Consider the following 67632-nt stretch of genomic DNA (forward strand, 5'->3'; position numbering starts at 1 on the left):
AAAAAAAAAAAAAAGAGAGAGAGAGAGAGAAAAAAAAAGAGGCAGTTAATTTTTACACAAATTATTTTCTTTGGGGTTTATGTACGTAGAAGTGCTGTATATCCCATGCTATCTCATATGACATGTTTAAATGTGGATTTGAGAATAATTACTAAAGATGATAATTTAGTGCACTAATCAGCATGTTGAATGTGATACTAGTTTTTTGTCCTACTTTTGTTTTGGGGGTATTTTATTTGCATGTAGGTATTATCTCCCTAGAAAAAGAATCTCAGGATTTCTCTCATGTTAGTCTTCGTCTTGCTTCTTCATTGTCCATGATGCCAGCTGAGGTTGTGGAAACAATGAAACCAAACTGGAGGGATGGGGACAGATTCTTCTGCTATTTTGGTAGATCTTTGAGTTGTACATCAAATCTGCGCTGCTCACTTCACTCAGGTTTAACCTGCCCATAAGGTTCACAGCAGTATTCCCAGCTCTGTAATCAGCAGTGATTTCAAATTCCCAATATAACCTTTGTCATCACGGTTAGAAATAGGAAGATGACTTTGGAGCATAGCCTAAGAAGACCTGCCTTTGCCTCTCTTCTAGGCATTAATACTCTCTCTTAAGAGCATCTGCTGGGACACTCATGGGACCATTATGGTGGCTTGGGAAAATGGCAGAAAGAGTGTTTTTTGTTTTTTGTTTTTTTTTTTTAATGGAAGTGAGTAGTGGTGAAGAATAACAATTGCCCTGTGGACCCATCACCTCCATTCTTGCTAAGTTTTACCTCAGTGCGAGTGTCAACGATGTGAAAAGGCAAATAATGTCTAAGTGATGTTATGAAAATAGTGTTAACCTCATGGATTCTGTGCAAGGGCCTCTGTGACTTCAGGTGTTCCCCAGACCACACTTTGAGAACGGCTGCTCTGAAAACCCTGGGAGAGTCTCCCACTGGTCCTGCTCTGGCCTCCTCCTCACTCAGCAGAATCCCTTTCCCTGAGCTGCACTTCTTGCCTCTGAAAACTCAGCTCTGACTCTAGCCCCTGAGTGCATCTAGAAGAGATCTCATCTCCTGGAAACGTGATGGCAGAGAGGGTCCCCAGTCTGGGAAGGGAGGTGGAGGGACAGAGATTTCCCTTTTGTAACTGGGGGCAGTTTGCCCCTGAAGGCACCAGACCCAGGCATAACCAACTTTGATTTTGTGACCCACCAGCTTCATATGTATTCACATCCCAGACAGAAATCTGATGTTGTCTGTAAGAGAAATCATGTTGGTCTTCTCCGTTTACATGTGTCTCATGCCTCTGACTCGAGACTCACAAAGCATGAAGCACAGCAACTTCCAAAGCAACAGTCTATGTGGAAGGAATTGTTCTGTATCTGCGCTGTCCAGTATGGTGGCCACGAGATGCATGTGGCTCTTGACATGCAGGTGACACTTGAAATGGGGCTGGTGTGCTGAGCAGTTGCATTTAAAAAAAAAGATTTTATTTATTTATTTGACAGAGAGAGATCACAAATAAGCAGAGAGGCAGGCAGAGAGAGAGAGGGGAGGAAGCAGGCTCCTGCTTCCCCACCCGATGTGGGGCTCGATCCCAGGACCCTGAGATCATGACCTGAGCTGAAGGCAGAGGCTTTAACCCACTGAGCCACCCAGCAGTTGCATTTTTAATTGTTTTGAACGAATATGAATTTAAACAGCCACAGGTGGCTCATAGCTACTATTCAGACAATACGTATCTAGAACGCTCTTAGTTGTCAGGATCCTCCTCAAAGAAGATACTGTGTGACTCATAAGAATACACGTATTAAATTTATCTTCAAATTGAAGACATGGATTATCTGTGTGGGTCTGAAACATATCATATGCTTAAAATACAGCACCTAAGTGTAATTACCATGCATTGTAACAGCTGGTGTACAGACATGAACCAAAACATGATGTATCACATCTAGGTCATTATGTGTTCAAAAATGCCCATCCCTGGAGCTCTTTGTTGCCTCTATTACTTGGGTGTTTTGGGTCTTGTCTGTGTTCATCTGATAAATAGAAGCAGACACATAAGTCTTCACCAAGCCCAGGTGAGAGATTTATTGAACACACTTATATCAGATACCTCATAGGCTCTGTAGGTGCTGGTAAACGTATAAAGCAGAAGATGGACATCTTAGATTCCATTACGTTATTATCTTTTACCTCTGTCTCCTCCCCATACTTTTGCTCAAATTCAAACAATTCTGTGTTTCCCTTCACCCTTAAAGCCCTGTGCTCTTCATTTCTACTGAGATAGAAATATACGTGAAATGCTTACAATTTTGACATGAAGAAATTCTCTAAGCACGGCCCAGTGATGAAAACCCATCAAGAAAAACTTGAAATATCTGCATGTCAACCACATACTCACCAAGATACAAACACATGCCATGATCAAACTAAAAGACACAAACACAATCTTGACAGTCAGAAGGGTAACATTCATTACTGTTCTTCAACCAAGACCACCAGGAGCTCCTGCAGGCCCTCAAGTTGGATCTATTACCTTTTGCAGTGAGAGAGAACGTGCCCCTTTGGGGGCCACGGGGCATCTTAATATGAAGGTGTTGGAACCCAAGGGACATGGCTTTGGATGGGAGATTTGGAGAGGACCCATGCAAGTTGGGGCTCACTCCTGACTGCATGTTGTCAAGGTATGTAGGCAATCCCATGGTTGAGCATCTCAGTGAGTCCGCTTCCAGCAGGCCAGACCAGAGCGAGGAGAGAGCAGTCATGGTGGAGAAGCAGCGATTGCTCACATTGGCTGACACAGGGAGATGCGTGTTATTCTGTGGGTTGTGCAGTGCTTTGTTTTGTCTGTCATGACACAGAGTGATGTTGTAGTTTCAGTGTGTCCCTGTCTGATGCTGATGTTCTGTGAGGTGACTGACTTATGTCCCACAGGAGAAGAATATGGCCAAGCGGTAGACATTAGACATCTTCTGACCACACTGAGCCTGACTGTCAGTGTCAGACCAGCTCCTGATGTTGAGGGCTGCTGGCTCTTCTCTGTTAAATTTCATATTTTAAAATAGCTACAACTGATTCAAAACACAATTATAGAATCGGTATTTCTCTTTTCCTTGGGTAAATACCAAAGAGTGGAATTGTTGGGTTATATGGCGAATCACTATGTTGTACACCTGAAATGAGCATAACGTTGTTTGTCAAATGCCGTCAAATAATGAAAAAAGAAAAAGAAAGAAAAGAGAATAAAAAATGTTAAAAAGCAATCTGGGAAGTTGGAAATGAAACACCAAACCAATGTATTTGTAATAAGAAAACATAAACAAATATGAGAATGTGGAATAAGTAATAGGAATAAAGCTATAAAATAAATCTATGTACCTGGAAAAGATGAAAGTAAGGAATGAGAGTGTTCATCAGAGGGTCAGGAAGACACTGTCATAAAGGTTGATGGAAGTGATCACTGGGACACAATTTTCAATGGGTGCTTTAGAAAAATGTTTCCACAAACATGTGCTTATATTGTGAAACACATTTTCTTTGAGGAGTTTATTCTAAAGAGATAATCACACAGTTCACCAGGATGTGCATTCACTTGTGTTTTATGAAAACAAAGAACAGAAGTTATATAATTGCTGTAATCAATATGATGAAGGTGAGTACAAATAGTGGAACATAAGCATGTGTCAAGGATTAACCAAGTGACTTACACAGAGGGTCGAACTTAATCATGAAAGCCAACTGAGGAGGCACCCATAGGGCATCCGTTTGTTCAGACAGGGAAAGGGAGACTGGGAGAGGAGGATGTGGTGGAGCCAGTGTTCAGCCCAAAGGGTTTGCTCCCAGAGACCTTGTTGACTTGTGATCCTGTCTATCAGGGGATTGTTGTCTGTGCACTCTAGGTACGTGAGCTGTCACGATGTTCCAGAATGTTCTGTGTGGGAGGCTGTGAGGCTCAGAGCCTAGGAGGACATTAAGGAGCAATGTGACTTGGCTGCTCAAGTCACACTAAAGTCCATCATCCAGTGGACATCTTGAAGCCTCCAGGGACTCAGGATCAGCTGGCCTCTGGAGCCACAGCGCAGAGCAAGGGTGACACTCTAGTGACCGGACACTGGCAGGGTCATGTGGGAGTGGGCATGGAGAAGAAATGACAGAGGGAATGCAGGTTGCTCCTGAGATGAGTGCTGTGTGGAGAAAGGTCATGATATCACAAAAGCAGGAACCGGGAGACCTAGCAGGTCCCCTACCATTAGGATCAGTCACATCTACAGGATGCAACAGGCATATGGATGTGAAACAAAAACACAACTCCACACAGTGCTGTACAATTCCAGAACAGGAAAGAGCTCTGGGAAACTAACAATATGAGCATAGAAATGAATAATCGAGTGGATATACTGTTTTCCTTTCCTGAAGTCGTACAATCAGGAATGTGATGGTAGCAAGAGAGAAGATCTGTTTCTCAGTCAAATGTTTCCAACAAGTTAATAACAACAGTTTTTTAAAACTATGGTGAAGAGTGCCTGGGTGGCTCAGTCATTAGGCGTCTGCCTTTGGCTCAGGTCATAATCCCAGGGTTCTGGGATCGAGCCCCACATCAGGCTACCTGCTCAGCAGGAAGCCTTCTTCTCCCTCTCTCACTTCCCCTGCTTGTGTTCCCTCTGCCACTGTGTTTCTCTTTGTCAAATAAAATCTTTTTTTTTTAAATGAGGTGAATAGGAAATGAAAAAAATGTCAAGACTGTTCCTCCCACTTTATAGGGACGAACACACTTGTTGAGAGACCCACCCAAATTCTTACCTAGAGCAGATGAGAGGAGACCCACACCAGGACACATCATATGAAATGTCAGAAAGAGGGTGGAAGGGTAGATGCCTTGAAAACTCCAAGAAGCAACAACACAGGCCTGGGGGCTGGAAGGCATGAGGCAAGGCCCCCAAATCCCAAGGACATCATTTCTGTCTAGCAGAGTCTCTGTCATGTTACCGTGTGAAAGTCTACTCAGATGTGAGAGTTTCTGTTTTCCTTTACACGTTTCCTTCCACAGGACAGCAGTAGGCAGAGTGGGACAAATGATGGAGAAAACCAACAAGGGGAGCACATGGGATCCTGGCCACAGGGAGCCAGCAGGAGAGAGGTCTAGTTCCCCCAGGAGGAGCTGCAGGGGGTCTGGGTATCAGCCCCTCCCCAGGGATGCAGGCATCCCCTCCCCATGGAGCAGGACTGAGGGCTTCAGGCCATGCGGCTGCACAGACGTGAAGATGGAAGAGGAGGGGATGGGCTCGAGTATGTTCATGAAATTTTACTCAGGGGGAATGGAAGAAGGATTTAAAAGGGGCCCAAGAGAAAAAAAGTAAATGAAGGGATAAGATATTTATTTACTCTGGGGAAAATAAAAAGTTGATTCAGAAAAGGGATCGCAATCATAAGTCTATAGAAGACTCAGTTGTGACTAGTATTTCATGGTCATAATAAAGGAAACACTGAACACTGAGCTCATCAAAATTATCAAATAATTACATGGGGCAGATGGGAGAATGTGAAAGAGGATCCAATTCAGGAAAGATGACGCATAAACTTGAAGACCAGAGAAGGAGTCTAAGAAGCAGGCACAGAAGCAATAATCAGAGAATCAGCCAGAAGAACTAACGCAGGTAGTCTCTGAGATTCAGGAAATGGGGTCTTCGAAGCTTGGGGTCATCTGTCTTGATATCAAGGACTGCAGAAGGATTTGACTTGTGAAACTCTGTGCCTCTAACCATTGGCTACAAAGACAATATGGTAGGTGAGATGATGGGTCAGGAAGAGTTCTGCACAGAGGCCACAGAGATGGGGCAGGAGTTGGAGGAGTCGTGGGAGCAAGTGTTGGGTTAATGGAATGATTTTGTTTTGATTTGTTTAGTTTTATTTCATGTTTTGAATGGTAGTCATCCCAATATGTTTGTAGGAGAAATGGCTGAGGCCAGAGAGAGGGGAAAGTGCATTAATGTAGGGTGAGTGAGGGGCCATGTGACCACATGGAGGGACAGCCTGAGACAGGAGGGCTCCTCCCCCATCACTGCTCAGAAGATGAGGACACAGATGCCCAGGTGGGGAGTGCGGTGGAGCGTCTGTGCAATTCTCACCCGAGTCCTTCTTTTCTGAGTGGGGAACAAATGAGCTCATCCCCTCAGAGGGGAGCAGGGAGGGAGTCAAGGAGGCTGAGGAGCAAGGAGGAAGTGAGATGCAGCCCTTTCAGGAGGGTGACAGGGAGCTGACTGGGGAAATGGCATTTGGAGAGAGCAGGGCTGGGGCCCTGAACTCTGTGCTCTTCCCCTTAGAGAGAGAGACTTCGAGCAGCAGGATGATAGATAAGAGACTAGAAGTAAGTGCAACAAGATAGCCCAAATGTGAGAATTACATCAATTTTACTTTGTCACTTATCACTTTTTCCATCTTACAATTTTTCTATGGTCAATATAGATGACATCATGTTATTATACATCATGTTATTATACGTGTTATTATACATCATACATACGCATCATAATCAGAATGTAAATGCTTTAAAGAGAAGGAGATGGTGGGAAAATCAGCATCTCAGGGCACAGAGCTGTAAGGGCTCGGCCTGCCCATCTGTGCTCTGAGCAGGGGACTGAACAGAGCCTTTGCATGATGTTGTAGGACCCTGCTCTCTGGGGGGCCAAGAAGAGTCTCTCCCTTTTTTGGGGGGTGTGCTTATTGTTTTACTTATTATTATCATGTCTTTTCATGTTTTCAAGATGATGGTTTTTCTACATTGCATGCATTTTAAACTATTTTAGTGGGAGAATTTATCCATGTAATCTAGCCCACCTGGTTCAGAAAAAGAAATTCAAAAGTTTAATAGTTCAGTGAAAAGACTCAGAACCTGAGTCTTCAATCATGGTCTGAGGATGATCTGTCAGGTGTTAGGGATTTTAGGGTAGTTTCTTTTTTAAACATTATTCAATCATTACAAGAGAATTTGATACATACAGATACTAAAACATAAAGAAGTCATATGGTAACCATTCATCCTCCAGTCACCCACATCCTCTACCCAAAATCCAGCACAGTCAGCCATTTGTCGTGTCTCCTATTTGAAAAATACACCTGTGCCCTAATGTCCACTGTTATATCAGGAAACAGGCTCAGGCCACAAACTGGGAGAAAATATTTGTAAATCACACAGTGTGATAAAGGACTTGTTTTAGAATACTCATCAAACCCTTAGAAAGGACCAATAAGAAAACAACTCATTAAAAACGAGCAAACGTATGGAGAGCCGAAGAAGATGTACTCATGGGTAATAAGCACATGAAAAGATGTTCAGCAGCAGGTGTCATCAGGGAAATGCAAGTGACAACAGTAATCTGCCATCACACACTGTTAGATGGTGGAAATCCAGACAATGATAGTTTCACCTGCTGACCAGGACAGGGAGCCACAGAAAGCCTCAGTCACTAATGGTGGGAAGAAAAAACAGCACAGCCACTATGGGAGACGGTCAGCAGGTTCTTATAAAGTCAGATGCAGACTAAGCACACAACCTGCTGGTCCCGCTGTAAGGTACTTTCCAAGTCATTTGAGAACTCATGTTTGCACAACAACCTGCATGCAAATTGTCCCAGCGGAACAGCCCTCACCTGTGCACTGTACTTCGTGACTTCCTACAAAGACTATGGACAGGGACAAAGCCAAAGAAGGAACTTCACAGGGATCATCTGGGTTAGACGAGCTTAGCCAGGGGGTGGAGGTGAACTTCATCTATGATGAGCGAGTGATCACTGTATGTTCTTGCTATGTTGTGTGGAGAACCGCCCACCCAGGTGTGGTCTTCCCAAACAGGCTCAGTCAGCCTGATTCACAATGAGAGACAGTCTGCAAAGTACCCGAACCATCCTCCTCAAACAAGTCAAGGCCATGAAAAATCAGGGCAGTCTGAGACACAGTCACAGCCAGAGCAGCTGAAAGGAGCCATGATGGGACTCAATGAGGCAACTTGGATGGGATCTGGGGAGAGAAAACAAAACCATGACAGCAAATCCCACGTGGAGATCAGTAGTAATGTATGAATACTGTGTCATTAGCTATGACAAATGCACGATGGTGAGACTGGGGTTTAGGACAGGACAAGTGAGTGTGGGGTGCACAGGGACCCTGCACTAACGTTGTCACTTCTCTGTAAATCCCCAACTATTCTAAGATAAAAGAGTGTCGTTTGTAAAATAGCCATAAGCGAGATAATCTGTCCAGGAGGATCAAGAATCTACTTTTCAGGGGCGCCTGGGTGGCTCAGTGGGTTAAAGCCTCTGCTTTCGGCTCAGGTCATGATCCCAGGGTCTTGGGATTGAGCCCTGCATCGGGCTCTCTGCTCAGCGGAAGCCCTGCCTGCCTCTCTGCCAACTTGTGATCTCTCTCTCTGTCAAATAAATAAATAAAATTAAAAAAAAAAAAAGAATCTACTTTTGCGTTTTCCTGGACTTGCGATGCAGGGGCTGGAGAGAGGTGTTGTGGGGAGGACAGATGGCAACTCAGACACCAGGTAGGGCTCCAGAGCGCTGCTCTCTCCGGATCCCTGTCCCACCGCTGCACCTGCCTCCAGGCTGCTGAGAAGGTCCCTTACATTCTCTCCCCCAGGACACGGAGTCTGCAGGTCCTCCCTCTGTACCTGACTCAGCTCAGCTCCGTGTGCCCCCTGGCGGTGAAGGACGGGAGCGCAGCAGCGCCCCCACTGTGGCCACAGGGCTGAGGGCAGAAGACCTGAAGGGCCTTTGAGTTTCTCCCCAGGAACCTCCCTAGGGTCTCCTTGTGCTCCCCAGGAGGGATACAAGGCTGTGCACACAGGAGAACGCTCCATCCACTGTCAGTCTCCAGTCTGGATTATCTATTTATATTCAAACAAATTGATTCTTCAGTCTGCCTCTCCAGGCTTTCAATGCAGTTTACCCATGGAATTTACTATATATCTTTCTTTTTGTTCTAGAATTTTTATTTGGTCTTCTTAGTTCATTCTGCTTCTTTGCTTCCGTTTCTTTTCTGTTCAACATTAATAGCAAGATTTTCTTACATTCCTTCAACACATATTTATTTAGTTCTTTGAACATAGTTCCTGAGGATGCGTGGGAGCCTTTGATGCTGATTCCCACATCTGGGCGCACTGGGAATACTTTTCTGTTGACTTTCTCATTAGAGTCACACATTTCTGTTTGAATAAGTCATACATTTCTTTGTATGTCTGGTAATATGCTCTTTCAAAGTGGATTATGCATTTTATGTTTAAGCAAATCTGAAATCTATTTTATTTTTTTGAAGACTGTTCTTTTCCTAGAATTGTTTAACCTGCTCAGACCCCACTGTGGCCTGAGCCCCTGCAGTGCTGACAGCTGTTGCCTGTGCCCTGTTTTTCTGCGTCTAGTGGCTGCATTTTCACCCTGGGTCCTGAGTGAGCTGCCTTCTGTCTGTGCAATTAGTGGCCACTCAGGATGTTCAGTTTCTACTCAGATTATGACACTCATCTTCTCTGTGGTTACTTTGTTCCTGAGATTTCCCCAAGACTTCCAAGTGCCCTGGCAACCATGAAGTCTGACATTTGATGCATTCATCCGGTATTGGATAAGGAAAGGGTTAAGGTGTAGGCAGGGAGAGGCAGTGGGCCCCTGGCTGGGAGACTATTCCTGGCAGGCAGAAGCTCTAAGCTAGAGTCAGCAAGAGATAAGGAAACAGACCCCTGGCCTCCAATGGTGTCGAATGGTCACCAGTATTTTTCGTTGGCAGCTCCAGTGTATCACAGAAAATGACCAAACCCCAAAGAAGTAAGTCATTAATGGTTTCTCAATGGTCCTTGCTCAAGCCAAGATGTCACAGGAATCTCAAGGCCACGAGCTTCCCAGTCAGTTCTCAAGAAGAGACTGCCACTGAAACCCTCAGTAGCAACCCATTCGGGACCCCTCTCACTCTAGAGAGCTTTCTCTTTCCTTTCTGTTCTCACCTTCACTAATAAACTTCACTTCACTTCACTACCCCTTTTTTAAAAAGGATTTTATTTATTTGACAGAGAGAGATTACAAGTAGGCAGAGAGGCAGACAGGAGCAGGCTGGGGGAAGCCGACTCCCTGCTGAGCAGAGATTCCCAATGTGGGACTCAATCCCAGGACCCTGAGATCATGAACTGAACCTAAGGCAGAGGCTTAACTCACCGAGTCACCCAGGCGCCCCTCCCTTGACCCTTTTGTGTCTGTGAGATTCATTCTTCGACTCCATAAGACAAAGAACCCTGTCATCCTGTAACATATGTGGCGAGTTGGCGTGGAAAATCATCACACTTCATCACTCACAGGGACTTCTCTGGCCTATGTAATGCAAATTTGGGTAATTTCCCCTTGTAAACCTTTTCTAGTATTTCCCGTGGGTCAAACACAGGGGGTTCTTCAAGGCAAGATAAAATAAGGTGTGACCTTCCCAGCAAGGCAAGGTCTCTTCTTAGGTTCCCAAAGGCTCTCCCTTGGAGTAATTTTTTTTTTTTTTTAATTTGACAGAGAGAGAGCACAAGTAGGCAGAGAGGCAGTCAGAGGGTGGAGAGAGGAGAAGCAGGCTCTCCACTAAGCAGCAAGCCCAAGGATGAGGGACTTGATCCTAGGACCTGGGAATCTTGACCTGAGCCGAAGACAGACCCTTAACTGACTGAGCCACTCAGGTGTCCCCTAACCCACTGGAACAATTTGGATTATATAATTTAGGAAAGGACTGATCTCCTGTAACACTGCATGGCCTCAGTAGGATTTATCAGTTAAATCTCTTCTGCAGAAAACAGGGCCCTGCATCAGGACCCCAACATAAGAGTCTTTTGTAGAACGTGTTTGCCCAAAGTGTCTGGCTAGTCAACTTCCTCCTGATATACTGGATGATAATTATCTAAGTAGACCTCCTCAGAATAAACCCAGGTTCCTAGAAAAAAACACAGGCCTTCCCTGGCAAAGGGGACAATGACTCTCACTCTCTCTCTCTCCATTCCTTCTAATGGATATGGGGCTTCTGCCTCATTTCCCAGGTTAATGGTTACCATTGGAACCCACTATCTCTGGTTAGTCTACCACAGGAGGGGGACTGTAGGAAATATTCCCAGGCAGCTGCTGAAACTTCCTTTGTTTTGGGGAAGTTCCCTGTCTTCTCTGGCCTGACCTGGACTGCCTACTTCCACTCCGGTGGAAAAACAAACAAACAGAAATCTGCATCTGCTCATCTGTCCCAGCTGACAGGCTTTAGAGCAGGAACATTCTCTGCCTTCTGGGGGGCACTCTGCCTCTTCTGCCTCCCCCTCCCCCTCTTCCTGGTTCTGCACTACCTGGGGTGTGGCCTGAACACACTGCTCATTTCAGATTCCTCACCAGGGTCTCAGGTAAAAATTGACAATGGGGAACAAACGGATTGATTTCTAAAGGAGAATCCAAGTGAAATATAATGGGTATTTAAACTAATGTAAGTTTATTTGTTTAATTAAGATAAACATGTCCTTAAAGTTATCAGCATTAACTTTTTATTTTATTTTATTTTATTTATTTATTCTACCAAGATTTACTGAAGGTCAAATAAGCTTTTGTGATCTCTGTTATAATTTTTTAACAGAAAGATAACTTAAAATGATGGTTAATTTTATGCCTTGGAGTTTTCATGAATAATTGGTTAAGTTAGCTTTAAAAGTCTTTGCTAACCTGAAGCTTTAAAGGTTTGCTTGGATAATAAATTGGGATTAAATTCATTGGACATGTAGGTCTTTTTCAAGCAGGATAAAGTGCTAAAGCATTGATTACTGGGTACAGACTTGTGGTTTTGACTTCTTATTACAAAGAAACTAAGAATATTTGAGTTTGTTGTTAAACATGTTTTGTGCTTAACTGATACATAAATTTGTTGTCCATAAACTTCTGGTATAACAGTTTACAATTGGTTACTGCTTAATTTTCACTAAAGACTAAGGTTTCTAAGAGTGCAGAATTCTGCTAAGTATAATTAATACTGATGAAATTAAGGGAAACAACTCTATATGTAGAAAAGCAGGAGATATGTAAGAAAGATTTAAGAAATGGGAATACATTTTTGTTAAAGGTAAAAAAAGGTAATTTTGTGCTAAAAAAGATCGATTATTTCAAAAGAAATGGCTCAGGACAACATCTAAATGCAAAAAGAAGTTTTAGAGGATTTGTAAAGGCAAATCTTTGGAAAAGAATTGTCATATGTGGTCAGAATGGACTAAGATTGAAAAATATTTTTTAAAAAGATTTTATTTATTTATTTGTCAGAGAGGAGGAGAGGCACAGAGAGAGAGAGAGAGAGAGAGAGAGAGAAGCAGGCAGAGGGGGAAGCAGGATCTCCACTGAACTGAGCAAGGAGCCCCAAGCAGGGCTTAACCTCAGGACCCTGGGACCCTGGGACAATGACCTGAGTTGAAAGGCTTAACCACCTGAGTACCCAGGTATCCCTGAAATAAGTGGGTTTTAAAGGTGCACTGATAGAAGGTTGAAATTCCACTTCCTTTCACTTAAAAAAGACAAAGTTTTCTTAAATTAATGATCTCCTCTTGGTTAGAAAATGAAAAAAGTTGTTTTCTCTTTTCTTTACCGGCCCAGGAAAATCAGTTTCTGTATTTTGTCTCTTTAGTTAAAACGTCTCAGGTGTTTTTTTTTTTTTTTAAGATTTTTATTTATTTATTTGAGAGAGAGTGAGAGAGAGTATGAGAAGGGAGAGGGTCAGAGGGAGAAGCGGACTCCCTGTGGAGTTGAGAGCCCGATGCCGGACTGGATCCCTGGACTCCTGGTTCACGACCTGAGCCAAAGGCAGTGGCTTAACCAACTGAGCCACCCAGGCACGAAAAACTTCTCAGTTTTAAGGGAGGTAAGTTTTGCTAACAACTATATGACCCTGCTTATTTGCCTTTGGAATCTTACAGTCACTTTGGTCCAATAAATAATAAAGTTTTGGGTTTTACAATAATTTGTAGTCCTACTTAGGCATATGCTTTATAACTGAAGTTTCTCATAAACTTCCACAAAATTTACATTGTAAAAGAGGTTTTTTGACCAGTTGAGCTTGTTTACTTGGTATGTTAAGTTACCAGGAAAGCACCCTCAAACAAATAATGATAAACCATAGGTTATGTTATCTGCGCAAATGCTATAATTCTTCTAAAGATGATATGCAATTCTTTTTTTTTTAAAAAGATTTTATTTATTTATTTGTCAGAGAGAGTGAGCACAGGCAGACAGAGAGGCAGGCAGAGGCAGAAGGAGAAGCAGGCTCCCTGCTGAGCAAGGAGCCCGATGTGGGACTCGATCCCAGGACTCTGGGATCATGACCCAAGCCAAAGGCAGGTTCTTGACCAACTGAGCCACCCAGGAGTCCCTGATATGCAATTCTTCAAGTTTTAATATGTTTTGGTAATAGGGTCATCACAACATTCAAATTAAAAATGTTGTATGTCACAGAAATAATTGAATTTCCTTGTCAATTGCATTTCAGTCTTTTGTCATTTATAAAATGAGATTCATCTTCAAGAAGATTCATAAAAAGGACTTTCAGGGGGCACCTGGTTGGCTCAGTTGATTAAGAGTCTGCCTTCTCCTTGGCTTCTGGCTCAGGTCGTGATCCCAGAGTCCCAGGATGAATCCTGGCATCGGGCCCTCTGCTCACCAGGGAGTCTATTTCTCCCTTTCCCTCTGTCAGATTTTTTTTTTAAAGGTACTTTAGAAGAAATACAGGTTTTTGGTATCTTTAAAATCCTAAACTAAAGTGAGTAAGAATCTCTTGAACTAAATAAAAGCTGTATTTAAACTAAACAAGAATCAGTAACATGGGACTAAATAAACTAAGAAAATGATTATAGTTTTGTGACTCTTGTTTAAAACATTGCTCGTTCTCCAGTGTTTGGTCTTCAGGGTTAAGAAAACTTTTTTCTTAAGATAACATAAATATTCTTTCTTCCATGGCAACTATACTCATTTGCATAAGCTCAATAAGAATCTGTTCTCTTTACAACAGGACAGCATTGGAAACAGGGATTGTTTTACCAAGGCTTTGACTGGAATGTCGTATTTGAGAGAGACATGCATGGATTCAGATATGACCAAAGAGCTTTAAGGAACTGAGGTTGACTTTATGAAACCTGGAGCCCTAAAGCCCCTTGGAACTGCTGGCTTGATACCTTGCTTACAGAGTTCCCAGCAGCCTCACCAGTGAGTAAATAATGCCACTTCCTGGTGGGCACAGGAACCTCAGACACTCTGGGAGCTCATGAAGAGGAATTCAGCTGCCCTCATCCAAAACTATTGCAGACGTGTCTGATGGCACGTTCTTGGCTTGGCTTCTGGCCTGGAGAGGCTACGGAGAGTTCCACCTAGAGATTTCTTGCAAAAACTTCCGACAAAGGAAACATTTTAAAAGATCTATACAGCTAATTGCTATTCTTGCCGAGCTTACATAAATAATTAAAATAAGTTCATGAAATTGGACTTACTTTAAAAAAATTAGTCTTGATTTGGTCATCTCTGAAAATGAGGGCTATTATAATAGAGAGAAATTGTTTTAGTAACGTCTTTTGGATGTTAAATTCTAGCTCTGATCATCTTTAAACATTTGTTGTTTGCTGAAGCTAGACAACCTGAGGTAAACTTTAGAGAAATTGCCACAATAGTTCATGTATAGGCAATTCTCTTGCTTGCCACTCTGTGGGGATAATAACAGGACCCTTTGCGCATATGATTATTTAAACCAGAAAAATGGGATTCATTCCCTAACAATTGTATAATTCAGCTAGCAACTTGACAAGTTCTGTGTGGCTGGAACGACCGAATCACTCCTTTACAGCCAGAGCGTGCCCCACTGCATGGGGTTAACTATAGACTTATGGAGCTCATGGGTGACGCCACTTTCTTTATGGCTGGATTGGATGATACATTTGAGGATGCCCTTATCTCTGTGTCAAGTTTTCTCCCACTTACCAGTGATTCCTTGTGGTTGGGCTATTGTGAAGGTTAGAGCTCAAACAAAGAGAGCTTCTTGATGGTTTTATCCCTTAGACATATTTGTCCTAGAAACCACCTCTCCTGGGGTCCAATTACAAAGGCTTTATCCAAGCATACAACAGCCCCCCTGGTAGAAAGGCCCTCTGCACTCACTATGGGACTTCTAGGTCTCACCACAGGAGCTACAACATGAAATAAGCAAAACAGCATGCTTCCTCAGGAGAACTCTAAATGTCTAGAGTTTAGACATTTAGAGAACTCTAAATGTCTAAATGTCTAGATACACTCAGTCAAGAATTCAGTGAAGTCAGAGAGGGATTTCTCAGGAACGGGCCACTGTGGATTATCTACTATTGCTACACCATTTAGGATGCAAGGGGTTTCTTTATATGTGTTGTTTCAACATTACAGATAATTCTCACAAAGTGTCCCATTTCATAGGGGACATTCATGATCAATTTAAAAAGTCAAAATTATCCACTGGTCTATTTGATGGAATTGGTAATTGGGGATCTTACCTAAGAGATGTGATCACAATTTGGAGCTTGATATTTGTGTTATGCTTATTCTTTTGCATGTGTTGCTGCATGTGTTGTCTTGATGGCCATCATGACCGCCTGAGCCATACCATGGGCTCCCTAGGTGGATCCTGGATGGATTCTAACTGCCTTACAGCCCGCCACCCCATTTCTGCAGGAAGCATCAGAGCAGTCATCGTCCCATTCCCTAAGAGCAGTTAGGCCTGCTGTTCTAGGGGACACATGAATAAGGAAAGTGTGGTATAGGGAGGGAGAGATAGGGGCCTCTGGCTGGGCTCTGGTATATCAACACCAGGAGAGTTCATTCTGAACAAAATACAGGACACAGTGAAGATGGAAGGAAGGCGGGGGGAATGACAAGCCTGGGTTTTACCTGTGATCTTCCCACTGCTACAACAGGAGGGCTTAGCTTGGAAGAGATGGGAGAAGCCTCCCTCCACCGCGAGCTGCTAGGCACTGAGGTGTTCTTGACCTCTGCCCACAGGGGTGCAGCCCTGCAGCAGAGCGAGCGGCGGCCACCAAGGCCCAGGAACAAGGCCTGGGCTTCAGGAATAAGCCCAGCTCTGCTGTGCTCCGGCTGTGGTGATCACGTGGAGATGCCCTGGTGCCTGAGTTCGCAGGTTCCCACGCGGGGGGAGGGGCGGGAGAAGCCCCAGCAGGGCTGCAATTGTGTTCCATTGCGTGGCTGTTCCTTCTGGTTCTAGACGGCTCCGCTGACACACCATCTGCCCTTCACACTCTGAAGCTCCCTGAACGCTTGACTCTGTACTGTCCAGGGTGTCCCCCTGGTCCTCTCCATGCATCTGTCATGACAGACATCCTGTCAGTTAAATTTGAAAAGTAATACGGACTGCTTTTCCTCTTCAATTTTCTTATGACTTTTGTATGTTAATTAATTCCTCTTTTCAAATTAATCCAGATTCCATAATGAGTAACACATCTCTCTGCTAAGGCTAAAGACAGTACTGACATCATTGTTCACAGACAAGTCATTAAAGCCAACTCTCTGAACAAAAGTTTATTTCCCAAACATTTTTCTCCATCGCACGCTTTCTTATTAAGGAACTCTAACAGAGTTGACACCATGATCAATGGCTTTTTCCATCTTAGCGCTGTGGGAGGACCAGGCCTGCCCAGTGTCATGCTTTCCATCCAAATATTCATATACAGTATTGAATCTTCTCAGATGTTTAGTTATTTATATTTTTAATTTGTTTGCAGCTTACTTTGTGTAAGTTAAATATATATTTATACATTTTATCAATTCTCCTATCCAATATTAGAATTTGCTGTGTATATTAATTTGATGTAAAATGTTAAAACAGCTGAAATCATAAGAAAATAACTTTTAAAAAGTATTTAAATTTGGGGTATAGTTGACACAGAATGTTCCAGTAGTCTCAGGTGTACAAGTAATGATGTGACAAGTTCGCACGTCACGCTCTATTCCTCACAGGTGTAGCTCCCACCTGCCCAATGCAGCCCTTTGAGAGTGTCATCCACTGTCTTCCTCGTGCTGTACCTTTTATTCCTGTCACTTATTCATTCTGGAACTGGAAGCCTGTGTCCCCACTCCTCCTCCCCTATGTCTCCAGCCTCCACCTCCTCCCCTCTGGCAACCTTCTCAGATGATCATTTACTGAAGGAGTAATGCCTGTGAACAAGAGAATCCTGTGAACAGAAAGTGCACTGTGTAAGTATTTGACACTTGGCTTCACAGCTCAGAGGACAGCGCAAACTTCTGATGACACTGTTTCCGTGTTTGCTGCTCTTATCACCCGTCAGTACCATTATAGCAAGTTCTTCTGTTCCCAGGATGTTCCTGCATGCAGCTCATTCATAATGTTCTTCAAACGGTTCTTTTTGACGATGGCCGATGATTTCTGTTGCGTCCTTAGCGCGGACAGCACGTGCTCACATGTTCAGCTCTCACACAGCTTTGGGCGTAATCTGCATGTCATCCTTACACGGCTGGCAAGAGCAAGACACCAGTGAGTTTCGACAAAAGGAGCACAGATTTTTTTTTTTTTAAATCTGGATATGCCAAATAGTGTTTGCTTTGCCGGAAATCACATACAATCTGTGCATTCTATGGGGGCACCATGGGTGTGGGATTGGAATATGACTGTCCCAGGGGGCGGGGGACAGGGAGGGATGTTGTGTCGTTATCTCCCATTGTGTTATGTTGTATGCCCCGTCTCTCTTTTCACACAACTCACATGTGTACACAAACTCACACAGACACACACAGACACACACACAACACAGATACACACGCATTACCCACATGTGCATCACTAGGTCCTCACTCAGTGAAAGCTGGAGCCTCCTCCAACCCCCCTGCTTCCTGCCTTGGGACAGTGCTCTCTGCAGTATCTCCCCTCAGCGGGGTCGGAGCTGCTCCAGGAGGCCCTGCATTTCCTACCTTGGGCTCCACACACCAGCCACCTTCCTCTACCATGACCCTGGAGAGAGGGAGACAGAGTCTGGAGTCCAGTGGTGTATGCAGGAGCCAAGTTCCTCAGACGACGAGACCAAGATATTTGTGAGCCAGATGAAGAGGAACCCCGAAACCTGAGGAATGTGCAACAATCCCACCAACAAACCCCATGACAGCCAGCAGCTTGGGGCCTGGGAGAAAGCATAGAGTCGAGCACACCTCCCACCCCAGGGACATGTGACCCTCTTGACAGGTGCCCCCCTTCCCCCCTGTCAGGCTGGGGCAGGCAGAAGGTATGAGCTAGTGGCTGTCCTTACAGAGCCTACAGTGAAGATGGCGAGGCGCCCACCCTTCTGAGAGCACGTGACTGAGCGTGTGAGGCAGACTGAGAGCTACTGAAGACAGACGCCTCCTTAGATGTCACACGAGAAGCAGAGACATGGTTTACAGGGTTCATAGGCCAGACCCCCAGTGGTCTGGGGAAGGTTCATGAATGAGCTGGAACTCTGTGTAGACCCTGATGTGTGTGTACGATCTGGGTTGATGGGGGGTGAGGTCCCAAGCAGTCAACAGTCAGGCTGGGCAAGGTGTAGGTGACATTGGACATGGGGAGGTCAGGACATAGGTGTAGTTAATCATTTCTAGTTAATGTCTCGAGGTTTTAGTATATGAAACAGTTACTGGGAGGCCTTGCATGTGGGATCCAGGCATAAACCAGTGAGAGGCATGATTAGGGCTCAGACTTTCCCATACCGGAGTGTGAATTCCACAGTTGGCCATATGGTTCTGTTTCAGGCCCTGAGTTCTGTTTCAGTCCTGCCTTCTCAGGGCTCACAGCATCAGAGGAGAGAGATGGTATGCAGTGAGGTTTGGTACAGTGTGTAAGGATGGGACCAGGATCTTTCCAGAACTTTTTTAGGATCTGGGAACAAAATCTAGGAAGAGATGCTCCTATGACTCCCATCACTCAGGCCATTACAGAGGTGTTAAGAGCTGTGCAGGAACTGAGGAGCAAGACCGAATATGTCCTTCTTACTGTGTCACACTAGCACAGTCTACACAGTGAATGTTCCCTATGGAGAAGCTAGTGGGGGTGGGGTGCAAGGACCAATGTTGGGGGGCTCTGGAGGCATGCCCTGCCCTGACTGACAGTGCCTAGTCCTGGGGAGGAGGTGGGCAGTCCCCCCCACCCTGCAGGTCACCGTGGCTGGGAGCTCCAGGAGGACAATGGGACCTTGGGGCAGTGACAGAATGGCTAGGACAATGACAGTGACTGAACTTGGACATGGAGCCTCTGCCATCCATGGTAGTCTCCATGGGCGGGAGTCCAGTGGGCACTTCGTGGAGGGATGAGATGGACTCAAGAATACGTGTTTCCTGTCGTTGCAGAGACACTTGAGGTTTGGGACAAGAACATCAGCCGCACTGGTAAGGACTCCCCACAGCCCAGCCCTGCAGCTCTTCCCAGCCCAGCCTGGGGCTGACCTCTCTCCAGAGCTACTCACACACGGGGATAGAGAACATCTAGTGTGGGACGGGGGGCCATGCGCTGAGGACAGTGGCCCATCCTGAGTCTCCTGGGCATGACACACTCTTCTTAGCCCATGCTGGGGAATGTTCTCTTGGAGATCACAGCAGTAGCTCTGAGGCTTATGGAGTTTTCTCCTTCTTCAGGCTTTTTCCCAGCAGAGACAGAGCAGCTTTGAGGACCTATCAATACTGAGCTAGAGATACTGAATTATAGGCTTCATAAAAGGGTGGAGAGTCTCTGAAACGGTTCTTCCCTTGGAGGAAAACGTCAGAGGCAGTTCCCACCCTCTTGTCTTGGGCGTGGCCTGGCTAGTGCTGGTTCCTTCTGCCCCCTGAGAGGGAACACTTCCTGCCTCACCCTGGCAGGCAGCAGGTATCACATCTAGGTCTGTGGAGTCTATGCTTTTCCAGAAGGCCTTGCCTTAACGGTCCCTGTTTGCTCTTCCACAGAGCCTCCCAGAACACACGTGACCCACCCCCAACCCGCTGACCGTGGGGTCACCCTGAGGGGCTGTGTGCCCTGGGTTCCTGCCTTGTGGAGATGACTGTGACCTGTCAGTGGGCCAGGGAGCACCAGATCTAATGCAAGGAGCTTGTGGAGACCAGGCAGAAGGGGATGGAACCATCCAGAAGTAGGTGGCCATTGTGATGCCTTCTGGAGATGAAGAGAGATATACGTGCTGTGTGCAGCATGAGGGGCTGCCTGAGCCCATTACCATGAGATGGGGGTTGGGGATGAGGAGTGGAGCCCCATATCAGGGGTCCAGGAGCCTTCAAGAGACTCTCAGCAGAGTCAGGGCACAGGGGCACCTCTAACTTTTCCTTTTCACCTCTGATCCTTTTGCCCAGCTCACCATGCTCACCTAGGTGGCATTTGCTGCCAAGGTTCTTCCTGATGCTCTCATCACTGGGGTTGTTTTAGCAGAGGTTTAGATTGTTGGAACTATAGTTGCTACAGTTGTGTTCTAGAACAATAAGAACTCAGGGGGTGAGGACATCTAATTTCCTCATTCTGATCGGCCCGTCTCACCCCAAGGGTTCAACTGAAACTCCTGTTCCTATCTATTCTGAAAGAGATATGGAGGCTGTACAGCAAGCCTGATGGGGGATGGCAGGATGGGGGTTTCCCTGGCTGGTGGGAGGGCAGGCTAGGAGAAGGTGGGAGGCTGGAGACCTGCTGGACCCAGAGTCCCAACACCACCTAGGGCAATGCACTGGCTGCCTCTGGATTCCAGGATCTCGATCTAAGGTCACATCTCCCACTCCTGTAGGAGGGTTCCAGGAGCAGGCATGCATGAGAATCAGAGTGTACCAGAGTTCTGGGGAGCGGGTCACTTGGTGGTGGTAAAAAAATTCTCGGGTCCTTTTCCCTCAAGATCCTAAATTTTAAAAACTGTTTTGTATTTAACAGTTAACATATACTTTAGTTAACATATACTTTATTATTAGGCTCAGGGGTAGAAATTAGTGATTAATCAGTTGCATATAACACCCAGTGCTCCTAACATCATGTACCCTCCTTAACGCCCATCACCCGATTATCTCTCCCCCTCCACCTCTCTTTCAGCAACCCTCACTAAGATCCTCTATAGTTTACCTCCATCTCTGTTTTTATTTTATCTTATTTTTTCTTCCCTTTCCCTATGTTTATCTGTTTTGTTTCTTAAATTCCACACATATGAATGGAATCAAATGGCATTTATCCTTTTCTGGCTGACTTATTTCACTTTGCATAATACCTTCTGGTTCCATCTAGGTCATTGCAAATGGCAAGGTTTCTTTCTTTTTGATGGCTAAATAACATTCTATTGTGTCTGTCTATCTATCTATCTATCTATCCACCATCTCTTCTTTATCAATTCATCAGTCGATGCACAACTGCCCTCAGATCCTAGATTTCTTAGAAAGAAGAGTAAGCCAGACTTCAAATAAAGTGGGAAACGTGATGCAAGCATGTCATGTACATATGTCTGTCTGGGGGCAGATTCACAGTCCTGCAGAAATTTGTATAGGAGTTTGTGTGGAGGTTTGTATATGTGTGTCTGAGTGAGCACGTGCAAGCATGTATGAGTGTTCTTGTGTATACACATACCTGTGTGTGTGTGTGTGTGTGTGTGTGTGTGCGCGCGCGCGCACTCTGCTCTGAGAATTCCTCATCCTTGCGTCCACCCTGGCCAGTTCATGGTTGCCCCACCCCACCCCCACCACATGGGTTACAAGTTCCATCTGCAGCAGGTGAGAAAGTAAAGGGGCTCAGGGTGATGAGTGAGGGGCGAACTGGTACATGTCATGGTAGGAAGAAGAAAACAGGAGCTACGTTGGTGGGACTCACTTCCTCCCCAGGGTTCTGCTTGATAAAAGCATCAGACACTGGTTAAAAGGATGTACATGAATTGAATCATTTAAAACCTCCTAATAACCCAGTGAGATAGGGAAAGGTACCAGCTCCAATTTATAGGGAAGGAAACCAAGGTCACTATGAGGTTAGCTGAGTCAATTGGCTGAGCCATGACTCTAACAAAATGGTCAGGTGCTGAGTCCAAGTGCCCACCATTTTTTTTTGACCCCTGGACACTGTTCACCGGCCTCAGTAAGGGTCACCACCTTCTGTGGCTCTGACAGCTTCTCCGTATGCATTTTTCACTGTCCCTGAAGGGGAGTCCATGGGGTTTGAGGGGACGGGAGAGCTGGTTGTATGTTGGCAGATGGAGTGTGTTTGCTGGAGGTGGAGGGGAGGGAGGGCACATCTGGGCTGTAGGGAATCAGTGGAGTCTACATCTGGGGTGTGAGGTGGACTGTTCAGCATGCAGAAGTGGGGAGACCAGCCGTGGGTGGGCAGAGTTCACGTACTGTTTTGTTCACAGTCTGAAAGCACAGCCTGAGTGAGCCTGAGGGACACGGGGGTGAGCACTCATGACCTTCCAATCCTGCTGTCTCTGACTTGTCTTCTTCCAGCTGACTTCCTGGTGACGCCTGCTCTCCGAGGTGAGAAGTGATGTGAAGGTGGCACTTCCTGATAGCCTGACAGTAGCTCCAAGTGAGAGGAAAGCAAGTAGGATGGTAAGAAGTTGACCTTCATGTTGGAAAGAGAAAATGGGATGTCTGTCTTCAAGAAAGGGGAGGGCTGCCCTCTGGGGAGGACTGAGTAGTTCCTTGTGGGCTGGTAGACTGGGGCCTCAGCGTCTTGCTGGATGTAGGCAGCAGGCTGACCTCAGTTTCTGGTCTTTCCAACACAGCTGCTTGCTTCAGCAAAGCTTACAAGGGGAGAAGATAGTAAAAACTCATCAGCAAAATGCAATTCATAATCATATATATTCATATATATATTCATATATATTTTATTGGTTAGAAGATATTCCAGGTCCCACCCATACTCAGTAGGAGGATATTCCACAAGCCCATGTGGATCAGGAGGTGGGGATCATTGGGCCTTAATATAGAATCTGCACAGGGATGTTCCAGGTGACAGATGGAAGGAATGGGGGGTAGGAAGGTCTCTGCACTGGATGTGTTCACACACTGGATGTAAGTACAGATAAATCTGTACTTACCAGGCTGTTACCCTGCAGAGTAACTGAGCAACATAATTATAACTGGGTGCCCTGCTGAAGATGACCTGCAGGCTGAGTTGTGTCATCCAAGCAGGGTGTTAGCTACGAGAATCACGCTCATTTGGAAAGGTCTGTCTCAACTTTGTAGATCCTGAGAGGTCATCCTCTCTGAATATTTCCCTCCTCATTTGTCAAACCTTCTAAATCTTTAGGAAGCGTGATCACTACACTCAACCATTTTGTTTCTTTCCTGCATCGTGCTGCCTGGCTAACCCTCGTCTCTTACTATTTCTGCCGGTCTGCCTCAGCCGGGATTCCACCAAGACATTTCTTGTGATTCCACTCTGTCAGTTGCTTTCCCTTCATCCAGATGATTTTTTAGTGGTTTTCTCTTGTATTGATGAGTCAGTTACATTAGGAAGTCACTATTCTCTAATTAAATCTTCCTAATAACTTTTGGACCTAATGGGCAAAGGTTCTCTTTCCAAGTCTCAGGTCCTTCCCATACAGGGAGAGTCAGGAGTTGCTATAGAACCTCATGAGCATGAGACAGGTAGGTCACAAAGGTGTGTCCCTGTATTTTCTTCCTGTCCCAAGCATGTAGTACAATGTCTGGCCCACAGTAGGCACTCAGATAGCTTCTGCGTGGAGGCTGCTTCCCCAAACCTCATCAGGATAGTTACATTTACCAGGGTATTCACCCCACTCTGAATTCCTTCATGTTCCTCTCACTGAGCCTAACAGAGAGTCTGACATCTGCTCTGCCTATTATGTGTCTGCTAAATGGAGGTGGGGTTTCTTGGGCAATTCAGAATTTATTACAAAAGACTGAGACATGCACAAGGTTGAAAACATTTATAGAACACAAGAGAGTATACAGTGAAAAGTAAACTTCCTCCTCTATTCCCTCCACAATTCTTCCAAACTCTCTCCTAGGTCATAAGAGCTGTTACCAGTTTCCGCAGTATTATTATAGGAGAGATTTCCATTTTAGGGGGTGGCATTTTACCAGATAATCTACCTCTAACTTTGTTACTCAAATAACAATATATTCTGAGAAGATCCTAGTTTTTTACATACAAAACTCATTCAGGATTAGATTTTGATATTAGGTATTGGTAATGACAATTCTGCCACAGGTGATTTTTTAAAATTTAAGTAGAGCAGCAATCATCCTCATTCCACAGCAACACAATTTCATGGAGTACATGTTCCCTCAGATTAAAAACACCTTCATTCTCCCAGGAGGCGACTTTTGTCTGTGTGACTACATTCTTGCCATTGTGGGGACACAGAATGTGGTAGAAGGTTTTGTCCTAAAAGGAGGGAAACATCGACTTTTTCTGCTCTCCCTGCCCTGCTCACGGACCACAGACATGGTCTTAAGTGCCCTGGTCATGCTAATAAGGAAACTTCCCAGGGTCATCGTCACCAGCGTGTCTGGATAGCCACGTGGTACAGAGCGACCCTACAGTCCCAGACGGCTTACCTCACTCATGGGACACACACAAGCTGCTGTCCCGTGGACAACCACTGTTAGCTGGGTTTCTGTGGCACACAACTGAACTAATGCATATGGAGAGGGGACAGGTTCCTGGAGGGCGTGGCCATGGTGGTCTGTTCTGGAGATCAGCAGAGACAGCTACACAGGGGGCGGCACTGGGGGCTCCCTGGGACAGTCTGTGTTGGAGGAAGGGAGAGCTGGGCCCCAGGGGCAGCACAGGGAGACTGGAGACTGTTCTCCTCTCACCTTTGTAGCCTGGGGCTGTCCTGGGGGCATGCATGGACTCACCAGCTGTTAAATTTGGGGGCCTGTGTTTCTTCTCTTCCCTTCCTGTACTTTTTATATAAGTCCCCTGTTGACTGCATCCAGGATGAGAATCCCTGCTGGTGACCTTTCCTCCTCTTCCTCCTGTCTGAGGGCAGTGGCTGTGGGGGTTGAGATATGTGGGGATTGAGAAACCCCTCAGAGGAAAAAGGAATGCAGGGTCTTTTGTCATGGGGTTCCACCAGAAACCTGCACTTACCCAGGCTGTCTTGGACGGCCCACCTTGAGAGTGTGGACCCCAAATGCCTCATATCTTGTGTGCTGGTGATTCCAGATACTCACTGCATAATGTCACTCTATTCTGTGTGTCACCAGCAAGTCACTATGTCCAGCTTCTGTTCCCAAAGTGGGTATTATTACACAAGGGCATGGATACCGGAGGATGGGAACACCGGAGCCATCGTGGGATCTGCCTACAAGCAGGGGTGACTTTGGGAACCACCTGAATGCGTGACCTCTCACAGGCCTATGGCTAGGAATGCAGAGAGCAGACCAAATGAAGAGCTCAAGTGCGAGGATGTTGGTGATCACTCCCCAGGAATCCAGATCAGAGCTGGGATGTCACACGTAGTTACAGGGGGACAGGGCCTGAGGCTCCACCAGTCAGGTGACCACGTGCCAGACTCTGACTCAGGATGTGTGTGACCGAGAAGCTGGGACAGTCCTACATGCATTTGGCACAGGTGGTGTGAGTGGCCGTCGTGTCATCCCGCTGCCAGGAGCAGCAGTGACAGCAGTCCTGGACTCAGGGTGCGGTGGTGTGAACAGCGGGACCTGTGCCCAGCACCGGGGGCAGTGGTTCCTCTTTGGTCCTTGAACTGGGGTGTGATGGTGGATTCTGTTCCTGCCTGTGCAGTCTTGGGCCTGTTCTGTGGCTTTCCATGAAATAAAATGAGGCCCACTATTCTAACATTATATACATATAATAGATATATTTCCCTATAAATATATATACTCATAATATATGGATTTAATTTATATTTAATATCTCATCTTCTTAAAATATGTTTTAAAATTTATTTATTTTATTATATATAATTTATATTTTATATGTTAAATTATAGATAGGTAACTCTCCCTGATAATACATTTATACAAATGTATTCTTTATAAATATATATAGTTTCAAATAAAAGAACTTGGACTCTTTTTTGAAGAAAAGGAGTAATGTGTGAAGGAATTCTTTCAGACAGCATGGATTCAGAAATCTTTTCCAGTAGTATTGAGATATAATTGACATAATAGTTTATAAATTTAAGGGCACAACCTTTGGATCTGATTTATTTCCATACTGCAAACTGATTACCACTGCAGCATTAGCTAAGACCTGTATCTTGTCACAGTTACTGGTGCGTGCGTGTGTGCATGTGGTGGGAACATTTAAGACCTACTCTTTCAGCAATCAGATTTTTTCTTTATGTTGAGCTTATAACCACATTCTCAGTCTGCCACCTGGCTGGACTCCATGAGAGAAAAAATATGTATCTCCCAGCATGCCTTGCATTTTCTTCCTACAAAAAAAACCAATACATGGGTATGTAAGACCCTTCCCCACAATGAGTGCTCTCCTCAAGGACTTCAGTGCTTCCCCCCTCTCTGGCAGAGCCCCAGGATTGCTTGTGGCTTTGGTACCAAATACTCAGGTCTCTCCCCAGACCCACCATCTTAGAATGTAGGTGAGGGCCCAGGAATCACTTACTTAAGCAGCCCTAAAGGAGAAGTTGATGCATGGCCATGTGGAGATCCTGCTTTGTGTGCTCACTACTCAGTGTGGGATCTGAAGACCAGCAGCAGCAGCACCAACCTTGTTATCAACCCAGAATCTCATGCTCTACCCCAGACTGTCTAGAACTTCATAGTCCAGGAAATTCCTGTGCACACTGAGGGCTGGGCCTCCCTGGTCTCTGTGCCTTCTGGACGCAGAACCAGACTGTGCAGTGCGCTCTGGGTGTGCGCTCTGATCAGCCTGCTTAGTGCTGAGGAGTCCAGGGTTTGGTCTTGTTCCTTTCTCTTCTATGGCCCTCACCCCCTGGTGACCTCATCTCTGCTGAAAGTTCTAGTCATCATGTATATGATGACTCCCAAATCTATTTCTCCAACCCAGGTATTTCTCCTCTCCTGCACTATCAAACTGGCACCTTGTTTGCATTTCTTTCTTTCTTTCCTTTTTAAAAAAATTTACTTTATTTATTTATTTACTTAAAGAGAGAACATGAGCAGGGAAAGGATGGAGGGAGAGGGAAAGACAGATTCTCCACCACACTCCAAGCTGGGTGGGTAGCCTGACGCAAGGCTCAATCTCAGGACCGTGAGATCATGACCTGAGCTGAAACCAAGACTCACATGCTCTGTGTACTGAGGCACCCATAAACCCCTCATTTGCATTTCTAGTCGATATCTCAGATTTAATATTCCTAAATTGGATGCTTATGTTGCTGTTTCCCCAAATATCCTGCTTCCAGAGTCTCCCCCATATCCAAGGAAGGCACTGCACATTTCTACCTGCAGTCTGAAATACTGGATCTCCTCCTTGATTCCTCCTCCTCACCACCCAGAATGAATCCATTAGGAAATCCTGCAAAGTCCATCTTTAACTCTCTCTAGCACCCAATCACTTCCTATTACTTTCTCTCCTTATACCACACCCCACATCTCCCACATTTCTTTTTCAAAGATTTATTTATTTATTTGAGTGAGAGAGAAAGAGCAGAGCAAGAGAGCATGAGCAGGAGTGGGGGAGGGGCAGAGGGAGAAGGAGAAGCAGGCTCCCCTCTGAGCAGGAAACCAGGTGCAGGGCTAGATCCCAGGACCTTGAGATCATGACCCGAGCTGAAGGAAATGCTTAGCAAACTGAACCACCCAGGCCCCTGACACTGCACTGGTTTCCTACAGTTTCCCTACTGGTGCTTGCCCTGTACCTCTCGATTCTGCACAGCAGCAAACAGATGCTTCTAAAACAAGCCCTCCAGGTGGATCATCTCTTCCAAACCATCTTTAACTCCATCTCACTCAGAGAAAACTCAAAATCCTTCTAATCCTGGGCATCTGGCCTCATGTCACCTGCTCTCTACTCCAGCCTCCGTGGCCTCCTCACCTTTTCTTGAATACAGGACACGCTTCTGCCCTAGTGAGTGTGCACCGGAGGTTCCCTGCCTGGAAAGAACTCCCTGCAGACCTCCTCTATGTCCTTCAATTCCCTCAGAGGTCACCTTCTCAGTGAGGCTTGCACTTAGTAGCCATCTTTCCTATTCCCACACAGGTCTCCTCTGGGTCCCCTTCCTCACTGCACTTCCCAACCTCTAACACACACTTCTCTTAGTTACTAGCACAGTCTGTCCCTCATTACCAGCACATACGCCCCACCAGGTGGGCCCATTTGGTCTGTTTCTACTTCGCTGAGGTGTCCTAGATGCTCCAGTAGTGTTCCTGTGTCTGACGCTCATATATCACTTGGAGAAATGATTCGCAAAGAGCACTTCTCTCTTCTACATGACCCTCAAGCCACAGCTGTTTGTGGCAGCTACCACTTTTTTCACCAGTTGTGGTCTCCTCCATGTCCCTATGTCCTCCTTCCCACACCATCCCTCCTGCACAGCACAGGAAACAATGACAATTCTTCCTTCAGAAAAGATGTGCATAGTCTTATGGGTCATATATGTCACATGAATGTGGATTCAGATTAGACACTGCTTTATCACTCTATGAATCAGGAGCAGAACCAGAAAAAGGATCACCAGAGCCAAGGGCAGGGGGGCAGGTAGGTGAGCAGAGAAGACAGAAACTAAGCAAAGTTTAGTAAGGACAAGAAACTACCAGATCATGTCTCTAATTCCAGAATCTGCTTTCTAGAAGCTATGGGGGAAAAGATGGAAATAATGATCCAGGACAGTCTTAGAATGAGAAGGGATGGGATGGGTCTGAAAAGTCATCTTTCAGTTTCAGACACTCCTGTGTACAGGAGCTCACTGGGCCTTGTGGGGACAATGAGAGGCCAATGGAGCCCTGGGGCTGTCACAGACTTAGGGACTAGGAGAAGAACCGGCCTAAGTCTCCAAGGAAAATGAAAAAAAAACAAAAAACAAAAAACAAAAAACAAAAAAGAGAGGGGGACTAGGAGGAGGATGGGGAGGGCAAGGGGGAGGAGAAAACACACATAAAACTTGGGGGCTGAGTCCTGACCCAGTTCTGAGTCTGGGCTGTCCTGCTCACAGGAAGCTCTTGCTGCACAAGGTCCTGGAGACAGGGGAGATCCTAGGGCCTGTCACCCCAGGGCCAGGTGGGACAAGGTTCCACTGAACTGGATGATGACCCAGCAGAGGAATGGCCATGTCAAAGCCCAGGATGCACCTAGCACAGGCTGGACACAGTCCCTCCATGCTGGCTCCTCATGGCCTCTCCTGTCCCCACCCCCAGAGGAAGCCCAGCAAACTTGGGGAATCTGGAAGGCTCTCACTGCTTTTATTTCCTCTCTGGAACATTAGGAATCCTCCGTTTTTTAAGTAACCCATCAACCCCTCTCGGCAAGCACTGAAGAAAACAAACTGCATCCAGAGTTTTAATTTCAACCAGAGATCAAGAGCGGTAGCTCCCAGGGAAGAGAGGCACAGACAGGGATGGAGAAGGCCCCTCTGCTGGAACAGGGGAGCAGATGAGGGAGGAGAATGCAGGGCACTGGGGGGCGAGAGGCAGGAGGGCAGTGGGGGACAGAGCGGGGCTCCCGGGCCGGGCGGGACGCGGCGGTGTGGAAATACCTCACCGAGCAGGAGCCTGGGGGCGCCGAGGGGCTGCGACCCCGCCCGACCCTCCTCTGGGCGCGGGGTCCGGGCTCATGTGGAGGGAGCCTGGAGGGCAGAGGGAGCGGGCACCGAGTGGGGGAGAGCAGAGCGGAGACCGGGAGGGACGGGGGAGCACAGGCCCCGGACGGCCGGGGGAGGATGGGTGTCTGGGGTTAGGGGCTGCGGTGAGGCGACTTTCCCAGAAGTCCCGCGTCTCCGCCGGGAGGTCCCCTCGCTCCCGCCCCGCAGCTGCCTTTTCCTACCGCCCAGGTCTCGGTCACGGCCGGGGCACAAGCCAGCAGCAGGACTATGTTTCGGGACCCCAAGACCCAAACCCTTCGGGTTCGAGAAGAAGCTACGTCCTGGCGGGCCTGGTTAGGACTTTAGAACGTGGAACCCCGGTGCCGCTGATTGGCTTCTCCAGAAACCTGACACCCAATGGGAGTGCGAAGTGTTTGCGCGTCATGGGTATCCAGGCAGGAGGACCAGATACAGGCTGTGAAAGGGAGAAATGAAACCCGGGGAGATGGGGACTCCCTGGCGCTGGGCTTCCCTACACCGCCGCTGCCCTTGCTCCTGAGACTCTGAAGACCAGTCCCTTCTGGGGATCTGAGACTTTGCCCTGATCCCTTTCCTCCTGCACGGTGATCAGGTAGTCACTTTGTCACCTTGTCTTCCTGAAAAGAGCCCAGAGGCTCTGAGGAAATCAGGCCGAGACCCTCAGGCTGGACTCCGCCCCTTTTCTCCGCAGTCCTTTCCCGAATATTTGCTGAACTGGACTTTCTTACCTCTCAGCCCTCACCTCTGTCTCTCTTTCCGGACTCTTCTAGAGAAAACTCACCCCCAGGGCATTTGCTACCGGAGAGAGGGCAGCCCTGGGAACAGAGATGGAGGGCTTTGTCTTTACACCTGGAGAGGCTGGGTCTGGTGCACCAGCTGCAGATTCTCACTGAGCCCAGTGTCCTTTTTGTGGATCCACTGTCGTGGTAGCACAGTCTTGATAACCCCTGAACATCAGCAGTCTAGTCCGTGGAAGTGATTTTGGCTCCTTCCACAGAAATGCGACCATACAGGGGCCACCTGGGTGGCTCAGTGGGTTAAGCCGCTGCCTTCGGCTCAGGTCATGATCTCAGGGTGCTGGGATCGAGTCCCGCATCGGGCTCTCTGCTCAGCGGGGGGTCTGCTTCCCTCTCTCTCTCTCTGCCTGCCTCTCCACCTACTTGTGATTTCTCTCTGTCAAATAAATAAAATCTTAAAAAAAAAAAAAAAAGAAATGCGACCATACAGCACAGTAGTCAGACTCACAAAGTTCTTCAGTTTCCCCAAACAGTATCAGTCACAGCTGTATTCTGAAATAATCTTCATTCCCTAGCCTGGAGATTGTCTGTGACTGTCCTGGACATACCCTCAGTGCAGGGACGCACAATTGTTATCGTGTATTTCAGCTGGAAGCCTGTCCAAGCTTGGATCACCTGGAAGTGACAACTGTTCAGTGCAGTGGAAATGCTCTTCCCCCGTGTCTGTGCATTGCCTGTGTGTGTGTGGGCATCTAAGGCATGGGTGTGGTTATTGGGGCTCTAGGCATTATCTGATTACCACAAGAAGGCAACTGGTTTTCAGGCAGCCCCACAGAGAGTAGTTATACCAGATGCACAGAATATCTTGCTAAGCCCTTTACATATCTATGAATTAAAAATCTATGTACCAACCTAAAGTCTGAGAATTCCGCTGTTTTAGAATTTGTTACCTCTGCTTCTCTCCCTCAGCCTGCGTCTGCTGTCTGCAGCCCTTCTCTCTGTCTCTCTCATCCCTCAGGCCCCTCCCCTCCCCTTCCTCCACCATCTCTCACTCCTGAACTGGGGCCCTGGTGCCTCCCCATCACCTGCCACCCAGGGCCCTTTTCCCCACAGGGGTCAGCGATCCTGCTGACATGAGTCAGCTCATGTCATGTCCTCATTGAAAATGCTCCAATGGCTCCATCTCATTCCTGGGAACCCTCTAGAATGTAGAGCACACTAGCACAGGTGCTTTGGACTATTTTGGTGAAAACTGTATATACAGCAAAGAAAGCTGTTCCTGGTACATAGTAGACACCAAGTTAATTGTTGAATGAATGAATGAGTGAATGAAATATGACTGTATTAGAACTTAATTCATTCCATAAAAATCACAAAGGGGAGTATACTAAAAAATTGAGAAAGATTTTGTTGCATGCAGTTAGTGTGCACAGTAGCTCATAAATTCATTTCAGGGGAAGAAATGCCATGTGTTTATTTGTTACACAGTGAGCCTGGGTATACATTTTCTATTACTGCACAGCTGATTACCACAACTTCATGGCTCAAAACAACACCAGTTTTTTAGCTTACTGTTTTTCAGTCAGAAATCCAGGCATGGGGGGCTTCTGGCTGGCTCTGTTGGTAGAGTGTGTGACTCTTGGTCTCCGGGTCATGAGTTTGAGCCCCATGTTGGCTATGGACCCTACTTAAAAATAAAAGAAAAAGAAAAAAAAATCAGGTATGGTGTAGATGGGTCCTTATTCAGGATTTCACAAAGCTGTGTTCTCATCTTGAGATGAGCTTCTCCTTCAAGTTCATACAGAACTGTTGGCAGAATTCTGTTTCCTACAGTTAGAAGACTGAGGTCCCCAATTCCTTGCCAGCTGGAATGGTCTTCATCCCCACAAGCATCTTTGCCATTTTGCCCTCCATTTTCAAAGCCAACTACAAACAAAACCCTTCACATTGAATCCTTTTCACATTTAGGCTCTTTTTTGCTCAGAAACAGCCCAGCCCTTTAAAGACTCACTGATCAGGACCCTCTAATCTAAGGGAATCTCCCTGTCTTACAGTCTGCTGATTTGAGACCTTATATCAACAAGGTCGCTGCCCAGCAACACCTACTTGAGTGTTTGACTGAATAACTGGGTGGAAGGGGAATAACCAGGGGTAGTTACTGGATGTCCTTCATCCAATCTGTTAGTCACGGAGCTCCCACTCATCTCTTCAAGGCCCTTTCATCCCCACTGATACTAATGAGCTAACTCTAGGATCTCTGTCCCTGACATGATCCCTGCCCTATATAGGAAAATACCCTCAAATTTCTTAGTGATGCAGTTTCCTCTTGCCGGCACCTTGGCTTTGGGTAAGGTGATTCTTCTGGATCTTCTTGAGGAACATAATCCTCTGGGGGGGGGGTGTTCTGGCCTCATATCATGCCTGCATTCCGCATGTCCACTTCCTTCAGCTTCTTTATCCCATCCTTTACTGTCTGTCTACTGGGGCAACTACCAGGTCTACCTTATGGAGAGTTGAACACTTTTTCCGGTCTACATAGAGCCACCCCAACAGTGAGATTGCCTCATGTCCCTGGTTCAGGATAAACCCACATCCTGAAAAGTGCCCCCAGTCAATGCAGTTTTCCTTCTCCAGCCTGACATTCTGGCCCCTAATCAAGCACGTCAGAATCCAGTCCCACAGCTGCTGCTCATGCTCCTACACATGCTGCTGGGTCGTTCTTGCAAAATTCCTGAGTGGATACCACATGCATCTAGGGATGAGACTTCTGCACCATCTTCCAGCACAGGAAGTGTTAACCATTACTAGAGAAGGGCAAGCCTCCTTCATGTGTCCAGAGGGTCCTGAAGGGCATCCACTGGGAGGAACTTGATCAATTCTGCAGGAACTTAAGTTTTCCCCACAGGGGCACTGACTGTCACATCACGGGTCTGCCATGGCTGACGGTCCAAACCTCTCTGGAGTTCTTCCACTCTCCCATTATGATTCAGCTGCCATTCAGCTCTCTGCACCTTCCTCTACTGGACACGGCTGCCTCTGTAAGATACTGCAGAGACTCTCTTGTGTAGCCACTCACTGCTTGTTAATAGCCCTCAGATTCCCATGATCTTTGTATGATGCATCAGTAGAGATCACCAGTAACCTGAACCTCCTCCTGGACCTCCCCTGATTCTGCAGCCCCCTACCCCCTAGTTACTTTCCACCGGCTTCTCTCATCCCACCTGCCATAGCTTTCCCCCAGACCAGGACAGTTTCTCAGCTCACCTCCAGTAACACCTGCCTCCAATACCATTCAGCTGCCCTTTGTGTCCCACCTTCCAGCGTGGTTGATGGACTCTTGGTCTGCCAGGCAGTGTGTGAGCTCGTCCTCAATCCCCATCTTTCTGCCTGAATTCTTGGACCATTCCTGATGCCACTTGTGTTTCAGTGTTTGTGGGGAGCAGACCCCAGTACAACATGATGATGCCAGGAATCTGTTAGGAGAAAGCCTCGTGAGAAGACATGGGGAAGGAGCCAGAAAGGCTGGGAGAACAGCAAATCGTGATGCAAGTCTGAATCTGAGGGAAGGAGACAGAGAAGGAAGGTTGGCTGGAAGTGTCCTAGACCCAGTGCAGAGTCAGGCAAGTTCATCAGGATGTCGGGGAGCCCTGGGGCCTCAGTCAGCCTGCAGAAGAGGAAGAGTCTTGCCTCAGTTGCCTTGCTGTTCCCAAGCACTGGCTGGAGGAACTCCATAGAAAGTGTCATCTCAGAGTGCATATGGCATCAGATCTGAGAGCACACAGTTGGGGCTGAGAATCAGTTAAATACCCTCAAGCTGAGTGTCTGGGATGTGTCTTCTCACAGCCAGCACCATAATCTAGTTGAGAACAAACACTGATGATGAAAAAGAGAACAGAGGAAGACTGCCAGACAAGTACCTGTAAGTTAGACAAGAAGGGATGAGGTCTAGGGCCGCAGTAGAGGGAGCGGCTTTGCTGGCACCAGCATGAATGGGTCACCTGTCCTAAAGGCCTGGAAGGCCCATCACATGGGGACAGATGCTAGGACATGAGCATATGGTGGGAGAAATCTGTACATTTGTCCTCTAATGTGTTCAGTGTGCTCGGTGACATAGAAACAAGATCATTTGCAGAAGAAAAACAGGGAAGGGGGTGCCTGGGTGGCTCAGTCATTTAAGCATCTGCCTTCAACTCAGGTCATGATCCCAGGGTCCTGGGATTGAGTTCCGCGTGGGTCTCCCTGCTCAGCGGAGAGCTTGCTTTTCCCTTTCCCTCTGCCTGCTTGTTTTCTCTTTGTATCTCTCTGTCAAATAAATAAATAAATAAATAAAATCTTTTAAAAACGAAGAAATGAAGAACAGGGAAGGGATATTGGATGAACTGAGAGCCCACACACCGCCAGGGCAGGGATGCCAGGTCCATGGGAGATGAGACACCCCGTGGGAGAGCACTACCCAGGGAGTCAGGTTCTCAGAGGACCTGTTTTTTGTTTTTTCTTTTTTTTAGGGGACCTGGTTTCTGTCAGAGTTGTGAGGTGAAGGGAACATCCTGAAAGGATTGTGGATATTTGCAGATCATGGGCTAAGCATTCCAGGGGGCACAGTGGAAGGTTCAGGAGCAGGGGGGATCATTGAAGGAGGCAGGACAGGGTGTGCAGAGCCTCATGGAGTGAGAGTGCAGGATATCTGGGGGTTCATGAGTGACCAACAGAGGTGAAGAAGGGACATAATGATATTAGTCCTGGTGGACTCCAGGCGGATGGTGATGGTGGGTGTGTGAGAGGTGATGGGGAGGAGCAGGGGCTGGGGCTCTCACTTGGGCTCTGTCATTAGGACGAGGAGGTTTGGGGTGACTGGGTCTTAGTTCTACATATGGACCTTTTCTCAACCCTCAATTATGAGAGGCAATCCTTGGGGTAAGAATGGTGTTAAATAAGTCCATGGGTTCAATCTTGACCCCTGTGGGGCAGGAGTGCACTCACACAGGATGTCAGCTCTGCCTGTCACCTGCATTGGGAGAGAGACTTCTGTGACACCAGCTATAAGCCCAGCGCAGCGTACCCTCTTATATCTTCTCCAGGGAGCATGAGGCCTAGGGCAGCTGGGATCTTAGTCCTCTAACACCAGTGCACACGTCCACACTGTGGAGTAGGATGTAGATATTGAGATGTTGTTCCCAAATAAAAAATGATTTTTGTTTAACTGAGTTTTGAAAAATTCAGAAAGAAGGAGTCAAAAATAGACATTCTACTTTGTGGTTTTCCCTCGGATTACCATCTAGGGGCTGGAGAGAGGAGTTTTAGAGGGATACAGAATCCACAGAAGAGGCACCGGGGCTCCTGAGCTTTCCTCTCCTGCCACCTCTGCCTGAGCCTGACCCCTGTGGAGTTCAGGGCTGTCTGGAAGGTTGTTCATTGTCCCGCTGATGTCAGGCCTCTGCTCAGACATCTCTACCTGACATTCAGTGCAGACCCCATTCAGGCTTCTCCGTCAGAATCCATTTGAGAGCAGAGCAGTGGTGGGGACTCCCTTACCCCTTCTCCCTGTGTGGGGCCTCAGGACCAAGGAGAGAAGACCCCTGGGGTCTTCTCTCCTCTTCAGCCAGGCCCTCCCCAGGGTTTCCCTCCGCTGCAGGCACCTGGGGAGGGCCCCAGGCACTAGGGGGCGCCCTCATCCCAGATGAGGTTCAGAACGCTAAGTCTTTTCAAAAACCACACTGATGTGCCCTGTGTCCACCCAGAGTCACATAGACAAGGAAGATGTGGTACACACACGCACACCCACACACTCACATACAAACCATAGGCTATTATGCAGCCATAATTGAGGATGAGATCTTGTTATTTTGACAATGGATGGAACTACAGGGTGGTATGTCTGCTAAATGTAGGAACACAGACTGAGAAAGACAAATACCATACAATTTCACTCATACATGGAATCTAAACAACAAAACAAATGGAAAAAGAAACACACAAAAAGCAGAATCAGGGACGCCTGGGAGGCTCAGTTGGTTGGACGACTGCCTTCGGCTCAGGGTGTGATCCTGGACTCCCGGGATCGAGTCCCACATCAGGCTCCCAGCTCCATGGGGAGTCTGCTTCGCTCTCTGACCTTCTCCTCGCTCATGCTCTCTCTCACTGTCTCTCTCTCTCAAATAAATAAATAAAATCTTAAAAAAAAAAAAGCAGAATCAGATCTGTAAATATAGGGAACCCACTGATGGTTGCCAGAGGCAACGGGGTGGGGGATGGGCACAATGGGAGAAGGGGAGCTGGAGACACAGGCTCCAGTTCTGGAATGAAGAGTGATAGGAATGAAAGGCACAGCACAGGGAATTGCTGTCACATCACTTGTGTTGACAGACGGCAGCTACACCGTGGTGAGCATAGTGCGATCACAAAAGTGATCAATGTGATGGACTCTGAAAAACAATCTGAGGGGTTTGAAGTGGCGGGGGGCTGGGAGGTTGGGGTACCAGGTGGTGGGTATTATAGAGGGCACGGCTTGCATGGAGCACTGGGTGTGGTGAAAAAATAATGAATACTGTTATGCTGAAAATAAATAAATTAATTTAAAAAAAGAAGTGATCAGTGTGTTTTACACTTGAAGCTAATGTAACCTTGTGTGTTCACTATGTTCAAATTAAAAAAATTAAAGAAATTAATTAGAAAGAATAAAATATAAAACATATCAATTTTTATTTATGGGTCATGGATGTTTGAGTTATCCTACGTTCTTTGAAAAACTTCTCCTAATTTCACAACTTCTATGAACTCTATATTTTGTGACGTAAAAGAGTTTAACAATTAAAAACCAGCAGCTAACGAACAGGGAAAAGCCATAGTGAAATAACAAGAATAAATGCAAATATTGGAAACTCTAGACGACATGGACAAATTCGTAGAAACAGACAACCGATGAAGACTAATCATGAAGAAACAGCCAACCTGACAAGACCCATCACTAGTAAGAAGATCGAATCAGTAATCAAATCACAGAGATGTGCTGGATCAGGTGGCTTCACTGGTGAATTCTACGAAACATTGGAGGAAGACTCAACACCAGTCCTTCTCAAAGTCTTCCAACAATGAAAAGGAGAGAACTCTTCCTGACTCATCCATGGTGCTGGCACGTCCAACATCCCAAAGCAGGCACAGGGACTACAAGAAAAGGAAAGCACCTGACTGGCCAGTTGCCTGGGCTCTGCAGCATGGTACATAAGTCCCAAGCTCTTACAGACATCTATCATGAATCCTGCCCTAAAAGACCCTCACCCCAGACTCTGATACTTAACAGATACCACAGATGTGTGTACATTTCATTTTAATGTTGTTTGATAAATTTTGACAAATGAGGGAATGGGGTTCAGGAGGGGTGGTGATGCAGAAGGGGGAAGTCATGGGGTAGCGTGGGGGTGCAGGTCGGAGTAGTGTCCCCCCGACCCTCATGCCTGCTGTCATCTCCTGAACAGAGTGTCACATTCCAGAAGGGATGGGTGAGCCCTCTCCTGTGGCAGTGTACCTGCAGAGAAAAGATGGAAGTTACAATAAGTCGTGGAGAGGCCATGTGGGGTTGGTAGAAACTCAGACACCTACACATGCGAGTGTTTGTGTGGGGTATGGTGTCAGAGGGTAGACTGGGAGTGCATAAAGATATATAATTGGATGAGAGAGGAGAGGACCCCACACAGAAATAAACAAATATCCCAACATGGAATCAAGGTCGAGGGCACAAAGTTGTCATGCAGCCATCATGCACTCGGCACCCACTTCAAGCACTCAATGGCATACACCAAGGAACAAGCAGACTGAAGAGTTGGAGAAGCCAGTTTCCTGAGATCCAGACTCGCTGTAGGAGATGTGCATCTCATTGTCAGCTCACTGCTACTGACCTCAAAGCGATCCTGCACATCAGTGAGGATCTTGGCATCATTTTCATCTGGCACAAATGTGATGGCCATGCCCTTGGGGCCAAGCTGGCCTGCTCCGGCCACCTGGAAGGAGGCAGAGGTTAGCCCTGGGAAGAGCCCGTGGTAGGAAGACACCCAAAAGAAGGGGTGAGGATGTAAGGTGAGAAGACATAGAAAATCAGGGGTGGTAGGGGCACTAGGATGCTCTGTGGGTGTGGAGCTGACCCCATGCATGTAGTGTGGGAAGCCTCAGGCATTTGGTAGTTGGAGAGAGTGTTTATCTGCTCAGTGTCCATGCCTCGGTGAAATAGGTTGGTAGCCGCAAGAATTACTTGTGGAAGATCTTTAAATGGCTGATACCACGAAAGTCCTCATGAGAAAGGATATTAGAACAATGTTGACAGTCCCTTCTCTCAACAGTCTGATTTCCTCCCAAGGACAGAAAACATCCTTCATCTCTGACTCATCACTCCTCCTGGGGCAACCCTCGGTGGATAAGGGCTGGGGAGTTCTCCACCAGGAGCTGGGCCACCACAATGCAATGCTGCACAGACTTCGCAGAGGTCTCTGCCTATGTGTGGAGAAAAGGGGGATATGTGTCCATGTGTGTAGGGGAGAGAGAATATGCTCTAGAGTGGGAGTGTTCAGTAAGTGCACTCCTCTCCATGAATCCCTCTAAGCCTCTCTTACTCCCTGATATATGCTTCCTTTCCTGCTCTCCATATAGCTTACTCTTTCCTCCTTTCCTTTGGTTGTGATTTTCTTGAGCAGGTTGGCCTCTGAGAAGATACAGTACCGAAATCTGGCAGGCATACTAGGAGGCAGGAATGAGGTACTCCATGAAAAAGCGCTAAATATTGGAAGTAGGGTCTGGAAAGTTCACGATCAATATTCCTGCTTAGGAAGCAAACCTAAGACTTACCCTAATTCTGGGAAGTAGTTTTACTTGATCAATAGTCTACATAGTCGATAAGCTGACAGAATGTTTCTCCTCAGGGGGTGATACGAGAAGAAATGAATTCAAGAACGCTAACAGGGCCAATGTAGGTTGGGATTGTCAAGAATTAAAAACCCTTCATGGTTTTTATATTTTAGGTTTGCTTTGTTTATTGGGATTTACATTTACTGACTACCTGACCGTGACAGCCATGGAATGGAAGAGCAGCCCCCACCTCGCTCATGCTCAGCCCCTTGCATCCATCAGACACATCATCAGTTTGGCCAAAAATTACATATTTAGTCAGTCCTCATTGTTCCCAGATTCTGTATTTGCAAATTCTCCTAGTTGCTAAAAATTGTTTTAACCCCACAATCAATATGCATGGGACTTTCATCATCATTCAGGGACACGCACAGAGCAACAAACACATTTATTCACCTGATATGCATGTTCCCAGCTGAGGTGAAACATTTTTGTAGAACTTGGAAATGTGCTTCTCAAACTTAAAAAGTTGCAAAGACACTCTGGTGTCTTTACTTTATCTAATGCAACCCAAAGTATAAAGCTAGGATAATCAGAAGAAAATTGTCAAAGAGATGAAAAAGGAGACCAGTGTACAAAATGAGGAGTTTACAAATAATCCAAACTATATGTGGAAACTGGATTGTTGACACAAGTAGGACTCTAGGACAGAGGAGAAAGGATGGAGTTTTCAATAAAAAGTGAATCGACTACTAGCTATTCATGAAGGAAAACCCTAGATTTGAACCTTCTCTTCACACCATATATATGCAAAAACAAACCAATTAAAATCCATAAAATTTCAGAAAAGTTTACAAGAAACACCTTATGATTCTGATTTAAGAAAGAACTTGTTATGCGGAACATAGAAGATGTTTGCAATGGAGAAAAAATTCATTTGTTATTAGCTTAAAATTGCAAGCTGCTGTTCACAAAAGACATTATTAAGAAAGTGAAAAGACAAGGCACAAATGAGGAGAAATTCTTTGCCTCACATGTTAGCAACCAAACACCAGTCCACAGGACATGCAAGCACCGCTCTGGTCAGTGAGCATCAGACAGACTGCTTACAGAGTAAATGCCCTGAAGCTTCCCATTTGCCACACTCAAGTGGCAGCCAGAAGGCATGGGAACATTTGAAGAGCTCAGTCCGTAAGTGGTCCATGGAGGATTGTCTCCCGAGGGACAGAGTACAGTGAACGCTGGGAAAGGAGATAAATGGGAAAGGGACAAAGAAGAAATCTAAAAGATAAACATGCATATGGAAATGTGCTTTCTCTCCTTCACTGAGGAAAATGCAAATTAACACCCTAATGACAACATGAATGCACCTGACAACATACTATGTGTTAGAGCCCGTCACAAAGGACCATGCATTGTAGGATTCCAGTTTTTAACAAATGTCCGTAAAAGGCAAATCTACAGAGACAGAAGGTAGATGAATGGTTTCCTAGGGCTGGGGAGAAGCGATGGGAGAAAAGGGGTAGTGACACAAGGTTTCTTTCAGGGCTGATGAAAATGTTCTGAAGTTCGTTATAGTGATGGTTGCACAACTCTATGAATATACTGACAACAACTGAACTGTACCCTTAAATCAGTGAATGATACGTGAATAAGATCTCGGTAAAGCTGTAATAAAAAACCCATAATGAGAGAGTGTGCTGAATCCACGGGAAGCTCTAAGTTGCACTGACTGACTGAGAAGAGCTGTCAGGGCAGATGGAGAAGCAGGAAGCATCTGTGATCCGTCTCCTCCTGGACAGCAGGTGCACTGGGGATCTGTCTGATGTGACTGTCGTGGAAACACGGGGTCTACTGAAGGCTGCAGCTTGCAGGGGGAAGGCTTGGAGGGTAAACTGGTGTTCATTTCAGTCATTTTCAGCCTGGCCCCAGACATGAGGCTGCCATCTCCCTCCCCCAGTCTGTTGTTTAGAGCTAGCGGTAGTCCCTACAGCAGTTTGAACACAGCTTGAGGAAGCTAAGGTGAGCTATTATGATGCTGTCTTCCAAACATCAGGAATGAATGTTCTGATGGCCACTTGCGGGTTTTGGTCAAGGGTTTTGGTCAAGGGGGCGATGCAGCGAAGATGCAGGCCAGCGTGCTTGCAAACTCACCGCCAATAGGACAAGCCCTTACTCCTATGGCTGAAGCAACTTCAAGAGTATTTAAAACATCTGGGGGCTTCACTCCTCTTCATTTCCCCCTTTTTTTGCATTTTGGGAGGCAAGCATATAAGCAGTAGAGCATGGAAAAGCAACCGCAGGTACAGGGACATTTAGAAAGCTACCCTTGCCCAGGGAAAGGTGCAGACTCATAAATGACCTGAGAGGTTCTTAAGTTGGCACCTTATGTGGATTCCTGGGACAGAGACTACGTACATAACAGAATGACCAAACACGAAGAGCAAAAAATAGGAACAAAAAAAGCTCTGCAGACTCCAGGGGAGGGGAGGATCTAACTTCTAGGATTATTAATTATTACCAAGTATTATTACCAACTATTACCAGGATTGAAATGTCCAGTTTTCAAAAAAATGCACACGCCTACAAAGAATCAGGAAAATATGACTTTTGAAAGAAAAAATATCAATGGTAGAACCGTCTGAGAAAGAAGAGAAGGCAAACCTGCTAGAGAAAAACATTAAGGCAACAGTCTTACAGACGTTCCAGCGGAAGTCAGGTGATTAAGATCTATCTGTTCTCTCCTGATAAACAAGAAACAGAAAAAATTAAAAGGTAAGGATAGATAGATAGATGATATATAACATAAGAGGCTACCACCCTTGCTTCTGTAAAAACATCAACAAAAACAATAAATGAACAACACAAGTTGATGACCGTGGCTCTGGGAAAGCTCTGGACTATCCTGAGGAAACAGCAGAACCATATGGAGCACAAAACCCAAGAATGGCTGCACAGAAAAGCACAGGAAGCATTTGACCTGTGTCATCCGTCCTTCAGTCTAGAGCAGCTCAGAGCAAGGAAGATGCCCTCAGAGGGATTTCACTTGCAGGGAAAAGAGAACAGGAGGACTCCAGCCATCCTGCTCACCTGTGGAATCTGCATCTGTGCAACCAAAGACTCCCACAGTCTCCACCAATGCTGAACCCCCTGATGGATCTGGGGGAGCAGGAGCCCCCAGAGTCCTGCCGCTTCATCTCCTTCCCAGCGCTGGAGCTCTCACTGTGGTGAGATCTGCCCCCAGCGGTCCAAGTCCCTGCTGTGCTCCACTCTCCAGGATTAGGATCCCACAGAACCTCACCATCTACAAGGGCTGGAGATGCAGCTGCACTGGGCTCTACCACTTGTTCCACATTTGGAGGTTTGAGCAAACAATACTAGGGCCATGCAACTGCTGTTCTACATCCCTTTGAGTCCTGATGGGGGCTTTGACCCAACATCATAAGGCAGTCCTGTTGCTCTGCACACACCTCATGAGTACTAAACTGGGGCTTTGACCTGTCATCCTGGGGCCATGTTGCTGCTGTTCTGTGTCCTGCCCACTGGGTCTTGAGTCACAGCTTTGACACACCATCAACAGGGCCAGACTGCTAATGCCCTATGCCCCATCTAAGGGACCTAAGTAGGGACTTTGCTCCACCATCCCTGAGGCATCCTGCTTCTGTGCCATGCCCCTGGGTCCCAGCCACTGCGGTCCCCTCTCATCCCCCGGCCCCCGTCACAGCTTGAGTCACTACTTAAGCCACAGAGAATCTGGTTCTATGAGTGATGCGCAGAGGCCCAGACCTCAGGCACTGGTGCCATTGCCACAGAAATTGCTCCTGTGTCCAGGCTCCAAGTGCTCAGTTAGGTCTGTGCACCTCTAAGATTTAGACCCCAGCTCCACTGACAATGTGAGGTCCAGCACGCCAGACCTACTACTAAAAGGAATCCCTTGACTACAAATTCTCCCCACAAGCAAGAAGAGGACCCTAGCAGCCTTTGCTACTGAGGATACCCAGCAGCCCCAGCCTCCACTGCCATCATAGACAGGTGACAACTTGGCAACAAAGGAGACCCCAAGGTCTTTGCAGATCTTGACCTCAGCTGATGGAGGTGCACAGAGACAAAAACCATTGCTCCTTTCCCAGAACTGGAAATGCTGCACCCACCCAGACAATGTTCCTGTACCACCTTCACATGAAAGCCTTTCCTCACATTCCATTCAGAAGGCAGTATGAAAAGGCTGGGAGAGGTGACTAACCCTACAATGCATAGACATCAACACAAAGCCAGGAAACACTGAACACCAAGCAGGTATGATGCTCCCAAAGGAACACAATCATTTTCTGGCACTGACCACAAGGAAATGGAGATCTGTGTTTCCTGAAAAGGAATTCAAAATAATTATTTCAATGAGGCTCAGCAAGATTGAAGAGATTAACACAGATACCTTAGTCGTCATAAGAATGGGGTTGATATATTTGAAGTGTTCAAAGAAAAACCTGTTAACCAAGAATATTGACTCAGCAAAGCTGTCCTTAAGATTGAAGGAGAGATCCTGGGCTCTGGTTTTTGCCTCCATCAGAAAGGATGAATACCCAACTTTTGTAGCAACATGGACGGGACTGGAAGAGATTATGCTGAGTGAAATAAGTCAAGCAGAGAGAGTCAATTATCATATGGTTTCACTTATTTGTGGAGCATAACAAATAGCATGGAGGACAAGGGGTGTTAGAGAGGAGAAGGGAGTTGGGGTAAATTGGAAGGGGAGATGAATCATGAGAGACTATGGACTCTGAAAAACAATCTGAGGGGTTTGAACGGCGGGGGGGGGGGGCGCCTGGGTGGCTCAGTGGGTTAAGCCACTGCCTTCGGCTCAGGTCATGATCTCAGGGTCCTGGGATCGAGTCCCACATCGGGCTCTCTGTTCAGCAGGGAGCCTGCTTCCCTCTCTCTCTCTCTCTCTGCCTGCCTCTCCATCTACTTGTGATTTCTCTCTGTCAAATAAATAAATAAAATCTTGAAGTGGCGGGGGGGTGGGACGTTCGGGTACCAGGTGGTGGTTATTATAGAGGGCACAGATTACATGGAGCACTGGGTGTGGTGAAAAAATAATGAATACTGTTATGCTGAAAATAAATAAATTAATTAAAAATAAAGATTGAGGGCGCCTGGGTGGCTCAGTGGGTTAAGCCACTGCCTTCGGCTCAGGTCATGATCTCGGGGTCCTGGGATCGAGTCCCGCATCAGGCTCTCTGCTCAGCAGGGAGCCTGCTTCCTCCTCTCTCTCTCTCTGCCTGCCTCTCTGCCTACTTGTGATCTCTGTCTGTCAAATAAATAAATAAAATCTTAAAAAAAAATTAAAAAAAATAAAGAGTGAAGGAGAGATAAAGACTCCCCCAACAAAACCTGAGGGAGTTGATCTCCACTAGACCTGCCTTATAAAAAAATGCTAAATAGATTTCTTCAAATGGAAATGAAAAGATACCAATTAATGAAGTGAAAACATATGTGCCACTTCCTAATGGTGCATGGGAGAAGAATGAGGCACAAACAAGTCAGTTGTAAGAGAAAGGGAGCAGGGGATGACAGCTGAAAGGACTGTGGCCCAGAACAACTCCTCAGTCCTGTATCTATTAGATACAAGATAACAGCCACAAAAGGAGAAGAAGAAAGTTATACATTAGTCAAGGTCTTGTAGGTAAACAAGAAGGAATGTGAGTCATACATTGATCATAAGTCTTGTTTTTTAAATTTAAACGTTATGTTATTTTTTCAGTGTTCCAAGATTTATTGTTTATGCTTCACACCCAGTGCTCCATGCAATACATGCTCTTCTTAATACCCACTACCAGGCTCAGCCAACCCTCCACGCCCATCCCCTCCAAAACCCTCAGTTTGTTTCTCAGAGTCCATAGTCTCTCATGGTTTGTCTCCCCTTCCAATTTCCCCCAACTCACTTCTCTCCTTCTCCCAATGTCCTCCGTGTTATTTCTTATGCTCCACAAGTAACTGAAACCATATGACAACTGATTCTCTCTGCTTGACTTATTTTACTCAACATAATCTTCTCTAGTCCTGTCCATGTTGATACAAAAGTTAGGTATTCATCCTTTCTGATAGAGCCATAATACTCCATAGTATATATGGACCGTATCTTCTTTATCCATTTGTCAGTTGAAGGGCATCTTGGCTCTTTCCACAGTTTGGCAACTGTGGCCATTGCTGCTATGAACATTGGGGTATGGATGGCCCTTCTTTTCACTACATCTGTATCTTCGGGGTAAATATCCAGGAGTGCAATTGCAGGGTCATAGGGTGGCTCTATTTTTAATTTCCTAAGGAATCTCCACATTGTTTTCCAAAGTGACTGCACCAACTTGCATTCCCACCAACAGTGTAAGAAGGTTCCCCTTTCTCCACATCCTCTCCAACACATATTGTTTCCTGTCTTGTTAATTAGGGCCATTCTAACTGGTGTAAGGTGGTATCTCACTGTGGTTTTGATTTGAATCTCTCTGGTGGATAATGATCATGGACATTTTTTCATGTGTCTGTTAGCCATTTGTATGTGTTCTCTGGAGAGGTGCCTGTACATGTCTTCTGCCCATTTTGTGATGTGATTATCAGATTTTTGGGTGTTGAGTTTGAGGAGTTCTTTATAGATTTTGGATATCAGCCCTTTGTAGTGTCACTTGAGAGTATCTTCTCCCACTCCCAACCATTGTTTGGTTGACTATTTCCTTTGCTGTGGAGAAGGTTTTGATCTTGATGAAGTCCCAAAAGTTCATTTTTGCTTTTATTGCCTTTGCCTTTGGAGACATGTCTTGAAACTAGTTGCTGTGGCCAATGTCGAAGAGGTTACTGCCTATGTTCTCCTCTAGGATTTTGGTAGATTCCTGCCTCACATTGAGGTCTTTTATCCATTTCGAGTTTATCTTTGTGTATGGTATAAAAGAATGGTTCAGTTTCATTCTTCTATACATAGCTGTCCAATTTTCCCAGCACCATTTACGGAAGAGACTGTTTTCCCACTTGGTATTTTTTCCTGCTTTGTTGAAGATTAGTTGACCATAGAGTTGCAGGTCCTTATCTGGGCTCTGTACTCTGTTCCACTGGTCTATGTGTCTGTTTTTGTGCCAGTACCATGCTGTCTTGGTGATCACAGCTTTGTAGTAAAGCTTGAAATCAGGCACCACGATGCCCCCAGTTTTGTTTTTCTTTTTCAATATTTCCTTAGCAATTTGGGGTCTCTTCTAGATCCATACAAATTTTAGGATTTGTTTGTTCTAGGACTCTGAAAGATGCCAGTGGAATTTTGATCAGGATGGCATGAAAGTATAGATTGCTCCAGGCAGTATAGACATTTTAACAATGTTTATTTTTCTGATCCATGAGCATGGAATGCTTTTGCATCTTTTTGTGTCTGCTTCAATTTCTTTCATGAATGTTCTGTAGTTCCTTGAGTACAGATCCCTTATTTCTTTGGTTAGGTTTATTCCCAAGTAGCTTATGTTGTTCAACATAGTACTAGAAGTCCTAGCAACAGCAATCAGACAATGAAAGGAAATAAAATGTATTCAAATTGCTGAAGAAGAAGTCAAACTCTCTCTTTGCAGATGACATGATCTTTTAGTGGAAAACCCAAAAGACTCCACCCCCAAACTACTAGAACTCATACAGCAATTCTGTAATGTGGCAGGATACAAAATCAATGTACAGAAATCAGTTGCTTTCTTATACACTAGCAATGAAAATAGAGAAAGGGAAATGAGAGAATCGATTCCATTTACTATAGCAACAAGAGCCATAACAGGAACTTTAAAGGAGCAATCATTTTTAATGCTTTTATTTGTTTTATTTTCAGTGGTTATGTTCTTACAATGATATGCTTACACTACTATATTCTTATTAATCAAGTTGAGAGAATCCTTATCGACTTCCTGTTTTGACTGGTGGGGATTTATTGATTTTGGAACACTCACCTCCTCTCCTCCACTCTTCCTACTATAGATATATTGCTAAGTTAAGTGATCAGAACCCAGTACATCTATGAATACACTCATTATTGTATACTTTAACATTTTTCTAGGTGCTTTTTTTTTTTTTTGCCCAAATTCCATCCACATAACTTTAGTTCCTCTAAATGTTCTACTATATTTTGTGTTCTAGTTGTCTTCCTCCCCTTTATTCCTTGAGGGCCTTGGAGTTGACTTGAGGTCCTGTATTCCTTTGCTCTAGACTGCTGGCCTGACTCTTCCCCAGATCTGTTATTTAGCTGCCAGTTGGGAACACTCCTTCACCATTTTTTTTTTTCAGGTTGAATCTACCAAATCAGGTTACTATAACTTTCTTTTTCATGGTTAGCTTATTATTTTGTTGGAGCATATGGTCAAGTAGAATTAGAAAAGTTTGGTCTGATGAGAATTTATTTGAATTCATGCCTTTACAAAAATACCTGTATTTTACCTCATACTTGCCAGAGAATATTGCAGAGTGGAGAATTAATTGCCGATAATCATTTTCTCTCATATTTTTGAAGGTTTTGGTCTGCGTCCTCTAGCATACAGGGTTACCAAGAGAAACTTGATGTTATTCTTATTCTTTGGTTGATAACCTGTATTTTCTCATTTGTGTTATTCAAATTTGGTGTTACAGAATTTCTAATAATGTTCCCTACATCTTTTTGTTTTGTTTTGTCTTTCTTTCAGTATGTTAGACATACAGTGGGGATTTTCAATATAAAAAATTGTGTTCTGGGATGGCTGGGTAGCTCAGTTGGTTAAGCATCTGCCTTCAGGTCAGGTCATTATCCCAGGGTCCTGGGATGGAGTCCCACATGGGGCTCCTTGCTTAGCAGGGAGTCTGCTTCTCTCTCTCCCTCTGCCCCTCCCTCTGCTTGTGAGCCTGTTCTCTCTCTTTGACAAACAAACAAACAAAAAAATAAATAAGTAAACTTGTGTTTCAATTTCTGGAAAATTCTCTAATGTTATTTCTCTGATAATTTTCATCTTCCATTCCTTCTTTTTCACTTCTGAAACTCCTATCAGCAGGGAAAACCAGTGTCTAATTCTTGTTTTACAGATGCTAAATCTCTCAACCATCTCTGAGGATTTTATGTATGGTCTCAGAGATCAGCTCTTCTATGAAACCCCTCTGTTTCTTAGAGAAGAGACCCTCTGGAGAATGGGAATGTAGGTTTCTAGGATTTTACATCTGGGGTGTGGAAGGCGATGGAGGACATAAGTATTTTACATACAAACTTTTAATCAAAGCCTTGTGTCAGGCCTGTCTTTCAACTCTACCCTATTCTGCATCTGATATCTTCAGGATTGAGCATCTTCAGGATTTGATGGAGGAAATTGGCATTCTTCTTTTTTGTATTCTTTCTATGAGTGATGGGATCTATGTTTCCATCTTCATTAATCAACTGCCAGAATCTTCCGACTGCCTTCTTTCTACTGGACTTTTGTATTGGGGGTGGGGTGGGGTGGAATTTTTGTTGCTTTTGTCCACACTCTTTTTCAGCCATTTCTTTTATTCCTTTACTAAAAATTTGGTGTAATCTCATATTTATATCATATTCTAAGCTATGATCCCATACTATGTTACTTATTTTGCTGCTCAAATTGTTCCAGCTCTTGTTACCAAAAGCTCTTTTATGTTTCTTTGTGGGTCCAGGACCAGGAACTGGATGTGCTACTGGGGTATCATTTTTTCTAGGCCCTCCCTGCAGACCAAGCTAGGTAATACATGTGTCATACAAACCCATGTAGACACACATGTCTATACTTGTTTTTGTATCTATTTGTATTTATATGAAGTTACATTTGAGTTCATACTGAAGCTCCTGATTCTAATCTAGTACTACTGCTTCATTCAACGTGAGACCTTTTTAACATTTTATTTTATTTTTTAAAGATTTATTTATTTATTTTAGAGAGAGACAGAGAGCACAAAGTGGGGAGGGGCAGCAGGAGAAAGAAAGAGAAAATCTCCGGGAGACTCCCTGCTGGGCTTGGTGGAAAAAATAATGAATAATGTTTTTCTGAAAATAAATAAATTGGAAAAAAATAATAGGGAAAAAAATTACAATTTTTCTAATTTTGAAACTTATTGAATCCATTAATCCATTCTACTCAAAGTTCCTCTAAATTCTAAATAAATGCCAAAACTATTACTAATTAGCAGTTTAAAACTAATCATAAATCTATTTTATTACATCATAGACTTAACATGTTTCCTTTTTTTTTTTTAAAGATTTTATTTATTTATTTGACAGAGAGAGAGAGATCACAAGTAGGCAGAGAGGCAGGCAGAGAGAGAGAGAGAGAGAGAGAAGGAAACAGGCTCCCTGTTGAGCAGAGAGCCTGATGTGGGACTCGATCCCAGGACCCTGAGATCATGACCTGAGCCAAAGGCAGAGGCTTTAAGCCACTGAGCCAACCAGGCGCCCAATATGTTTCCTTTGTTATGAGCCTTTGTTATGAGTATTTGAGCACAAAAATAAATGCCCAATTTGGGGACTTGGAGCATGTTGACTTTTTTAGAATTATCACAGAAATTTATTGTTTACAGTTGGTTGTATTGAGTGAAATACATGTTCTTAGCCTCTTCATTTAAGCAAGAAATATTGCAACCACAGGTTTCAAATCTTCCTGCTTGTGGAAGAATTAACATGCCAATAATATTCTTCTGACTCTACAAAGAACATTGGTTTGCATTTGTATCTTCTAAAACACAGAGATGTTGATTACATTGGCCAACCATCTGGGTTTGCCGGGAACTGAGAGTTTTCCTGGGATGTGGGACTTTCAGTGCTAAAACTGGGAAATTCCTGAGCAAACAGGGAAGAGTTTGTTTAAATATAGTTTGCTTTGATATTAACATCCAGAAAGCAATTATTAGACAATCAAGTACAGTTATAGATTTTTTGGATGTTACAGGTTACTTTTATAGGGCAGAGCAATGCTCTTTGAAGGCCAGGTGTTTTAGGGGATGTATTTGTCAGAAACTACATTTGTAAGTTCAATTTTGTGTCACAAAACTAAATCTGCTTTTCTGCAACTGAAGAGGAAGAGAGAATATTTTCTTTTTCTTATCATTTGAAAAATTTTCTTAGTGGGAATTCAAAGGACCTACAGTTTCCAGGCCAAGTGCTGGAATTGCATTAATAAACATTAAGGGAAAAAAGGCTGGTCTGAGAGGGTCAGTCAGACAATAGAGAAAAAAAAGGGTGCAGGCAACACTTTGCACCAACATTACCCCTCACTTACATCCAGTTGGTGATGTATGTAATTGATTCAATGGTAATTCCTTGACAAACAAGGAATGACTAATTATTATTTTGTTTCTGAGATTATAACTTATTTTTTGAGCTGGCTTAATAATGCCTTTGCCATGATCACAGCATAGCAATAGTGGCAATTATTGCTATAGAGCATATTATAATAACTCTTCAAATTGTATTTTAATTGAAAATCATTGATTTGTGTCCATCCTAGACACAATAGTGAGGCAATTCTCTCATGGTGAAATGATTGCTTCTCAGAAGTTTTAAGGAAAAAGAAAAACCAGGTATGAGAGAGAGCTGAAGGAAGTAAACGTGGGAACTATCGTCTATCCAGAAGTACATGGGGATGACACAGTGCCTCAGCATCCTGACAAGCTGTTATTTAGTTAATATTATGTGATATTCTGTGTTTTTAAAAAGGATTTATTTATTTGGGAGAGAAAGAGAGAGAGAGCGAGCGAGCAGCGGGAGGGGCAGAGGGAGAGAATCTCCAAACAGATTCCCTGCTGAGTGTGGAGCCTGAAGAGGCGCTCCATCTCATAACCCATGAGATCATGACTTGAGACAAACTCAGTAGTTGGACACTCAACAATCTGACCCATCCAGGCATTTCATATGGTACTGTGTTTACTTCCTTGTTATTCTAGCTTTTAATAAAGCTTTGGCAAATTTTCAGTTTTTTTTTCTTTTTCTTTCTGCACTTTTGGTTTTTAACTGTCATCAATACTTGAAGCCAATAATGTGGTAGCAGGAATGCTCAGGGGGAATTTTGAGGTAAGAGCTGGGGCTCCCCACCCAAGAGGAGATTGTTTTCTCTTTTCTTAAAATGATTTTTAAAATATTTTTTATTATGTTATATTAGTCATCGTACAGTACATGATTAGTTTTTGATGTAGTGTTCCATGATTCACTGTTTGTGTATAACCCCCAGGGGTTCCATGAAATTCATGCCCTCCTTAATACCCATCACCGAGCTAACACATCCCCTAACCAACTCCACCCCTCTAAAATCCTCAGTTTGATTTCTGGAGTCCGTAGTCTCTCATGGTTCATCTCCCACTCTGATTCCTGCCCCGCTTCATTTTCCCCTTCCTTCTCCTAATGTCCTCCATGCTATTCTTTATGTTCCATATATAAGTGATATAACTGTCTTTCTCTGTTGATTTATTTCTCTTAGCATAATCTCCTCCAGTTCCATCCATGTTGATGCAAATGATGGGTACTCATCCTTTCTGATGGCTGAGTAATGGTTATATATATATATATATATATATATATATATATCTCACATGTGTTTTGAGTTCTTTTCTTTTCTTTTCTTTTTTCAGTGTTCTAAGAGTCATTGTTTATACACCACACCCAGTGCTCCATGCAATAAATGCCCTCTTTGATACCCACCACCAAGCTCACCCATCTCTCCACCCCCTCTTCCTTCCAAAGCACTCAGTTTGTTTCTCAGAGTCCACAGTCTTTCATGGTTCATCTCCCTTTCCGTTTTCCCCCAATTGCTTCTCCTTTACTTCTCCTAATGGCCTCTGTGTTATTCCTTATGCTCCACAAGTAAGTGAAAGCATATGATAACTGACTTTCTCTGCTTGACTTATTTCACTCAGCATAATCTCCTCCAGTCCTGTCCATGTTGATACAAAAGGTGGGAATTCATCCTTTCTTTTTTTTTTCTGATGGAGGCATAATATTCCATTGTGTATATGAACCATATCTTTCTTTTTAAGATTTTTTATTTATTTATGTGACAGAGAGGGAGAGACACAGCAAGTGTCTGATCATGTATTCCACCCACTTTTTAACATGATTATCTCTTTTTTGGGTGTTGAGTTTGAGGAGTTCTTTCAAGACACATCTCCAAAGGCAAAAGAAACAGTCAATAAAACTAAGAGGCCACCCACGGAATGGGAGAAGATATTCACAAATGACACTACAGAAAAAGGGCTGATATCCAAGATCTATAAAGAACTCCTCAAACTCAGCAATCAAAAAATAGATAATCATGTCAAAAAATGCGCAGAAGACACGTACAGACACTTCTCCAAAGAAGACATACAAATGGCTAACAGACACATGAAAAAATGTTCATCTTCACTATCCATCAGGGAGATTCAAATCAAAACCACAGTGAGATATCACCTTACACCAGTTAGAATGGCCAAAATCAACAAGACAGGAAACGAGAAGTGTTGGAGAGGATGTGGAGAAAGGGGAACCCTCTTACAGTGTTGGTGGGAATGCAAGTTGGTGCAGCTGCTTTGGAAAACAGCGTGGAGATTCCTTAAGAAATTAACAACAGAACTACCCTATGATCCTGCATTTGCACTACTGGGTATTTATCCCAATCATACAGATGTAGTGAAAAGAAGGGCTGTCCATGGACCAATGTTCATAGCAGAAATGGCCACTGTCATCAAATTGTGGAAAGAACCAAAATGCCCTTCAACAGACGAATGGATAAAGAAGATACGGTCCATATATCTCTAATAGAGTATTATGGCTCCATCAGAAAGGATGAATACCCAACTTTTGTATCAACATGGATGGGACTGGAGGAGATTATGCTGAGTGAAATAAGTCAAGCAGAGAGAGTAAATTATATGGTTTCACTTACTTGCGGAGCATTAGGAAAAACACGGAGGACACTGAGAGAAGGAGAGGAGAAGGGAGTTGGGGGAAATCGGAGGGGGTGATGAACCAGGAGAGCCTGTCGACACTGAGAAACAAACTGAGGGTTTTGGAGGGGCGGGGGTGAGTATTAAGAAGGGCACATGTTGCATGGAACACTGGGTAGTGATGCCTGAGAAATGAATCTTGGAACACTGAACAAATAAAATTAAATTTAAAAAAATCTCAACATCACTTGGTGTCAGGGAAATATGAATCAAAATGACAATGAGATAACCCACCAGTCAGAATGGCTAAAATGAAGAAGTCTGGAAATGAGTGATGTTGTCAAGGAAGCAGAGAAAGTGGATCCCTCCTACACTGTTGGTGGGAATGCAAGCTGCTTCTGTCACTCTGGAAAACAGTATGGAGGTCCCTGAAAAAGTTGAAAATAGAGCTGCCCTACAATCCAGCAATTGCACTACTAAGTATTTACTCTAAAGATACAAATACAGATCCGAAGGGGCATGTGCCCCCCAATGCTTATAGCAGCAATGTCCACAACAGCCAAACACTGGAAAGAGCCCAGGTGTCTATTAGCAGATGAATGGATAAAGAATATGTGGTATATATAGATATACACCATGGACGTAACTAGAGAGTATTATGTTAAGCAAAATAATTCAATCATATAAAGATAATTATCATATGATCTCACTCATATGTGGAATTTAAGAAACAAAACAGATTGGAAACATCTGTAATGCCCATGTGTATAACATCAATCTGTCTAAAACCAGACAATGCCAGATTTTTCAGGAGTTCACATCCTAAGCAACCAGCTCAAATGACTAGAACTTTAGATGTATCTAACAAAAACTGGAGACATTCAGTGGTAGGTTCGAAATCAGGGTGTGTGAAGGGTACAGATTGCTCGAGGAACTTCTCTATATGGTTCCAGCGACCTTCCCAGTCTCCAGTGTCCCCACACTCACCATCAACAGCCATTTTCTCAGCCAGCAGCTCCTCTAGTCTCCTTCTTTTCTTCTTTGGCCCCTCACCTTCTGCCATATTGTCCTCTCCACATGTGGGTTTTCTGTGAGCCTGGTTACATAGCCCCCTATGTGAGCTTAGTCACAACACCCCCTACCCATCTTCCTACCTAGTCTTGCCTGTCCTTTATTCAGTCTCATGAGTTACTAACACTGGTGAAGTTATCATAGAGATTTTGTCAATGTTTAGGAATGCATCAAAAGTATCAGGAGAAGTGACTGGCATTACCAAGGTCAAAAGAGAATGAAGATTAACAGCAGCACTCTCAAACCAAGCAGCAAGATCTACAAACAGAGCTGTCCATCTACTTTGGCCATATATGATCACATTTTCAGGGTAAATGCCATATCTTGTCCTAAGAGCAAGCTCAGCAGCTCCTCTACCTGCATAGAGATTCTTCTCTGTTGGTTTCCCAGAACTTGATACATACCCAGAATAAGCATACAAGAATATACTACAATTAATCCATGATTTACATACAGTGGTATGTAAAAGCTGATCATCTGATCAAAATCAATAGCATTTCCATGTGAGAAGAGTAAAGCATACAAGGCATTGGGTGAACAACACACAAAATACAGGCAATTCTGTTGCCTTGACTGGTCTAGTCATGGAACACTCTCAATAGCATCTTTTTCCCTGGAAGAGTACTGTCAGTCTGCTCCTTCTGACTGGTGTGAGTTCCAGGGGTTTTCAAATTCATCACACTTTGGCATGTAAGTTGGATCAGGTGGCAAAAAGGGTAATTACAAAGCCAGTTTTCCAGGGCAAGGTGGACAGAGGAAGAGGGCACATGGGTCACAATAGGAAAGAGTATTCATCTTCTTCACCTGAGGGGCTGCAGCCCAGATGTCTGGATAATAGTGCAGGGAGAGAGCCCCCAACACACTGTCCTCCACAGGGTGCAACCCACACTGCCACCACAGCCGCTACCTCCCCTGCTGGCACTGCAGACACCACCCAGATGTGGCCAGGTCTTCCTTCTCTTGGTCCTCCTTTCTCTCTTCCTCCTTAGCCTGTCACCACGCAGCCAGCTCTTCTGGAGGGAGGAAGGCAGGCAGGGTATGAAGGGGACAAGCAGAACCCTCACGGAGGGTATGGTCACTGACATAAATACTTTGTAAGTATTTTACTTTTGATTTTTTGGGCCCATTTGTTAAGAGTGTTTAATTTCTACCAATTTGTGAATTTTCCAGTTTTCCTTTGTTGTTGATTTCTAACTGCATTACATTGCGCTTGGATAGTTTGTGTGATATCTCTCTTTTTGATTCTGCTGAGTCTTAATTTGTGGTCTGAAATGTGATCCATCCTGGGATTGGTCCCATGTACCCTGGAGAAGAACGTGTATTCTGTTATTGTGGGTAGAGTGTTCTTGTATATGGGAGTCAGATCTAGTTGGTTTTTGATGTTGCTCAAGCCCTCTGTTTCCTTCTGCTTAGTTGCTCTATCCAATTTTGAGGATGGGATATTGAATTCTCCAACTATTGTTGTGGGTCTCTCTTCTTCTGCATTTCATTCTATGAAGATTCGCTTCATAGATTTTCTTGATTAAATGCTACTCATTTATAATTGTTACATCTTCATGTTCTATTGAAACTTGTGAACACAACTTGTGAACACAACTTGGGAACAGTTCATATACACTGTTCTTTTTTGTCTCTTCCAAATTTTTTTTTTATTTTAGGTCTATTTTGACTGATATTAGTAGAAATAGTCCAGTTTTCTTTTGGTTATTTTGTGCACAGAATACCTTTTCCCATCCTTTCACTGTCAAACTATTTGTGTTTTTTGACAAAGTGAGTCTCTTTTAACTAACGTATAGTTGGATCATCTCTCTGTCACTATTCTGCCAAGCTCTATGGTTTCATTGGAGTATGTTTATGTTCATGTCTTTCTTGAATTTGGGTGCATTTTCGGCCATTATTTCTTCAAACAATCTCTCTTACTTTTTTCTTTCTCCTCTGTCTGCAACTCCCAAAATGCTTATGTTGGTTTCCTTTATGTTATGTCCGTGCTCCAGTAGGCTCTCTTCCCTTTTTCTTCAGTTGTGTTCATTTTGTTCCTCAGACTCGATCATTTCAATGGTCCTCCCTTCAAGTTCAGTGATTCTTTCTTCTACTTGCTGAAATCTGCTCTTGAACACCTCTTGTAAAATTTTTATATGAGTTATCGTGTATATCAGCACTGGAATTTCCTTTTAGTTTCTTTTTGTGTCTTGTATCTTTTTGTAAATACTTTATTTTACCAATATCTAATTGCTTGACTTCCTTAATTCTCAGAGAATCATACATACAGTTGATTTAAAGTACTTGTCTAGTAAGTCCACCATCTGATCTTCCATAGGAACACTTTCTGCTTTTTTTTTCTTTCTTTTTTTTTTTTTTTAAACTTGGAACAGGTCATGTTGTCCTGTTCCTTGTACATTTTGTGTTTTGTTATTTTTAAAAATAGGTCATCTAAATCTTATGATGTGGTAACTCCCATCAACATTTTGTTGTTTGCATTAATTTCCTTATTGTTCTAGGCTGTGTGCCAGAAATCAACCTTAGGTATACACATCACCTCTCCTCATGTCATTTTTGAGCCTACACTTTTTCCAAACATGTGTGTACTTTCTACATCCCCATTCCTTCCAGCCGCCCCCCCACCCGACCTCAGTGCTGTTCGTTGAGAATCTGAGAGCAGAGTGGTGACACCTCTTTGTGGTCACAGGACTGAGGACAGAAGACCTGAACTCCTTTATTCCTGCTTACTCATTACCTGTCCAGTGTGTCCCTGACCTATGACACTAGCACAGAGCCCTACATGAAGGGGTAATGCATGTTTTGTCAGGTTTGTCTTGTAAAGTGTTTCCCCAAAATCTACATTGATATTGATATTTCCTCCCCCATTGAGTGCCCAGGGACTCTGGCTTTAGGGAACAGAGAGGTCTCCAAGCCAGAACTATTGATTTCCAGATCTACAGCCAGCCTGACAAATATGCTGGATGCTCCAATAAACATACTGCTACTTACCATGGAGATGACTTTGGACACAAGTTCCTGTCCCTCATTCCTACTGCTTTCTCTGATGCTAGAGGCTGAAATACTGGCTCTTTCCTCAGTCATGTCAAGTGATGTCAATGCCAGAATCTTCAGTCCTGACCACCTCAGGTCCCACTGTCTGCTACCCTTAACAGCTAGATAGGAGCTCTGCTACTCAACCTCAGATTTCATTTCTAGCCTGATTGGAGGATTTGAGGGTGGCTCACCATGTGCTCCAAAGGGCCTCAAGCCTTGCAGCTGAGTCAATGACCTACAACATAATTAAAGCCCCTTCCCGAGCCCAAAACATCTCAGAGGCATCTGGTGGTTAGGTGCTACCTGTCTATACTGCCATGTGTTTGGAATATGAGTGCAGGAGGTACTCTTCATATTCCTTGTTCCTTCTTCAGGCAACAAAGACCAATACATACATACTAAACTCACATAGGAACTTGTGCAGGTGCACGCGTGCCCACACACACACACACACTTCATAGAGAACTCCCCATGTGAAACATCTATAAACATTCCTCTTACCAGCTCCAAGACCAACTTGAAGGAATTCTGATCACAGCATTCATTCATTCCTCTAGGTATATTCCATAAATGCCTCTTGGCCAATCTCTGTGTTAGGCCTGGTAATCATTAATGCCAGAGACACAGCACATATTGTTCTAATGCTTTCCATCTCACAGGAAAGAGAGACAATAAATAAAATGTAATATTAGTAGTACATTATACATTGCCGTTACCTATTGCTAGATAACAAAAAATCTCCACATAATACAACCACCTTTTATTCTCTCTCATTGTGTGAGTCAGCTAGGCCCAACAGAAGCTCTTCTGCTCTGTGTGACATGGGTTGAAGCTACAGTCATCTGGAGATCTGAATGGTCTAGAATATTCTAGAATATGTTGCCTCTCAATGGGGAGTGTACTGAGGCTGTTAAATGTTGCTTGCGGCCATTATGGCCCATTGGTGCCATCTGGTGTTAATCCAGGTCTTGACAGCTAACAAGCTCAGGGAGGAAAGAGAAACCAATAGAAGCCCATCTGGTGCCAAACATCCCTTTGTGTGCTCTCAGGACTTCTTCAGTTGTCCAAACTCAGCTTTGCCTTTTTCTGAAGGAGAATAACACCTTGACTATTTTCTCTCTCACACATCTTTTCTCAGCCTCTGCTGGTCTTCTGCTGCCCCACATGATCCCTCAGCACCGTCGCCTGGGTCTGCTTCTACCAAGCACAAGACGAGAGCAGGAAAGGGCTCTGGGACCAAGAACACCACTTTGGAGCAACAACTCAAAGCCTTCCCTCCTCTCGAGCCCCAACCCATCCACCCAAGAAGCACAGGGCATCCCTGAAGGACAGGTCCTATTACCTCTTCCTCGAGGCCAGGCAGTGGTCGCAAACACAGCACTTTCTCTTCCTAGGTGTCTTGATCTCCATTTGCATAACCACCTGTGCACCAGGGCTGTTGTCTGCTGGTTGGCCATGCTCAGTTACTGGCACAGACCCCACCTATAGCTCAGCCTCCTCCCTCCCTTCCCCTGAGCCAACAGCTTCTAACTGGAAGGCACATCAGAAAGCTCAGATGACTGGCAGGCAGTCTAGAAAAAGAGGCTTCAGTGGGGTCTGTACAGGACCTGACTCAGGAAAACTCCAGGCTCACAGCCCTCCACCCTCATCCCTGGCCCAGCTTTCAGGTGCACTAGGCCTTCCTTGCTCCTTCTTGGTCCACTCGCACCTGGAATCACAGGTCCTCCCCAAATGTTCCTTGGCTGAGGCTGCCAGAGCCTTCCTGCCCCTTTCCTAGCAGGGACTCCCCAGGCAATGCAGGCAGTGCCTCTTACAACCTTCTTGTAAATGAGGTGTAGGAGATTCTTGAGACCCCATCTTTGAGGCTATCTATCCCCCCTCTGCATCCTGAAACTGCCACTGTCACACTCTCTCCTCCATCTCTCACCTGGAAATGCCCTTAGACCAACCTTGCTGAGCCTGATGGCAGAGAGCAGTAGGGACCAGCTCAGAGCAGGGAGCCTCAGCCCTCACTACCCAGTCCTCATCCAGAGCAAGAAGAGGTCATGCTCACCTCATGGTCCCCAGGGACCTTGACTTTGAATAGGGCTAAGGGTGGATATGCACATATGGGCTCCCACTTTCTCAGCATTCTGACTTCAGCTCCTGTTACAGAGGCTTGTCGTGCCCTCCATATTGTGCAGACACGAGGGACTGCCCATATCCCAGGAGAGCCCCGCCCATCCTACTCACTGCCCAAATTTCTCACTTGGGCTCCCACAGCTCTAGCTGACTTCTTGTTCTTAGAGAGAGGACTCATGCAAGAATGACAATAAGTAAACCAGCAGCAATAAGAAACACAGAGGGTTGTTCCTCCATTCTGATGCACCAGGGCCTTTTTGGGAAAAGGGTCTTATATTGACCTGGCCATCCTAGTAACACAGGACTGCTGTCTTCTCCCCACCCTGCCTCCTGTCCTGACCAGGCCAGAATGTGAGGGCACAGGGTGTGCACTGCAGTTCCCTGTGCCTTCCATTTAGCAAGTGAACCTCTGATCTCTCTCTAAGAGGCGACACACATCCGGTAGGTCCCGTTCCCATAGGCAGGACTCCCATTAACTGCTGGGCATACTGGTCAGGGAGATATTCCTGGGAGAGAAAGAGAACATCCAGCCTGTTAGGCTAGCCTTGCCCTCCAAGGTCTCGCTGCAGGTCATGTTCAGGGATGGGAGCACTGGAGAAGAAAGCACAGAGCCAGTGAGGTACAGAGTTAGCCCTGCTCCCTTCTAAGGGAGAGAGAGATCAGGGCTGTTTCTCTCACCTTTCCACCTTTGGCTGAAGCTCTCGTTCTCCAAGTCTGTTCTGCTTCATAGGACCCAATTCCTTTGGACAGACATGTTATTTGACCCAGGATCCAGGCTTCATTCTGTTGGATCCAAGTGTTGATGCTCCGGGGTGGGGCATGAAGTGTGGGTTCTTGAGCCGAGGGCACTATAAGTGAACAACTCTTTGTAAAGTGAGGCTAGGGCTTCCTGTCTTGCCTGACGCCAATCTTCCCTGGTTCAGTTTTCTGCAGGAGGACCACTGCCTCCCTGGACTATTGACACTGGGAGGAATAACTACTTCTTCCCCTCCTCCTCCTTATCCTCTTCTTCCTCCTCTTCCTTCTCACTCTCCCCCTTCTTCCTCTTCTTTTTCATTTTGTTTATATTTACTTATTGATTGATTGATTGATTGATTTATAGAACAAGAGATTGCATGAGCAGGCAGAGGGGCAGAGAAAGAGGGAGAAAGAGAATCCCATAGACTCTGCCCTGAGCATAGAGCCCCACACTGGGCTCGGTCTCACAACCTTGAGATCATGGGCTGAGCTGAAATCAAGAGTTGGATTCACCCAGCTAAGCCTCCCATGCACCCCTGGGAGGATTCGCTTCTATCTCCACATGATTGGTGTCTTTATCCTTTATTCAGAGGTTTTATTAGGACAGGTGGATCACAGTACAATACACCAGCAGAACATAGTGCATTCAAACAGACAAAAAGGGCTTCCCTGGACAGGGCTATTGGGGGGAGGCTCAATAGGTCCAGCAGAGAAGAAAGTCTCTGCCCTAGGGGTGACCCATTTCTGCCAAAGAAACTCATCCAGGACTCCAGATATTTCTTCTGCTTCTACAAAGCTCTCCCAGTATATGGGCTGAGAAATACTAGCTTTGAGAGCCATAACCATTCAAGGACTTCTTGATTTCCATAACCAAGGTTTGAGCAGAGGACCAGGGAAGTGTCCATCCATGGATCTTCAGATCATAAGAGAGGAAGACCTCCCTATTATAGTGGAAATGCCTGAAGACCTTGGTGCTGTTGTCTTCTCAGCTTTTCCAGTCCCAGATCTCCTAGACGGAATGCAAACTGGCCACTATCTTGCAGTTACTTCTCTCATCCTGTGTCCCTCTGCTTTCCTTGCCCCAGTGACAACTCCAGCCAGAGGGGCCCCTTCCTGGTCTCCTCCATGTCTTCCCTGTGCTGGCTGAGTAATGGTCCCTGTAGGCTGAAATCCATAGACAGTCAATACTTACCCCTACTCACAGGCAAATCCAGGGAAAGAGACAGGTCTCCACTCTCTGCCCTGAACTTCCCTGGAAAAGATCTCCCATGCCCCCGCTGCTCCAATGCCCTCTCACCACCTTCTGTGCCTGCAGAGGTTCCTCTGTTACCTTCCAAGTCCTTCGACTCTATGTGCCACGTCTCAGGTCCCAGAACTTCTTTTTCCCACAGTCCCTGTGGCTTTGACATGTCTTTCTCACTCTCATGGTGCAAGAAAGCCTGACCATTCAAGCATCACTCCCGAAAATTCATTGATGCACAGATCCATCCTGGGACACCACCATGAGCTTATAATGAAGACATGGGATTCTGAGCAGGAAATAGAACATGAGTGAAACTGCTTCCTGCAAGTAACGGCCTGTCAAATGTTTTTCAGAAAAGTTCTGCTGTCCTGAGCTGCTTGAAGTCTTAAGGATGCAGAAAATGCACCTGCACAAGGGATAGGAAGGAGGCTTTCCAATGCAGGTAGAGAGGAAAGGGGGTAGGAAGGAGAAGGAAGAAAGAATGGCCGAGGGGGGTGGAGATGGTAGACATTCAGGACAGGAGCCAGGAGAAGACGACACAGGCTCCTGTAGGTAGGTGTAGGTTGGAGGTAAAAGGGAGAGGCTGACCTTCAGGGACCAAGAGAGGAGCAAGAAGGCCATGGTGAAGGAGAGGTCTTATCAGCAAGGAGGGAGGGGCTGCGGCGGGGGGTGGGGGGTGCTGTGGATGGCTAAGTTTGAATGATCTATGGCCGGCCAGAGCTGACATGGTGCCCAGGAGGGTTATGGTGGAGTGGAGAACCAGGGACCATACTGCCTGTGGTGAAGCTTCATCAGGGACTAGATAGGGTCAAGTGAGGGAGGATTAGAGAGGCAGGGGTGCTGTGGAGAGGATTGTGACCACAAGGGTGTTTAAGGTAGGCCAGTACTTCTGGGGGATGGGAAGGTGTGAGCCTAGGTCCCTGGTGGGGAATAGGATGGACCTACCATTGTTCGCTGGCAAGAGAGAGTACATAGGAGTCTCAGAGCTGCTGGGCAGTGAGACCAAGGGTAGTCTATATTAGAAAAGAGGAGGAATAGAAGAGAAAATAGAGTCAAAACTCGATGGTGAACACCTTGGGGAAGGACCTAGATGGTTGGGGTGGTTCAGGTGGGGGTGGGGCAGGTCAGACCCCCCCAAAGAGTTTAGGTGGAACAACCATACCTGGCAGGCAGGCAGGGAGAAGGCTGGCTATAGGGAAAGGCTAGAGCTGACCACATGACAGGAACAACCAGTTTGGGGGCTATGTGTCAGGAATGAGGCCCACTGGGGTCAAGGAACTGAAGCCAGGATGAAGGCCAAGTATCTGTGCATTTGGACCTGGAGCAGTTTTCTAGTCAGTGAGGAAGAGGGATGGCAAGAGGCAGCAGGGGAGACTAGTGCTCTGGGTCTGGGAATGGGGGACTGGGTGCCCTAAAGGAACTTAAGTGCAGACTGACAGGAAAGAGGGGGCATAGGCTGAGAGCAAGGAGGAGGGAGGCTGACTGCAAGAGCCCCACAGGAAGAGCTCCTGAGAGAGGAAAGCATGGTGATCACTTGCCCAGGCATGTGGGCAAGGGCTGTGGGCAGGCAGTGAAGAATTGCACCAAAAATAGTCTCCAAAGGCAAAGGAAACAAAAGCGAAAATGAACTTCTGGGACTTCATCAAAATCAAAAGCTTCTGCACAGCAAAGGAAACAGTCAAAAAAACAAAGAGGCAACCCACGGAATGGGAGAAGATATTTGCAAACGACAGTACAGACAAAAGGTTGATATCCAGGATCTATAATGAACTCCTCAAACTCAACCCACACGAAACAGACAAACACATCAAAAAATGGGCAGAAAATATGAACAGACACTTCTCCAATCAAGACATACAAATGGCTATCAGACACATGAAAAAATGCTCATCATCATTAGCCCTCAGGGAGATTCAAATTAAAACCACATTGAGATATCACCTTACACCAGTTAGAATGGCCAAAATCAACAAAACGGGAAACAACATGTGTTGGAGAGGATGTGGAGAAAGGGGAACCCTCTTACACTGTTGGTGGGAATGCAAGTTGGTGCAGCCTCTTTGGAGAACAGTGTGGAGATTCCTCAAGAAATTAAAAATAGAGCTTCCCTATGACCCTGCCATTGCACTCCTGGGTATTTACCCCAAAGACACAGATGTCGTGAAAGGAAGGGCCATCTGTACCCCAATGTTTATAGCAGCAATGGCCACAGTCGCCAAACTATGGAAAGAACCAAGATGCCGTTCAACGGATGAATGGATAAGGAAGATGTGGTCCATATACACTATGGAGTATTATGCCTCCATCAGAAAGGATGAATACCCAACTTTTGTAGCAACATGGACGGGACTGGAAGAGATTATGCTGAGTGAAATAAGTCAAGCAGAGAGAGTCAATTATCATATGGTTTCACTTATTTGTGGAGCATAACAAATAGCATGGAGGACAAGGGGTGTTAGAGAGGAGTAGGGAATTTGGGTAAATTGGAAGGGGAGGTGAACCATGAGAGACTATGGACTCTGAAAAACAATCTGAGGGGTTTGAAGTGGCGGGGGGGTGGGAGGTTGGGGTACCAGGTGGTGGGTATTATAGAGGGCACGGCTTGCATGGAGCACTGGGTGTGGTGAAAAAATAATGAATACTGTTTTTCTGAAAATAAATAAATAAATAATAATTTTAAAAAAAAATAGTAAAGTACTTAGGAATAAACTTAACCAAAACAGTGGATAACCTGTACTCTGAGAACTATAAAACACTAATGAGTGAAATTGAAAATGGCACAAACAAATGGCAAGAATCCAATCCATGGATTGGAAGAAAAAATATTGTTAAAATTTCTATGTTATCCAGATCAATCTACATATTTGATGCATCTCTATCAAAATACCAACACTGTTTTTCACAGAGTAGAACAAACAATCCTAAAATTTGTATGGAACCACAAGGACCGTGAGTAGACAAAGCAATCTTGAAATAGAAAAGTGAAACTCGAGGCATCACATTCCAGACTTCCAGTTATATTACAGAGCTGTTGTAATCAAAGCTGTGAGGTACTGGCATAAAAATAGACATATGGATCAATGGACCAGCATAGAAATTCAGAAGTAAACTCACACTTACATGGTCAATTTGTCTTTAACAAATCAGGAATGAATATGCAATAGGAAAAAGACAGTCTATTCAACACATGGTGTTGGAAAAAGTGGACAGCAACATGCAAAAGAATGAAACTGGGCCATCTTCTTATACCATACACAAAAATGAATATAAAATGGATTAAAAGTGGGACATGAAATCCTAAAAATCCTGGAAGAGAGCACAGGCAGTAATTTCTCTGATTTCAAGGACAGCAACATTTTTCTAGGTATGACTCCTGAGGCAAGGGAAACAAAAGCAAAAATAAAGGAGTGAGACTACATCAAAATAAAAAGTTCCTGCACAGCAAAGGAAACAATCAACAAAACTAAAAGGCAACCTACAGAATGGGAGAATATACTTGCAAATGACATAATGGATAAAGGGATAGTATCTAAAATATGCAAAGAACTAATACAATTAAACAAAGAGAAAACAAATATTCCATTTAAACAATGAACATTAGACATGAACAGACATGTTTCTGAGAAGACTTCCACATGGCCAATAGACACGTGAAAAGATGATCAACATCACTCATCATCAGGGAAATCCAAATCAAAACCACAATGATACATCAACTCTCACCTGTCAACATGGTTAAAATAAAAAACACAAGAAACAGCAGGTATGGGTGAGGATGTGGAGGAAAAAGGACCCTCTGGCACTATAAATGGGCGTGCAAACTGGTATAGTCACTGTGGAAAACAGTATGGAGTTTCTGCAGAAAATTAAAAATTGAATTACCATATGATCCAGAATTTCACTACTGGGTATTTACCCTTAGAATATGAAGACATTAATTCAAAAATCTATGTGCATCCCTAGTTCATTGCAGCACTATTTACGATAGTCCCATTGTGAAAATGGCCCACATATCCATCGATAGATAAATGAATGAATTAAGAAAATGTGGTACATTTATCCAATGAAATGTTACTCATCCATAAAAAAAGAATGATCTTGCCATTTGCAGCCACCTGGATGGATCAAGAGAGTATCATGCAGGCAGAATAGTCAGAGAAAGACAAAGACCGTACGATTTTATTCATATGTTGAATTTGAGAAACAAAACAAGAGAGAAAGACAGAAATCAAAAAATGGAATATAAACATATGTAGATAGATAGATAGTAATAAGTATAACTGTAGAGAACAAACGGATGGTTACCAGAGAGGTGGTGGGTAGGGACATGGGGTTTGGGTGAAACAGGTGGAGGGGAGTAAGTATACACTTTCCTTGACAAGCAGTGAGTAATGTATGTGGCTACCCTCCCCCTTCTAATGGTGGTTCCCTCCCCCTTCTGTTTCTCCTCTGATGTCTGTCTTCACAATCCCAACTCCATGTTTTGTACCTCTTGACTGATGATCCTTTGCCCCGTAGAGATCCAGATGTATAATCTTACATTTCAGGCTGATGTCATGGGTGTTCAGAGTGCTCTGATGGCTATTCAGCTCAATTCAGGGGACCGGTTGAAATAGGGTCCCCTAAACCTCTGCCATCTTGCCCCTACCCAGATCTGTTCATTCTTGTAACTCCACATTTCACTCAGAGAAAACTCAAACCCCTTATCACATGTATGATGTAGTCAATATCCAACCTCATGTCACCTGCTCTCTGCTGCGGCCACAGTGGCTTCCTCATCCTTCCTTGAACACAGACAGGGTCCTGCTCTAGTGCGTGTGCACTGGAGCCTCCCTGCCTGGAAAGAACTCTCCCCAGACCTCTTCTTACACAATTTTTTCATGTCCTTCTAATCTCTCAGAGGTCAACTTCTCAGTGAGGCCCACACTTACCACTGTTGTAAAGTAGCCGTCTTCACTGTCCCCACACAGGTCTCCTCTGGGTCCCCTTCCTCACTGCACTTCCCAATCTCTAACACACACACTTCCCTTAGTTACTATCAGACAGTCTGCCCCTCACTACCAGCACATACACCCCACCACGTGGGCCCATTTGGTCTGTTTCTACTTCACTGAGGGGTCCTAGATGCTACAAAGGAGTTTCTGTGTCTGACAGTTATCACTTGGAGAAAGGATCTGCACAGAGAACCTCTCTCTTCTAGATGAGCCCTAGGCCACTGCTGTTCATGGAACCTATCACTTTTCTCACCAGTGCTGGTCTCCTCCACATTCTCATGTCCTCCTCCCTGCATCACCACTCCTGCATGCACAGGAAACAATGAGTTCTCCCTCCAGGAAAGATGTATCTAGGCTTATGGATCATGTATTCTATAGAAATGTGAATTCAAATTAGACACTGTTTCATCACTCTGTGAATCAGGAGTGCAACCAGAACTGGAATTACTAGTGTCAAGAACAGGGGGGCATGTGGGTGAGCCAAGAAAATCAAACTAACTGAAATATAATAAGCATGAGAAACTTTCAGTTGCTATCTCTAACTTCATAATCTGCTTTTTTAAAAAAGCTGAGGGAAAGATGGAAAGAAGGAGAAGAGATGGATGGGTCTGAAAAGTCACCTTTCAACCCCACAGATACTCCTGTGTGCAGGGGCTCCCTGGGCCTTGTGGGGACAATGAGAGACAGAGGACGCCTGGGGCTGTCCAAAATTGGGAACAGCAGAGAACATGAGACCACAACTTGTACCCAAGAACAACAAGAGGCCTAATTCTCCATAGAAACGAAGGAGGAGGAGGAGGAGGAGGAGGAGGAGGAGGAGAAAAAAAGACAGCAAAAACCTTGGGGCTGAGTCCTGACCCAGGCCTAAGCCTTGGCAATCCCGTTCACAGGAAGATCTTGCTGCATAAAATCCTAGAGGGAAGAGAGATCAGAGTCCTTGTGATGCTGATTTGAATATCTGTTAGTTCCTTTTGTGGTCTGATTGCTGTTGCTGGGCCTTCTGGTACTATGTTGGAGGAATGTTCCCTCTATCCCTATACTCTGAAGAGTTTTAATCAGGGAGGGATGCTGTATTTTGTCAAATGATATTTGTGCATCAATTGAGAGGACTATGTGGTTCTTGTCTCTTTTCTTATTTATGTGTTCTATCGCACTGATTTATTAGGACTGCTGAGCCACCCTTAAATCCCAGGGATAAGTCCCACCTGGTGGTGATGGCTAATACTTTTAATGTACTG

At 45.1% G+C, this 67632-nt stretch overlaps 1 pseudogene; it reads right to left on the reverse strand.

Moving 5' to 3' along the window:
- Nucleotides 1–54365: 54365 nt before the first annotated feature.
- On the reverse strand, nucleotides 54366–55060 carry LOC122899971 (annotated as a pseudogene).
- Between the last annotated feature and the right edge of the window lie 12572 nt (nucleotides 55061–67632).

Source organism: Neovison vison, chromosome 1 (genome assembly GCF_020171115.1).
Source record: "Neovison vison isolate M4711 chromosome 1, ASM_NN_V1, whole genome shotgun sequence".
Classification (NCBI taxonomy): Eukaryota; Metazoa; Chordata; class Mammalia; order Carnivora; family Mustelidae; genus Neogale; species Neogale vison.